At 45.8% G+C, this 72,089-nt stretch overlaps 2 protein-coding genes across 2 annotated transcripts; both read right to left on the bottom strand.

The window, feature by feature from the left end:
• Positions 1-25,085: 25,085 nt before the first annotated feature.
• On the bottom strand, positions 25,086-27,787 carry LOC144610271 (putative G-protein coupled receptor 139). Its single transcript, XM_078428862.1, has 3 exons — positions 27,516-27,787; positions 26,580-26,725; positions 25,086-25,990 (listed from the first exon to the last, which is right to left on the bottom strand). Exons 1-3 carry the CDS (start codon positions 27,785-27,787, stop codon positions 25,086-25,088), a joined length of 1,323 nt encoding a protein of 440 aa, XP_078284988.1.
• Positions 27,788-38,575: 10,788 nt separating this feature from the next.
• Positions 38,576-69,253, bottom strand: LOC144610270 (scavenger receptor cysteine-rich domain-containing protein DMBT1-like). The gene is made up of 13 exons (XM_078428861.1): positions 69,178-69,253; positions 62,950-62,982; positions 61,510-61,824; positions 55,250-55,474; positions 52,607-52,921; positions 50,584-50,898; positions 44,452-44,676; positions 43,121-43,438; positions 42,937-43,043; positions 42,720-42,838; positions 41,684-41,925; positions 40,315-40,446; positions 38,576-38,721 (listed from the first exon to the last, which is right to left on the bottom strand). Exons 1-13 carry the CDS (start codon positions 69,251-69,253, stop codon positions 38,576-38,578), a joined length of 2,568 nt encoding a protein of 855 aa, XP_078284987.1.
• Between the last annotated feature and the right edge of the window lie 2,836 nt (positions 69,254-72,089).

Below are 72,089 nucleotides of genomic sequence, written 5' to 3'. Positions count from 1 at the left end.
AGTAGACATTAAAGAACACAAGACACACAGATACAATTTTTTACACAAAACAGCCATCACAGTGATTGCTCTAGGCAAACCCTCACTGTGATGGAAGGCAAAGTCTTATCTCCTCCTCGTTCTTCTCCCGTGGCGCCACGAGGCGATCGAGGCTCCCAACCCCTTGAAGCCCCCACCGGGCGATGGAAAGTCCCAGGGTCGAGCCGAGCAGGCCGCTGAAAGTCCTGAGCCCCCACCGGGCGATGGAAAATGCCGCGGCCGAGCCACGCAGGGCGATGAGAGTCCTGAGCCCCCACCGGGCGATGTAAAGTGCCGCGGCCGAGCCACGCAGGGTGATGAAGGGCCTGCGAGCGGGTTGATCGTGCCTCGCGCTTCGGGGCGGTCGAAGCTGCTACGGCTGGAGCTCCCAAAAGCCGGTCGCCAGCCAGGGACCTGCGAACTCCCGATGTTGCGGTCTGCAGGGCCCACGGCCGAAGCCTCCGAGATGGTAAGTCCAGGCCCTGCGACCGGAGTCTTCGAGGTCGATCCCAGCTGGAGGACGCCGACTCCACGATGTTAGGCCGTAGCGCGAACGGAGATACGACACGGTAAAGGTCGCATCTCCGTTGAGGAGGAGATTTTAAAAAAGGTTTCCCCCAACCCCCCCACCACCCCCCTACATACACAGAATTAAAAATAAAACAAAACGTACATTTAACATCAACAATGACAAAAAAACACCAAAAAAAAACGGAGACTGCCGGTGAGCCGCAGCTGCAGAACACAGCCACGCCCCATTATGCCGACATTCTCCTCCTCTCTCCAATTAGATTGGTGCATGCTCTCTTTTACTGCACACCCTCTGTGATCCCTTACATAACTTTATAACATCACCCCTTTTATTAGTTTTGCATTTTTAGGTGACCTCTTGACCCCCCCCATCCTCTCCTCCCCGCTGCTTCCCTTCTCAATGCCTCACCTGGTCTCCCACCTATTCCCCCACTCCCCCCCCCCCCACCCCCCACACTCCCACCTCTCTACTTTCCTCCTTCTGGCTCTACACTCCACAACTCTCACACCTTCCTTTCTTATGATTGGACTTTGTTCCAACTATCTGAATATCAAACCTCCCTGACCTATGTCGATCTATTACCTGCAATGCTCTGTCCTGCCACTCCCCTTTTCCAGCTTTATTCTAGACCCCCCCCTAAAATCAGTCTGGCGAAGAGCCTTGACTGAAATATCACCTATCCGTGTTCTCCAGAGATGCTCTCTGTCCCGGTGATTGCCTCCAGAGATGTCGCTTGACCTGCTGAGATACTCCTGCACTTTGTGTCCTTTTGTGTATTAATAAGGCATCTGCAGATTTTTTACGACGTAACTTCACAACATGACTTCTTCCTGCACCAAACAAGGAATCATTTTCTTAGCCAAGTTTTACCAACTGATAGGATTTCACTTGTGAAGAAGGGTCTCACCCCAAAAAGTCGCCCATTCCTTCTCTCAAGAGATGCTTCCTTTCCCGCTGTGTTACTCCAGAATTTTGTGTCTCTCTTTGTTCATGGAAGTCAGAAGGCCAGGTAACATCTGTGGAGGAAAATGGACAGACTATGTTTTGGATCAACCCAAATGAATGCTTCCAGGCCTGCTGAGTTCCTCTGGAGCTTTTTTTCTTTTTTTTGCCAAGATCCAGCACATGCAGACCCTTGTGTCTCTGTATAAACCAGTGGGCTACAGTAATAGAAATCAACCACCGATCACCATGTGGAAGGGCAGGAGAGATCAGGCTGAGTTTCTAATCCAAACTGATTTCATAACTGTGGTGTGCCTCAGAGTTCAGTGCTGGCCCCATTGCTTTAGATATTTTATTTTATTGAAGGAAAGATACAATACGGTTAACATAATGCATTACATTCCCCTCCATTTTGTTTTTTTATATATAACAACAAAATAATAACCCTCACCCACCCTCCCTGGATGCCCCTTGGCAGCTGATGTGTTCACAACACATCATATCACAAATACAAATGCACAATTTGACAGCAAAGCTACTACATTTTTCCAAGGCGCAGGCCCATATATATCTGCAACATGTCAGATGATTCAGGATACACTCATTCATTACGCATCAGCCATCCTGTGAGGTAATTGGCACTTGTGTAAACAAAAATAAGTAAATAAATAAAAGTAAAACATAATTAAAGGCAGATCCCCAACTACAATCAAGTGCTGTTTGTCATCTATATCAATGATGTGTATGAGAACGTTCATGGCATGATTAGCAAATTTGTAGATAACACGAAAGTGGGTTGTGTTGTAGATGGTGAAGCTGATGGTCAAATATTGCAGCAGGATCTTGATCAGTTCTACAAGTGGGCTGAAGAATGGCTGATGGAATTTACCTCACTGGAGACCCTCGGGCTGTCTTTGGACTTACTGGACCTTATCTTACACTAAACGTTATTCACGTTATTCCCTTCATCGTGCATCTATGGGTGGCTTGATTGTAATCATGTATTGTCTTTCCTCCGAATGGTCAACACGCAACAAAAGCTTTCCACTGTACCTCAGCACACATGAGAATAAACTAAGCTAAACATGGTGGCTTAGTGTTAGAGCTACTACCTTACATCACCAGAGACCCGCGATCAATCCTGACTACGGATACTGTCTGAACGGAGTTTGTACGTTCTCCCCGTGACCTGCGAGGGTTTTATTCGAGATCTTTGGTTTCCTCCCACACTAAAAGGAAGTACAGGTTTGTTAAGTTAATAGGCTTGGTATAAATGTAAAATTGTCCCTAGTGTGTGCAGAGTGGTGTTAATGTGTGCGGGGTTCACTGGTCGGTGCGGACTGTAGGGGTTTCGTTCCCTTTGCTCCACTTCGGGCCCAACTGCCCGAGTGATTCTCTACCTTGTCGGTGGGTCAAACGGCCACCCCGGCCACCACTCCACACGAGCGGTTCCCAAGAGAGAATACAAAAGGGAGAGTGGGCGTTTCGAGGCGCCCGGATTCCCCTGGGTTCTAGACCTCGTAACTATGGTGGGATATGATAAAAGGTTGACTTGACCAGAGCGTGCTGATGAGAGAAAACAGAAACCCAGACGGACTCAAAGCGAGACTAAAATTTACAGGCTTTATTAATCAAATGGAAAATCGAATCTCACCAATACTACATGACACGTGACAAAACTTATGCTTTAAACTAAGACTATGGAAAGAAAATTATCGGGCATGTCGTAAAAAAACTTACTTTACACAATTTAATTACAAATACACCCCCCCCCCCCCCCCCCCCCCCTCCTCTCCTTCTCTCAACCTCTATCCTATTTCGGGAACTTCACCAGGTCGTCTGGGGTACTTACAGCTAGATCGATGCAGGGTCAGGAGCCGTCCAACAGAGCAGCCGAAAACCAAGAAGGGGCCTCTTCTCTTGCTTGCCTGCTCCCCTTTTCTACCCGAGAGTTTCTCCCTTGAAAACTCCCAGGTGATCCTCTGGACAAAAGGGTCTTTTGGTGATTGCCAGTTTCGATCTGGCATGAACAATAGGCTTCCGATGATAATGGGTTTGCAGATGTCATGATGCATCGGCCTAATCGTTATTCCATCACCTGGATGGGCTCCCATTGACCCGATGGATGGGCCATTTACGATGGTGATTGTCTTGCTGCTGGGCTATTCACCCCCGTCTGCTGGGCTCCGTTCCTTCCTTTGTCTTTCCAAGGTAATCTCGTTATCTCTGTCCCGGCCTTTCCTGTTCTCACCACTCGCATAGTCATGTGGCTGCCCAGGCCCACAGACAGGCTTTGAACTTGTTCTTCCTTTGTGATCACTTGGGGGGGGGGGTTGTGTTTTTGCAGCCAGCATGTCTGTTTAAAAAAATGTCCAGGTCCTTATCCCCGAGTTATAACAATAATTAATAATAATTATAACAATAACGAGTTCTTCCATAATTTTGGAGGATTTGCCCCAATAACTTACAGGACTCAGTGGGCCAAAGGGCCCGTTTCCGCACTGTATCTCTAAACTAAACTAAACTGAAAGTATGAAAATGCATACCTCCAGATTCAGGAACAGTTTCGTGCCTGCTGTTATCAGGCAACTGAACCATCGTATCACCAACTAGAGAGCAGTCTTGACCTCTAATCTACCTCATTGGAGACCCTCGGAGTAACTGCAGTCAGACTTTACTGGACTTTATCTTGCACTAAACGTTATTCACCTCGGTGCACGTGACAATGAATTAAACTAAACTAAACTAAATTGAGTTTCCATAGGATAATCACACACCATCTGCTACCGGAGGGGAGATGTGATCAAACCTGTTTTCACCTTGGTAGCTTGGCCAAAGGGCGTGGGAGGTTTTAAACAGAAGTCACAAAGCCGCCCACCTTCTAAATTGGATGGAGTCACAAATACAGATACCAACCAGGGGATATGGGGAGAAGGGAGGAGAATGGGGCTGAGGGGGAAAGATAGATCAGCCTTGATTGAATGGCAACGTAGACTCGATGGGCCGAATGGCCTATTTCTGCTTCAATGATGTGAAGTTATGAACACAATGTCAGGGAGAGCTCCTGTTGCTTTCCATCGGTTCTTTCCTTATTATTTCCTGGTCATGTATCTGTACACTGTGACGGGCTCGATTGTAATCATGTATTGTCTTTCCACTGGCTGGTTAGCACGCAACGAAAGCTTTTCACTGTACCTCGGTGCACGTGTCAATAAACGTAACTGAACTAATAGAGTCAGGACACTGGCAGCTCAGAAGAGTCCCTTCATTTGCAATTACCTTTTAGTCGGTCCATTTTTGAAAGAGAGTTTGCTCCTTTTAAATTCAATATATGATGATAAATTATGAAATTTGTTGTACCTTAACTTTAACAATGGTCATTCATTCTTCCAAACCACTTCAATAGCAGGTAGTTGAGGTCTGCTCTCACGGTCCGCATCTGCCCTCCAGTGCTCAATAATGCAACAGCATTGGACGTCCCGAAAACCAAGACCATCACAGGATTTTTACACCAATGATCGCCAATTCTCCAAAAGAGTCAAATTAGAGTCATGGAGTGATACAGTGTGGAAACAGGCTCTTCGGCCCAACTTGCCTCCACCGGCCAACATGTCCCAGCTACACTTGTCCCACCTGCCTGCGCTTGGTCCATATCCCTCCAAACCTGTCCTATCCTTGTACCTGTCTAACTGTTTCTTAAACGTTGGGATAGCCCCAGCCTCAACTACCTCCTCTGGCAGCTTGTTCCACACACCCACCACCGTTTGTGTGAAAAAGTCACCCCTCAGATTCCTATTAAATCGTTTTCCCCTCACCTTGAACCTGGTCCTCGGTTCCCCTACTCTGGGCAAGAGATTCTGTGCATCTACCCAATCTATTCCTCTCATTGGAATAGGGTAAGGATTTTAAAAAAAACACCCATAGTCCAATAAAAAAGGAATAAAGATGAAATTGTTTACATCCATTCGAGATAGCTCAATTGACCGATCCAAGAAATTGTGGATATTTAATGAATTGTAAAGGGCCTGTTTCCGTGCTGTATCTCTAAGCTAAACTAAACTAAACTAAATTATTGAATGGCAGAGTAGACTAGATATTCTGCTCCCACGACTTATGAAGATGAAGAACAATAAAACTCTGGGATATCCTCAGTTTATAATATGTAAACATTAGGCTTCACTGTGTTTCCTACAGATTTCAGTTTATCCGCCTCCAGCATTTCTGCCTCTGCTGTAGATGTCCGGAGGAATTCCCACTGGATTATTGTAGCTATCTATCCAGGTGGATATTGTGGGGAAAATGGAAAGTGGTGTTTGAAATGGTTCGGTTCCAGCTGTCTGTGAATCAAGCTGCTAAAGTGCAACTGCCCAGGAGAGGGCAGCTCTGAGCTGTAATGACAGATCACAGACAAACTGAGTAGGATTAGAGATTCAATCGGATTGAAATATAAAGCAATATAAACTCAGTGTTCACCAAAACATGTACAACAACAGTAATGCAGGGACACAAAGAACTGCAGATGCTGGGATCATGAGTAAATAACAGATTGTTGGAATAACTCAGTGGGTCAGGCAGCATCGGTGGATGGAGTGGACAGGAGACGTTTTGGGTCGGGACCATTCTTCTTCATTCAGTCTGACTGTAGGAGGTGGGAGAAAGCAAGAAAAGTTGTGGGGATAGGATAAAGGTGGACTAATGATAGGAAGATACAGGTGAGGAGGGAGGGGGGCTAAATGGCAGATGGGTGGAGAAAGGCTAGAGGTGAAAGTGAGACAAACGGGTGGCAGATTGGGTGAGGTGAGTGTAATGTAAAGGCATAGAGAGGGGTGTAGGTGGAAGAGGATGAGTGAGGAGAAAGGGGAGGTCAGATAGTGGGTGAAATGGGTTCGCGCCGGGGCGGGAAAGGGCACAGAAAACAGAGGGGCTGAAGGTGGGGCGTTACCTAAAACTGGAGAATTCAGTATTCATACCATTGCGTTGTCAGCTACGCAAGTGGAATATGAGGTGCCCTTCCTCCAACTTGTGTGAGGTGGCCTCACGCTGGCAATGGAGGAGACCCAGGACAGGAAGGTCAGTAGGGGAATGTGAAGGGAAGTTAGAATGGGGCGGCATGGTGGTGCAGCGGTAGAGTTTTACAGCGCTTGCAGCGCCTGACACCCGGGTTCAATCCCGACTACGCGTGCTGTCTGTACGGAGTTTGTATGTTCTCCCCGTGACCTAAGTGGGTTTTTTTCCCTAGATCATCGGTTTCCTCCCACACTCGAAATACATACATTTAGTAGGTTAATTGGCTTGGTATAAATGTAAAATTTGTGCAGAATAGTGTTAGTATGCGGGGATCGCTGGTTGGTGCGGACTCAGTGGTCCGAATGGCCTGTTTCCACTCTGTATCTCTGAACTAACCTAAATTAAAGCAACCGGGAGATTCAGCAGGCCTTGGTAGACCGAATGTATGTGTTCAGCCAAATAAATGGTCACCAAGTCTACACTTGGTCTCAACAATGTAAACTAGGCCCCATCTTCTCATTGATATCAAGTAGTACAGATTTTGTTTTCATTTATTCTTTTTTTCCTGGCTCCGGGTAATGCTGGTGCTGTGAGCATATATTCACCAAACCAAATAACCTTTGAGAAAGTGGTAGTAAAAATCACCATCTTCAAACATTGTAGCCTCTCTGGTGACGGCATGCACACAATGCTCTTGCGTGTGGTGTTGGCAAGGCAGCAAACTAGTTCCAAATGATGACCGTGTGCGGCTTGGTGTGGGCAACCTAAATGTGGTGGTGGTCCGCTGCTGTTATTGCCCATTTGCTTCTTGATGATAGAGGCGTGTTGGAGTAGACTAACGGGGTAGCTACGACCAAGGCATGCTGATTGTGGAAGCAATGAACAGTCAATTAGCTGAGATAATTTGATCATTGATACAATGTCACCCTTGCAGGCAAGTGGGGGGCATTCTCGAGAGTGAAGTATCAAGAGTGTTCAATAGAAAACATAGAAAACGTGGGAAATAGGTGCAGGAGGAGACCATTTGGCCTTTCACGCCAGCACCACCAATCAATATGATCACGGTTGATCATCCAACATTAGTACCCCGTTCCTACTTTTTCCCCGTACCCCTTGATTCCGTTAGCCCAAAAGAGCTAAATCTAACTCTGTCTTGAAAACATCAAGTGAATTGGCCTCCACTGCCTTCTGCGGCAGTGATGGCATATGTAGTACCAACAACGGAATTAAGGGATATGGGGAAAAAGCAGGAACAGGGTACTGATTCCAGATGATCGGCCATGATCATATTGAATGGTGTTGCTGGCTCGAAGGGCCGAATTGCCTTCTCCTGCACCTACTTTCTATGGAACAATGGATTTCTTACTTGGCGGATGGGTGTAGAAAGGCTAGAGGTGAAAGGGAGACAAACGGGTGGCAGATTAGGTGAGGTGAGTGTAATGTAAAGGCATAGAGAGGGATGTAGGTGGAAGGGGATGAGTGAGGAGAAAGGGGAGGTCAGATAGTGGGTGAAATAGGTTCGCGCTGGGGCGGGAAAGGGCACAGAAAACAAAACGGTCAACGCTTGGTCTCGCCGATGTACAAGAGGCCACATCGGGTACACCAGATGCAGTGGTTGAGGTTAGAGAAAGTGCCTCACCTGGAAGGGCCGCTGGGGTCCCTGAGATGGAGGCGAGGGAGGAGGTACAGGGAGAGGTGTTACATCTCCTGCGGTTACAGGGGAAAGTAGCTGGGGGGGGGGGGGGTGGTTTGGGTGGGGAGGGATGAGTGAACCATGGAGTTGTGGCGGGAGAGGTCTCTGCAGGTGGCAGAAAAGGGCTGGACAATAGACAATAGGTGCAGGAGTAGGCCATTCGGCCCTTCGAGCCAGCACTGCCATTCAATGTGATCATGGCTGATCATTCTCAATCAGTACCCATTTCCTGCCTTCTCCCCATACCCCCTGACTCCGCTATCCTTAAGAGCTCTATCGAGCTCTCTCTTGAATGCATTCAGAGAATTGGCCTCCACTGCCTTCTGTGGCAGGGAATTCCACAGATTCGCAACTCTCTGACTGAAGTTTTTCCTCATCTCCATTCTAAATGCCCTACCCCTTATTCTTAAACTGTGGCCCCTAGTTTTGGACTCCCCCAACATTGGGAACATGTTTCTTGCCTCTAGCGTGTCCAACCCCTTAATAATCTTATACGATTCGATAAGATCCCCTCTCATTCTTCTAAATTCCAGTGAATACAAGCCTAGTCGCTCCAGTCTTTCAAAATATGACAGTCCCGCCATTCCGGGAATTAACCTAGTAAACCTACGCTGCACGCCCTCAATAGCAAGAATATCCTTCCTCAAATTTGGAGACCAAAACTGCACACAGTACTCCAGGTGCAGTCTCACTAGGGCCCTGTACAACTGCAGAAGGTCCTCTTTGCTCCTATACTCAACTCCTCTTGTTATGAAGGCCAACATTCCATTGGCTTTCTTCACTACCTGCTGTACCTGCATGCTTACTTTCAGTGACTGAAGCACTAGGACGCCCAGATCTCGTTGTACGTCCCCTTTTCCTAACTTGACACGATTCAGATAATACTCTGCCTTCCTATTCTAACCACCAAAGTCGATAACCTCACACTTATCCACATTAAACTGCATCTGCCATGCATCCGCCCACTCACACAACCTGTCCAAGTCACCCTGCAACCTCATAGCATCTTCCTCACAGTTCACACTACCACCCAGCTTTGTATCATCTGCAAATTTGCTAATGGTACTTTTAATCCCTTCATCCAAGTCATTAATGGAGATGCGAAGATGTGCCTGGTTGTGGGAAAGTAAGTCCAGAAGTTTGGTGGGAGCTTGATTATTGTGGAGGTTTGAGCAGATATTCAACAACCGTATTCTTCCATGGAATTTTGCAAATATGAATTACATTTTTTTTCCAAAAAACGAGAAGGAAAGTATCTGAGTCCGTTTATTTTAAAATACATTTTTCTGCAATGATGTCCCACTGTGGACTTTATATTGCACTGCCTGACGTCGCTATGATTCCAGTCCCACACTGCTCCCACCGTGTCATTTCTATTCAGCTAACGTCAGCCAAACCACCAATTAGTTTTCCCTCAAGTATTTTTCTTCCGTTGTTTTGTTCATTTATTCGCTCACAGTAAGTGGGCATCAGTATGTGGCCAGCATTTCTTGCCTATCCTGACCTGTTACGGAATTGAGGAGGTCGTTAAGAATCGAGCACATCGATGGATCTGCAGCGCCGGAGACCCGGGTTCGATCCTGACTACGGGTGCTTATTCGCAAAATGCTGGAGTAACTCAGCAGGTCGGGCAGCATCTCAGGAGAGAACGAATGGGCGACGTTTCGGGTCGAGACCCTTCTTCAGACTGATGTTAGGGGGGGGCGGGACAAAGGAAGGATATAGGTGGAGACAGGAAGACAGTGGGAGATCTGGGAAGGGGGAGAGGAAGAGAGGGACAGAGGAACTATCTAAAGTTGGAGAAGTCAATGTTCATACCACTGGGCTGCAAGCTGCCCAGGCGAAATTTTAGGTGCTGTTCCTCCAATTTCCGATGGGCCTCACTATGGCATTGGAGGAGGCCCATGATAGAAAGGTCAGACTGGGAATGGGAGGGAGAGTTGAAGTGCTCAGCCACCGGAAGATCAGATTGGTTAAGGCGGACTGAGCGCAGGTGTTGAGCGAAGCGATCGCCAAGCCTGCGTTTGGTTTCGCCGATGTAAAGAGCAGCGGATGCAATAGATGAGAATAGATGATTCCGACTACGGGTGCAGTCTGTGTGGGGTTTGTACGTTCTCACCGTGACCAGGTGGGTTTTCTCTGCGATTTCCTCCCACATTCCAAAGACGTGCAGGTTTGTACGTTAATTGGCTTCTGTAAATTGTCCCTCATTGTGTAGAATAGTGATTGTAGTCGGTGTGGACTCGGTGGGCCGAAGGGCCAGTTTTCACACTGTATCTCTATGCTACACTAAACTAAGAATCAGATGGGTTTTTATGGGAACCTCGAGGTTCATACTGAGACGAGAGTTTCATATCCCCAGCTTATTTAATTATTCAAGTTTTTAAGTGCTGTAGTTACGATGATGGGATTTGAACTTCTGTTCTTGGATCAGCTCTCTGGGATCCTGGCTGTGCTCAATCACAGAACCACTATCTCACACCACCACCACGTGAGGCTACAATGTTTTTTTAGAGACACAAATTCAGCGGGTCAGGCAGCGTCTCTGGAGAACATGGATAGGTGACGTTTCACAGAGTGCTGGAGTAACTCAGTGGGTCAGGCAGCATATATGGAGAACATGGATAGGTGATGTTTCATTGAGTGCTGGGGTAACTCAGCGGGTCAGGCAGCATCTCTGGAGAACATGGATAGGTGACATTTCACAGAGTGCTGGAGTAACTCAGTGGGTCACGCAGCATCGCTGGAGAAAATGGATAGGTGACGTTTCACAGAATGCTGGAGTAACTCAGCGGGTCAGTCAGCATCTCTGGAGAATATGGATAGGTGACGTTTCACTGAGTGCTGGGCTGGAGTAACTCAGCGGGTCAGGCAGCATCTCTGGAGAACATGGATAGGTGATGTTTCACTGAGTGCTGGAGTAACTCAGCGGGTCAGGCAGCATCTCTGGAGAACATGGATATTTGACGTTTCAGGCCAGGACCCTACTTCAAACTGATAAAAGTTTGCAGTTCCTTGTCCTCCAATATTATTTGGAGACTACCTCCCATTTTAACCGTTTTAATTCCCCTTCCCATTCCCACACTGATTTTCTGTCCTGGGCCTCCTCCACTGCCAGAGTGAGACCACACGCAAACTGCAAGAAGGGCACCTCATATTCCGCTTGGGTAGTCTACAACCCAATGGTATGAGCATTGAATTCTACAAATTTTAGGTAACTATCCATCAACAATCCTTTCCCATTCCCAGGTATCACAAAATGCTGGAGTAACTCAGCAGGTCAGGCAGCATTTCTGGGGAGAAGGAATGGGTGACATTTCGGGTCGAGACCCAGCCCGCCAGATCACTACAGGTAATTCCAGACCTCTTTCCCATTCCCACATCTCCTTCCACCTCAATCCCTTCCTCTGGCTTCACATTGCACGCAACCTCTCTCCTTGTCTACTCATCTCACAGCCTAACCACTTCTTCCCATCTCAGGCCTTTGTCCACCCATCTACCAGTCTAAACCTCCTTGACTTGAATCAACCTACCTCCTGCCCGCTTTCGTCCTGCCCCCACATCTCTTCCAGCTTTCCCCCCCCCAACAACAATCAGACCGAAGAAGGGCCCTGACGCAAAGTTAGCGCCTATCCACGTTGTTCATGGAAGCTGCCTGACCCTCTGAATTATTCCGGCACTTTGTGTCTTTTTTCCATGTAAGTCAGCACCTGCAGTTCCTTCTGTCTATTTTTGTTTAAGAGAGTTAAAACCAATAACGATCTTCAAAATCTACCGAGTGGAATTGTGAATAGGCTTCTCCAATTAAATTAGATCTAAACAAGCCTTCACTTTTAGAACGCAGTGGTGAAGAAGATTTAATTTTTTTTTGCAGTAATCTATTGAAATAAGGCCATTAGATGGAGACTGAAGATCACATTGAGGTGAAATTAACAAATAAATTATATCACTTGGATGAACAAGTACAGATCAAAAAATCTCCCCTATCCCTCCCAACATCCATCACACACATTCTCAGATATCACCTGTGGCTATTTCCCCACCCCCTCAATGCAGTGAAGCTCAAATCCAGACACATATGCACACACACACGTGCAGGCACGCATACATGAATGGATGATGGGTTTTCAAGAGAGAGTTAGATTTAGCTCTTAGGGCTAAGGGAATCAAGGGATAAATCTGGAATGGGGTACTGATTTTGGATGATCAGCCACGATCATATTGAAGGGTGCTGCTGGCTCAAAGGGCCGAATGGCCTTCTCCTGCACCTATTTTTTATGTTTGTATGTTTCTATGAAATAGATGCACACCAGGTTTGCCAGATAGAGATCAAATGCAAGCAGCCAGAACAGAACCTCCTATTTCACTTGAGCAGTTGACAACCCAATGGTATGAACACCGCATTCTCCAATTTTAGGCAACACAGCCCCCCTCTTCCCTACCCCCTCCCTCCCCTGTCCTCTTCTTCTCTGTGCCACATGCCTTCTACTCACTATCATGCTCCCTTATTGCCCACCCCCTTCACATATATCCCTTCCTTTAGTTTAGTTTAGAGATACAGCGTGGAAACAGGCCCTTCGGCCCACCGAGTCCACACGGAACGGCGATCCCCGCACATTAACACTATCCTACACACACTAGAAATAACTTACACTTATACCAACCCAATTAACTTACAAACCTGTACGTCTTTGGAGTGTGGGAGGAAACTGAAGATCTTGGAGAAGACCCACGCGGTCACGGGGAGAACGTACAAACTCCGTGCATACAACACCCCCCTAGTCAGGATCAAACCCGAGTGTCTGGCATCGTAAGGCAGCAACTCTACCGCTGCGCCACCGTGCCTCCTCTGCCTTCACATGCCACTCCTCTTCTCTACTTAACTTACACCCTTTTGTCTCCAGTTCATCAGCAGCCTTTGTCCATCCATCCGCCAATGGAAACCCCACTCGCCTGTATCTACCTATCACTTGTGTAGGAAGGAACTGCAGATGCTGGTTGAAACTGAAAAAGCTGGAGTAACTCAGTGGGTCAGGCAGCATCTCTGGAGAAAAGGAATAGGTGACATTGCAGGTCGAGACCCTTCACCCCGTGCCGTGCTCTCCAGAAATGCTGCCTGGTCTGCTTAGTTACTCCAATCCTGTGAGAATGGTTCTTGAGTCAAAATAAAAGCCTGGCATTTCTGCACTTTTCCTTTGCAAGTGATTTTCTTCAACCTCTTGTAAAATGAAAATCAGTTTTACTAGGAGTAAGATAATTCCAACGATATGTTCCTCATCTTAAACTGAGGCCTGGCAGCAGCTCTCAAGATCATGCACCCAATATGTTGTATGAAATTTGATATCTGGCTGCGCCGTTCTTTAATATTAAGGGGATTTTGATTTTCTTTCAAGTGCAGAGTGGCCAGAAATATATTGCCAACAATGCCATTTAGCGTTGTTTGAAGTCCTCGAGAAACTGCCAATGGAATATTTGCACAAGACAAGGCTTCATAAGCAGCAAGATGAATAACCGGTTAATTTGATTCATTGTTTAAATGTTGGCCAGGCCACAGGGAGCGAAAGGAGACACAAGAGACTGTACGTCGACCAAGATCCCTGCATCTGTAAAGCGCTGGAAGAGCGCAGATGGTCAGGCAGCATATGTAGGAGGGAAGCGAACTCGAGTGGCACTTCGTGTCTGGACCTTTCTTCAGATGTCCACTTCCCTGCCAGATTTGCTGAGTTTCACCGGGACCAAACTGAGTCTGAAGAAGTTTATGTTCAGCAAGTCTGAAGAAGGGTCTCGACCCGAAATGTCACCCATTCCTTCTCTCCAGAGGTGCTGCCTGTCCCGCTGAGTTACTCCAGTTTTTTGTGTCTGTCTTCAGGAGCAAACTTCTGTTCTTCTCATAGAACATGGTTTGATGGGTAGCTTCACTTTGTGGAACAAAGAACAGGTGGAGTATTCAAAATGATAGGAGAATGAAAGGCGATAGTGTGCCCAGGACCTGGGTATCCTCCTCACTAGGGTTGCCAACTTTCTCACTCCCAAATACGGGACAAGGTGACGTCACCGCCCCACGTGATCTCTCGCAGCCAGCGGCCACCTGCTCCAGCTCCAATTTTAACTGGTCCTTGTGTGACTCCATCTGGACAATTCTGCTTAGGCCTGGTTCACCTTACCTCAGGAAGGATCAGTCTGAAGATGGGACTCGACCCGAAACGTCACCCATTCATTCTCTCCTGAGATGCTTCCTGATCTGTTGAGTTACTCCAGCATTTTGTGATACCTTCGATTTGTACCAGCATCTGCAGTTATTTTCCTACATTACCTCAGGAAGGAGAAACTTTGCAATTGAGGGAATGGGGTGAAGATTGACCAGGTTGATTCCTGGGATGGAGGGAGGGCCCTGATGTACAAGGTGAGGTAAAGCAGACACCTTTGTTCAGTCCGTCTTGGCCAATGTGATCTCCTGGTTGCTAAACACTAAATCCCCCTCCCATTCCCAGCCAACCACTAATTCCTGGGTCTCCTCCACTGTCAGAGTGAAGCCAAATGTAAACTGGAGAAACAGCACCTCATATTTCGCTCAGGCAGCTTACAACCCAGTGATATGAGTATTAATTTCCCTAACTTCAAGTAACCTTTGCTTTCGCTCTCTCTCTGTCTCTCCCCACCCTAGTTTTCTGCCTAGTTTCACTGTCCTCCTGATTAATGTTACTGTTTGTATGCCTCGTTGTCACCTGCCCCTCAGCCAACAATGAACCATTCTACATTTCCTTGATCATCGTCTGCTTTGATCTGTCATTTTCACATCTTATATTCTTTTGTACCCTCTTCCATATTTCCAATTTCCCTCTCCCCCGACTCTCAGACTGAAGATGGGTCTTGACCCGAAACATCACCCCGGCCATCTCTCCTGAGATGCTGCCTTTCCCGCTGTGTTACTCCAGCATTTTGTGTCTATCTTGAGTCTACACTTGCTTTGGTTTAGAATGGAGATGAAGAGGAATTTCTTCAGCCAGTGGGTGATGAATCCGTGCAATTCATGGTCACACAGACGTCAGTGGAGGCCAAGGCACTGGGTATTTATAGGTTCTTGATTAGTAAGGGTGTCAAAGGTTATGGGGTGTAGGCCAGCGAATGGGGTTGAGAGGAAAAATTAGATCAGCCATGATCGAATGGCAGAGCAGACTCAATGGGTCGGATGGTCTAATTCTGCTCCTACGTCTTATGGCCTTATTGCCTAATCAGAAGAGAACTCATTGAAAAACAGGGAATTCCTACACATTGTTTGATGGGATAATTATCTGGATTATATTTTCCTTTAACTGTGATAAAAAGGAACTGCAGATGCTGGTTTAAACCAAAGGTAAACACAAAATGCAGGAGTAACTCAGCCGTACGTGTACCATTGACGGCAGAGGTCCCAGCACAGATTCCTGTGGGTCTCCACTGGTCATAGGCCTGCAGCCTGAGTATTATTCTTCCACTGCAACCCTCTGCCTTCTATCAGTAAGCCAATTCCGAATGCATACGATCACGTCACTGTTAATCCCAGGCATCCTTATCTTCCCTACAATGGGGAATCAAATCCACCAGAAATTTGCCCTTGTTTGTAGTAGCGTGTAGGCGCATGCTGGAATTGGAGGAGTTGATGGGAATGTAAATTGGAATTATGTAGGATTGTGTAAATGGATGCTTGGTTGCTGGCATGGACATTTTGGGCTGAAGGGCCAGTTTACTTGCCGACCTGCACGATGACTTGCACTTTGTCCACACTATCCACTATGTCTGAGGAAGGGTCACGACACCCGAAACGTCACCAATTTCATTTCTCCAGAGATGCTGTGTGACCCGCAGAGTTACTCCAGCTTTCTGCGTCTGTCTATTGCTCACTTATTGTTCGAGAGAATTGATCACCACCACCTTTCCAAGGGGAGTTTTCGGTGGTCAATATATGTGGCCTTACAATTGATGCCATTTAGGGTCTTGCCATAAATTTGTATATTTTCCCCTTGCATTCGACCTTCCAAAGTGCGACACGTTTGCTTGGATTAAACTCTATCTGCATTTGTCAACTCACAAACGAAGATCCACTCTGGTCCAATACCAACTGAGCCAGACGCACTCTTGCCCTTGATCGAGCACCGACAAAGAATCCAACTTTATTAGTTATTTTTTAATGAAATGACTAGAGGCAAAAGACCACCATGTGCCTGTGCAATTACTAAAGCAAATAATTCACCTTTTTGTTTTGCCAGTCCCCTGACAATTCCAACTTAAGCTGCATACAGAGACTTTGCCAAAGTGCTACGTTTTCTACACAGTCAGATGGCAATTTTCTGAGTAAGCCTGTGTGAGATATCACTTAATTTTTTAGTGAGCTTCTCTGCTGATCTGTTGGAATGGTATAATAACCAAGATTATTACAGTTGGAATGATTTAATAGCGATATTGATTAGAATGGTTTAATAATCAATAATCATGGGGACAGCAGTAGAGTTGCAGTCTTACAGCATCAGAGACCTGGGTTAGACCCTGACTAAGGGGACTGGCTGGACGGAGTTTGAAGATTCTCCCCGTGACCGTGTGGGTTTTCCCCAGGTGCACAGGTTTTCCTCCCACATCCCAAAGATGTACAGGTTTGTGGGTTAATTCGCTTCGGTAAAAATTGTAAGTTGTCCCTAGTGTGTAGGATAGTGTTAGTGGTCACAGGTAGAACGTGCAAAACCCACATACACACACACAGACCCGAAGTCAGGATCAAACCCGGGTCTCTGGCGCTTGTGAGGTAGCGGGTCTACCAGTTGTGCTGCACTCAGTGAAGTCTTAGCTTAACATACGATCTGAAATTGCTGCACACTAGTGTGTCAACCTAGATCTTCTTTAGGGGATGTTGGTAACAACGTCACAGGCAACATTCAAAGTCCAGTCCTCACTCTCTTTGATAACGTGGTGGTGAGCAGTCCCATAGAGCAACTGCAGACGTGGTGATGGTGCTTTCAAACGCACAGTGGCGCAGTGGTAGAGTTGCTGCCTCACAGCGCCAGAGACCCGGGTTGGATCCTGACTCCGAGTGCTGTCTGTATGGAATTTGCACGTTCTCCCTGCGACCGCGTGGGTTTTCTCCGAGTGTTCTGGTTTCCTACCACACGTCAAAGACGTACAGGTCTGTAGGTCAATTATCTTCAGTAAATTGTAAATTGTCCCCAGTGTGTAGGATGGGTGTTAGTGTACGGGATGATCGCTGGTTGGCACGGACTCAGTGGGCTGACGGACCTGTTTCTGCTGTATCTCTAAAGTCTCACGTCTAAATAATTCTGTTAAGTAATTAGTTCTAGCATTTCGCCTCAATCAGGTATTAGAGTCCCATGTCAGGTCAGGTGCGACTTGCACACAAAGTTTTAGTGTGCTACTTTATTTGCCCTTCTAGGTGGGAGAAGCTGTAGGTTCTTCTAGGTCCCCCCCTCTCTCTAGCACAATCAGTTTGTAGTCGGGTCCCATCCCCAATCGTCCCCAAAGTTGCCGTATGTGCATGGGCAAACCAAGGTATTTTTCACTTGCTCCCAAGGTATACTGAATATGCTTGAAAAATCTTCCAGTAACAATGAAGCCTTATTAATCACACTTGAACAATTTGAAGGTATCACAAAAAGCTGGAGTAACTCAGCGGGCCAGGCAGCATCTCAGGAGGGAAGGAATGGGTGACGTTTCGGGTCGAGACTTTACTTGAACAATTTGTGTCGATCAAATGGAGACACAAAGTACGGCAAATGCTGGAATCTTGCACAAGACCCAAAGTCCTGGAGTAAAAATGTAGAAACAAGGAACTGCAGATGCTGCTTTACACAAAAAAGGAGACATAATGCTGGAGTAATTCTCTCGGTCAAGCAGCATCTCTGGAGAAAATGGATAGGTGACTCTAGTCTGAAGAAGGGTCTCGACCCGAAATGTCACCCATTCCTTCTCTCCAGAGATGCTGTCTGTCCCGCTGAGTCACTCCAGTATTTTGTGTCTATCTATGGGTCGGCTGACGTTTCAATTCGGGACCTAGTTCATTCAGACCTGCAGTAACTCAGAGTCTCAGGTAGATCAAATATAACTTTAAACCCCAGCGCCACAATTTTTGCACCGCCTTAATTTTTGCACCACTCTCGCCATGGGTGCCGATAACAGGGTCATTTTAAATGGTCGTATTTTAAAAAAAATTAGAGTGGTTTTAAAGTTAAAACATTTAATTACTAACCGATTTATTGAAGGTCTTCAGCGTGTGACGTCACAATGGCAACCGTGCGCCTGTGAGATGAGCTCGCGCCCCCCGCCCCCGGTATACAGCGTGCGACGTCACAATGCAATGCGACCCGCACGTCTCCAACAGATCAGCCCCCCCCCGCGCCCCTTTAACTAATGCCCCCCACCCACGGACCTTTAACTGATGCGCTCCCTCCCCCGCGGACCTTGAAATACTGCCCTCCCCCCCAACCTTTAACTAATGCCCTCCCCCCCCGCGGACCTTTAACTAATGCCCCCCCCCCGCGGACCTTTAACTACTGCCCTCCCCCCCGCGGACCTTTAACTAATGCCCCCCCGCGGACCTTTAACTAATGCCCTCCCCCCTCCCGCGGACCTTTAACTAATGCCCCCCCCCGCGGACCTTTAACTACTGCCCGCCCCCCCGCCCCCCGCGGACCTTTAACTAATGCGCCCCACGCGGACCTTTAAGTAATGAGCTCCCCCCCCCCGCGGACCTTTAACTGATGCGCTCCCCCCCCCAGGCGGACCTTTAACTGATGTGCTCCCCCCCCCCCCCCCCCCGCGGACGTTTAACTAATAACCCCCCACGGACGTTTAACTAATGCGCTCCCCCCCCCCCAGGCGGACCTTTAACTGATGCCCCTCCCCCCCCCCCGCGGACGTTTAACTGATGCGCTCCACCCCCCACGGACCTTTAACTAATGACCTCCCCCCTCCGCGGACCTTTAACTAATGCGCTCCCCGCCCCCTGCGGACCTTTAACTAATGCGCTCCCCCCCCCCGAGGACCTTTAACTAATGCCCTCCCCCCACCCCCCGCGGACCTTTAACTAACGCCCTCCCCCCCCCCCGCGGACCTTTAACTAATGCCCCCTCCCGCGGACCTTTAACTAATGCGCTCCCCCCCGAGGACCTTTAACTAATGCCCTCCCCCCACCCCCCGCGGACCTTTAACTAATGCCCCCCCCCGCGGACCTTTAACTAATGCCCCCCCCCCGCGGACCTTTAACTAATGCGCTCCCCCTCCCAGGGCGGACCTTTAACTGATGCGCACCCCCCTTCCCCCGCGGACGTTTAACTGTTGCGCGCCCCCCCCCCCCCCCGCGGACCTTTAACCAATGCGCTACTCCCCCCGCGGACCTTTAAATAATGCGCTCCCCCCCCCCCCCCCCGCGGACCTTTAACTAATGCGCTCCCCCCGCGGACCTTTAACTAATGCCCTCGCCCCCCGCGGACCTTTAACTAATGCGCTCCCCCCCCCGCGGACCTTTAAAATGCGCTCCCCCCCCCGCGTTTAAATGAGACGTGCGCGACAAGGGCCGAGTGCCTGGAATGCATTATCGAGCGTGGTGATTGAAACAGAAACGATAAAGTCATTTAAGATGCTTTTAGATAAGTAAATGGATATACAAGGAAATAGAGGGATATGGATCAGGTCCAGGCAGGGTATATTAGGTCTATTTGTCATCATTTTCGGCACGGACATTGTGGACACATCGACTGAGCTCGACTGTTCTATGTTCTATGTTCTATGTTCTATGAATGGGCAACTGCACAGCAGGGCAGGTGCTACGCCTATGTTTTTGGGCCTTCTATGTGATTGCCTTCTGGTTATTGCAATTTACATACATAACGTCTCCAATAATTCTATTTTACAGAATTATGGCTTCCTCTTCCCATAATTATCTGGGATCTCAACAGTTTCTACACAATTACCCCATTTTTGCATGTCTAAAATCTAGAACTCCTTCTTACCCACTAGCACTGCGTCTGAGTAGAATCCTATCTGCAATACCATCACCTTCCCAGTTCACCAATAGTCTATTGTAACCTCAGAGAACCAACTTTACTGGCCCCATACCACCAATTTTAGTATTAGCTGCAAACTGACTGTTCGTGCCACTTTTACATTCTCATCCAAATCATTCATATATCTTACAAATAACAAAGAATCTATCACCGATTCCTGTGGTACACCATTGATCATGGCCTCAGTTTGAAAATGGAACATCAGCTACCACTAAGCTAATGTTGTGTCTCTGGCTAGCTCAATTGTGATCTCCCGCATCGTGCAGGCCTTTGTCAAGGCATTGGTAAACTCCCTGCAGACAACGTCTACTGTCCCTTGGTCTTCAATCCACTAGGTCATCTCTTGAAAAACGCAATCACATTTTTGAGACCCGACTCGCCACATACAGAGTCATGCTGACTGTTCCTAATCAATCAGTTCATTTTTAAATGCAAATCATTCCTATCTCTCAGAATTCCTTCCAATAGATTTCTCACCACTGACCCCAGACTCACCGGACTGCTATCCCCTGGCTTTTCTCTACTGCCCGTCTTAAATAGAAGTGCAGCACTAACTATCCCCAGTCTTCCAGTACCTTACCTGTGACTAACAAAGATGCATAAAATATCAGCCATGAGCAGAGCAACCTCATCCCTTATTCCCCATAACATCCTGGGATCCTGGTCAGGAACGGCGATTTATCCGTCTTTCGTGTTTTTCTTCCCCATCACATTAGTTTTCACGTCCTTCTGAAAAGTAATGTAGAGAGGAAATATACACATCTAACTGGCAGCGAGGGAGAGACCTGCCACCAAAATTTCAAGTGGGTATCTATGGGATTGTAAGTTTAAAATCTGTTTTTGATATAGATGTTGGGGGTTCTGCAAATAAGCAAGAACGCATTAGTCGCTTAGAGAAAGTCAAAGACAAAATGCTGTAGTAACTCAGCGGGTCAGGCAGCATCTCGGGAGAGAAGGAATGGATGACGTTTTCGGTCGAAACCCTTCTTCCCACCGACAAGTAATCAAAGCCACTTGTGAAATATAAATAAAATCTGACAGATTTGCCGACGTCCATTTAAGATGGAAGCAAAATGGGAGAGGATAACGCAAAATCCTCCTCATAACCTACAAAGCCCTCCATAACCTGGCCCCATCCTACCTGACCGACCTCCTCCACAGGCACACTCCCACCTGCACCCTCCGCTCTGCCGCTGCCAATCTCCTATCCCCCCACATCCGGACCAAACTCAGATCCTGGGGGGACAGGGCTTTCTCCATCGCTGCTCCCACCCTATGGAACTCATTACCCCAAACCGTTAGAGACTCCTCCACACTCACCACATTCAAAACATCGCTGAAGTCTCACCTGTTCAGTACTGCCTTCAACCACTGAAGGTCACCTCACCTTCTGTCTCCTTTCTCTGTTCATTTATTTACTTACTTATTTATCTATTTATTCATTTCCCTATGTTCTCAAAATCTCTGTAAAGCGTCTTTGAGTATATGAAAAGCGCTATATAAATAAAATGCATTATTATTATTATTATTATATATGTAGTGTATATTTAGTTTGAGATGGCATTTCGCAAGGTGTCGTCAAAAATGGAAGAATGTGAGCATGGATGAAGATTGGTTATTTTGTGAGAATAACATTTTCCTTGATCAGTTTGGAAGGATGTAGCTACTTGAGTGCCCAAAGGAACATTTATTTGCCCTCAGTTAATCATGACTCACAGTAATGAATTGGAGGATGGGGCAGAGTGTAAAGCATCTCGCTGGAATTTAGAAGATTGAGGGGGGATCTTATAGAAACTTACAAAATTCTTAAGGGGTTGGACAGGCTAGATGCAGGAAGATTGTTCCCGACGTTGGGGAAGTCCAGCACAAGGGATCACAGTTTAAGGATAAGGGGGAAGTCTTTTAGGACCGAGATGAGAACGTTTTTTTCTCACACACAGTGGTGAATCTGTGGAATTCTCTGCCACAGAAGGTAGTTGAGGCCAGTTCATTGGCTATATTTAAGAGGGAATGAGATGTGCCCCTTCTGGCTAAAGGGATCAGGGGGTATGGAGAGAAGGCAGATACAGGATACTGAGTTGGACGATCAGCCATGATCATATTGAATGGTGGTGCAGGCTCGAAGGGCCGAATGGCCTACTCCTGCACCTATTTTCTATGTTTCTATGTTTCTATCTAACTTTCGCAATGGTATAAAAATAGGGGGAATGCCATGTTGCCATGATCATATTCAAACTCTGCAAACGATATAAACTGTGGGCAAAATTAACAAAAGTAGTTGAATATTGGAAAGTGTAAGATTGTGCACATCGTAAGTGGTATATAAAGTCAGACAATTATGACAGAAAGAGTGGAGAAGAGCAAAGCGCAGATGGATGTAAGTGTTCATGGGCAGGAGTCACAAACATTTAGCAGGCAGATACAGCAAGGTAAATGGTTCTCTATTGCAAGTGAGGTGGGGTTTAGCAAAAGGGAAGTATAAGCATTAAATTATATTATTTTGAGTTTATATGAATGAAGGGAGGTCTTATGGAAACATTTACCATCCTTGGGATAAGATGAGATAATGGATTTCAAGACGTTGGACGAATGAGAGATACACGAACGAGAAGACACGTTTATCAGATTAGGGAGGTTCATTGAAAATAAGGTACCTGGGAACTTCTTCTCAGTGGCTATTGAAACTTCACCCGTCTATGTCGTGGAGAACTCTTTGTATTCCACGTAAATTACCCGCATCTGTTCCTTATGTCGCTAAATGTTGGTATTTTATTTGTTGCGGGACATAAATTAATAAGACATAAGAGCAAAATTAGGACATTTGACCCATTGGGTCTTCTCCGCCATTCGATCAAGGCTGATATATTTTTTCCCCCTCTAACCCACCCTCCCCGCAACCATTGGCGCTCTTAATAATCAAGAACCTATCAATCTCTACTGTAAAAATACGCAATTACTTTGCTTCCACACTCTTCTGTGCCTATGAATTCCACAGATTCCCCACCCCCTGGCTTAGAAAGGGAGTATTACTGACGGAATATGCAATTTAGGCTCACGATCTCAAGAAACTGCGAGACATTATGTTTCATTGGAAAATCTGATTTAAGTTTAATATATTGATGGCTGAAATGCAGATACAAACAAATAACTAATGTATTGAGGGGGGAGGGGGGACGCAAAATGAAAATTCACAATTACTTCCAGAAAGGTATTCAGAAAGGCGAAAATATACTAGTGGGACCCAACAAAGCGTCAGTGGCATCAGGAAGAAAAATGCCTTCTCAAAATCTGAGCACCTCAACTGTAGGTTTGGCTGCATTCAATTTTGAACCCGTCAATTTTCTGCTTTTTAAAAACTATCTGATGTTTAAAGAAATGTTAGCACGTTGATCTGAACTAAATTTACTGTTGTATTTCCACCATAATATCTACATTCACTCGCTGAACTTGGTATATTTCTGCCCGTTTCATGTAACCTGCCAGATTCAACAAAGGTTTGGAATGCTTTTCTGTGACACCAGCATAATTTCTCATAGAGAAACACGAGACTGCAAACGCTGCAAGCCAGAGCAAAAATCAAACTGCTGGAGAAACGCATTGGTTTTGACCTTTTCTTACCTCCAGTTCCATCCCTTCTACTTTCAGTCTGAATAAACGCCACCCATCCTTTTTCTCCAGAGGTCTTGCCTGGCCCGCTGAGTTCCTCCAGCACTCTGTGTCCATCTTCGGTATAAGCCAGCAGTTTATTTCCGTGTAGTTCCTTTCTACACGGAGTCACTCATTGGTCAGACAGCATCGATGGAGGGAAATGGACATACAACGTTTATTTTCGGGACGCTTCTTCAGATTGATGGAGCGGAGGGGAGATGCCTGCTATCTCTCCACCGATCCGCTGCTTCTCAGACCCGATATTATTGAGAAGATAATCAGTTTGATTATCTTCTCAATAATATGCATTTATGATTTTTTTCACAATTGCCAAGTCTCTTTCATAATGTTGCATGGAGGTTTTTGCCATTTGTGGCCTTCCGGGGTCATTCAATATTTATTCGTTGTCTTCGAGTCAACGCACTGTAGAGCGGGAAACACGCCCGTCGGCCCATTGACTGCGCCGACCACCGAAAATTCATTTAACCTGATTGTTATTCTCCCAACACCCCCATTCACCCCCCCCCCCCCACCACCACCACCACCACTCACCTGCACACGAACGACAATTTACAGTTGTAACTGACTTATCGATCTGCAGGTCATTGGCATGTGGGAACAGGAGGAGACGATCTGAACTTGAGAAACCACCGTTGGGCTCCAGACCTTTCTACCCCGGGCCTCCTCCATTGTCAGAGTGTAGCCCAATGCAAATTGGAGGAACAGCACCTCATATTCCGCTTAGGCAGCTTGCAACCCAGCGGCATGAATATCGACTTCTCTAACTTCAAGTAACCCTTGTTTTCCCTCTCTCACCATCCCTCCTCCATCCCCGTTCTCCGGCCATTATGACTGTCTTCCTGATTAAATTGTATCTTTGTCTGCTTCGTTGTCACCTTCCCCGAGCTAACAATGATCTATTCTACATTTTCCTTGAACTACGACCTCTTTGATGTCTGGCTTTCACACCTTACCCTTCCATACCTCTGTTTCCCCCTTTCCCCTGACTATCTGTCTGAAGAAGTGTCTCGACCAGAAGCGTCACCCATTGCTTCTCTCCAGAGATGCTGCCTGTCCAGCTGAGTTACTCCAGAGTTTTGTGTCTATCTTCAGTGTAAACCAGCATCTGCAGTTCTTTCCGTCATGCTAACTCCGAGTGATCGGGCAAAATAGGTGCCTTTGGACAGACGGTGTCATTTCAATTCAGTTCATTATTTAACAAATTTAAGAATGACTGTAAAAGGTACTTGACAATCTGCGCAAACTGTATCCTGAATTTAGTTTGGGTCACGGCATAAATACACGTGTTTGTGCAGCAACTCAGGAGTTGCAGCATGAAACCCATTTCTCGCACAAAGAAAGGCAGGGAGACAGACATGTAGCCCAAATAACGCATTCGTCGGCATATAGAGAATACCATAAATATCACCCATAATATTATAAAATTTCCAGAAATGACAAAGAGTAGAACAATGGACTTCCTTCTGTTCTCCATCTCCGTGTCTTTTGGGCGCTCCGCGGTGTTTTGGTTCCGCAATCTTCTGCGCGCTCTGTTGGCCGCTAAAATGTGTCTGACCGTCAATGCGTTGAGCAGCAAAATCAGGATAAAGGGAACCCCCGGTGTCAGTATGAAGTGAAGCAATTCAATCGCTCCCCAAGCACGTGAATTCTGTACATCATTTCTTAATATACAAAACCATGGGTCGTTTAGAAGCCAATAGCTTCCTGTGTACACAAAATACCAGCTGACGTTTTTCAGAAGGGAAACGACCGTCACCGTTGCTAAAATCGCCTTTGATGCTTTTTCGGTGCAATATCTGGATTTCAATTTCTGACTACAGATAGCTACAAATCGATCAATGGTAAACACTATAGTGAACCAGACAGAACAATCCGTCGCTGCGTAAAGCAGGGCAGCGTGGATATTACACAGCGGGATGTCAAATACAAATTCAAACTGAAAAACGATTGGAATATGCCTTAATATCAGATCGATGATAATGACCAGTAGATCTGCGGATGCCATGGCCACCAGGTAGCAGGTGACACATTTGGAGAGACCACATTTTCTTCGAGACAAGATGGCAATCGTCAGCAGGTTAACTGTAAGAGAGGACAGGGCTATCAGGAATCACACAGCGGGGGAAGCAGCAGGGTGATGTTGCGAGATTAACAGTTGTGGCAGTCTGTTCAAGGAAGGATCCGATTATTAAACCTTCCGCGTTCGAGAGGAGACTAAACTACTAAACTTTATAATTTAAACATGAATACATCGCTACATGTATAAGCAGCAGAGATTTAACACCGTCTAAACTCGTCCGCTATAATCGGCAGTAATCTCCACATGTCGAAGAACGAATTCTGAGGCTGAATTCTTGGTCCAAATTGAATTCACCGATGATAGACTGCAATGCAACTCTTTGAGTCCAATCACTAATTTATTTTCTGTTCACCACAAATAGCCCTGTCAGTGAGTTTCTATTTGCCTTTCCGTTGTCAACGCCGCTTGCATGAGGATTTGAATCTATGACTTATATCAACATCCAGTAAAAGGAATTTACTGACCTTGTCAGAAAGGACGACTGCTTTAAATCGACCAACAGGTAGCAAATATGGCAGAGTAAATTCTAAGAATGGGTTTATAGTTAGACATTATTAGTAAACTACCAATTTGATATATAAAAAAACTTACTGGGGATACCAACGACAGCAAGAAGAGGATAGTAAAACTTCTGTATATCCCAAAGAGCTAATAATACCCGAATCTCCACTGGCAGTGGATGACTCCGTTCCATTGCAAAATAAAACACAATTCTTCTATTATCATGTGTTGATTCTCTTTATGAAGACGTGTTGATCACAGGTTGCGTCAGAGTTAATGCTCTCGCAGGCACACTGACGATAGTACATTGCAGGGAACCCTCTATATAAAGCTTAATTGAAGGCCTTGGAGACAGGAACTGTCTGTAAACAAACTATACCAGCTCTCTGCAAAAGCGGCCGCGCTGATCCTTAAGGGGAACAATTCCTTCCCTCGCCACACTTTTACTGTCAATACACCTGGAGAATTGCGTCGGATTTTCTTTTACCTTGCCGGTCAGATTCTTTGCACGTCCTCCTTCTGCTTTCCTCATTGTGTTTTTTGCAAAGGTTTAGTAATCGACAGAAAAACTTGGAAAATCACTTGTACTGCAATGAGATGGGTTTCATCTTCAGTTAACTAAATCGTAGGTGTATGTTGTAGAGCCACCCATGGCATTGAGGCATTGCAAGTCACTTTTGCACTGCAAACTTCCCGAAACAATTGGGCGATGATGAGGAGACCATTTCGAAATGTTTACTCGGGAATTGGGTGCAGAGTCAGGGAAGAATTCCTTCCGGATCTCTTCGAAAAAACTGCCACGTGGCTTCATAACTCGGAAGAGAATGCGAATGAAGGCAGAATGATGTTTAATAACTCCATCAAAATCGGACACCAGTGTGCCAACCTGGATTTTTTTTTAATGAGATATGAATGGTCAGACCTAACTGCCTTAGTGTGAAGTCGAGCCGCTCCCCACAACACATACAGAGCTTGCGAAGAAAGCGATTTCAATAATGTGGCTGGAAGCGCATCCCTAGTTCAGACCTCGCAGCAATGTGATGGGACTGCCGGTAGTGCTGTAATAAAATATCAATACAAATGCTATTCGCAGCTGGCAAGGAAATTCTCACAAAGCCAAGTAGTTGTTGCTGATTGAGGTCAATGATCCAATCCCTGCCCAAGGTCCACAGAATAATGCCAAAGGCACTGCCAACTTTAGCTGCCTGGTTAATGATATCGCAAGGTTCGTGGACGAATGCTTGCTGTGACCATGCACAGTCTAATTCCGTTTTGCGAATTCTCAGCAAATGTATCATCTTAAAGCTGGCATTGTCCGACAAATGGCAAGTAACATTCATACCAAGATCGGCCCAGATAATGACCACCAAACACAAAATAACGTTTAAGAACATACATTTTCACAATCAGTGTCATTACTACTGTTGAGTCGCACACACCAACATCTTGGCAATCACCACTGATCAAGGTCAACTGACCGGCCAAATAAAAACCATGTGCAAAAGAGCAGTGCACGGATTGAATGACAACCCAAGGCCTTTCCACTTGCTTGGATGATTGCAACCACAACAACTTTGAAGAGGTTTGAAAGCTCCACGGCCAATCAGCCCAATTGATCTACTCCATATCGACCGCCTTCAACATTCAACCCCTCGATCACTTGCCCACAGTGTTTTCTGATGTACAATAGAATTTCCCGCAGTTATGTATCTATCCTCCTGTGATCGCCTCGCCAGCCTTTCGAGCACTGCTGCTGATATGGACAGGGGGTTTGGGCACATGCGGCGACTGACACCAGATAATAAACACTTGTTCTGCCACACCTGCAGTGTTGAGCTCTATCCTGGTCACCACACTTCATGGAAGAGCGAAGAGATCATCAAAAGAGCTTAGAAAAGTAAGGGGAAGAAAACTGGTCAAATGAGGTTGGGGAGCGCGATGCCTGGCGAGATGTAGGCGGATAAAGAAGAATGGAGCGCGATTGGAGAAGGGTAGAATAATTGATGAAAGCTAGAGAAGAAAATGAGCCGAGTGGGTGTCAGATCATGAATGAAATTTTGAAGGTATGAGACGGGAATTGGCTAGGATAGATTGGCAAATTATACTTAAATACTTCCTTGCAATGGGAAAAATTTAAAGACCGCATGGATGAACTCCAAAAATTGTTCATCCCTCGCCGGCGAAAAAATAAATCGGGCAATAGCTAACGAGGGAAATCAAGGATCGTGTTAAATCCAAGGAAGAGGCATATACACCGATCAGCCAAAATGTTAAGACCACCTGCTTAATATGCTGTTGTTCCTCCGTGTGCAGCCCCATACGCAGCAGGGTGCGATGGGCTGTGTATTGTGACACGTTCCTCCCGTGACCACAATTAACATTTTCTGTGACTTGTGCCACAGTAGACCTTCTCTGTTGGTTCGACAGGATAGCCTTCGTTGCCCTCGCGCATCGATGAGCCTTGGGCACCCAACACCCTGTCGCCGGTCTGTGGTTCGTCCCCGTCCCCCCCCGGACCACTGTCGGTGGGTACTCACCACTGCTGACCGTGAGCACCCCACAAGCCTTGCCGTTTCAGAGATTCTCTGACCCAGTCGTTTCGACATGACAATTTGGCCCTTGTCAAAGTCGCTCAGGTCTTTTTGTCCTGCATCCAACACATCAACTTCAAGAACTGACTGTTCACTTGCTGCCTAATATATCCTACCCCTTGACAGGTGCCATTGTAACAAGATAACCAATGTTATTCACTGGGCCTGTCAGTGGTCATAATGTTTTGGCTGATCAATGTAAATTGGCAGCAAACCGGAGGACTGGGGGAAGTGTAGAACTCAACAGAGGAGGACAAAGAGGTTAATTAAGAGGGGGGGGGGGTAGCATGAAAGAAAGCTTGCGGGGAATATAAAAACGAACTCTAACATCTACTATGTTCTGTAGATTCCTCTGAGGAATGAAAAGAGCCAGGTGGTGTTCTTTTTAAAAAAAAGATTCAGATCTTGGATAGGCCAAAGATATACCCAAAATGCTGGAGTGACTGAAGAAGTGGCTGGGGAGCTCGAATATGACGGTAAAGTATATGGTTGATCGCAAGTCCCTCAAGAGCATTGATTCACAGGGGGGAGGGGGGGGGGGTGGACGGGGACGGGGACGGGGGGCGGGGGGGGGATGGGCTTCGAGTCTATTTCTCTTTGAATGTGGCAACATAATTAGATAGAGATGAAGAAAACGTAGAGTGTGCTTGCGAACCTAAGTAATGTCAATATGTATAAGAGTCAGAAAGTCACATTCCAGCTACATCTGACCGCATTTGGAGTATTGTGTGAAGTTCCCATTACAAGAAGGACGTGAAGTCTCTGGAGAGGACGCAGAAGTAGTTAACCAGCAAGGTGCATGGATTGGAGGGTATTCTTTATACAGAGAGACTGGGTGAACATGGATTTTTTTTCTGGAACGTCGGAGGTTGAGGGGAGACCTGATATAAAAAGAGCAGACAGGCAGGAGCTTTTTTCCAGGGTGAAAATGTCAGGGTATACAACTTAGCCTGTGTGACGTGCGAAACTTAAAGACGTGGAAAATGATGGGTGCCTAAGGATTTATAGTCTGTACTTTTTGTCTAGTTTTGAAATAAGGAGGAATTACTAACATGGAATTGATCGCCAAGGCTGGCAAGCGCTTCTCGACAAAATATGAACACGTTAATATCGAATTGCATGTGATCTATTTATTATTATCGCTATTTTTTCCATATTATACAAACTGAGAACGCAACGGCTACTGACCATCAAACAACGTAAATACAGGTTAGAAAAACGTAAAATGTATGTATTTGACCACTCCTGTAGATTTGCCTAACATACGATCACAAACAACAGAGCTGTGTGTGGACAACAGATGGCGAGGAACTTGTGGGGAGATATTCATCTTTAGAAGGGACTTTCTTGGAGATAACTTGAAACTGGTGTCAGTGGGAGTCGAGCAAACGGAAGGCACAGATGTGGGGTGATTCCTAAAAGATCCAGAGGGGAGGTGAGATTTTCTTCACACCCAGGGAGCGCTATGTTCTGGAATTTGCTCACTGATAGAGTGAGCAAATCCTGTGAATATGGAATTAACAAAGGCTCCCGAAAGAGCATTGTCTGCATATTAATTTGATATAATGGAACAAATTGAAGTATGGTCCATCTGAGGCAGAGATAAGTGAGAGCAGAGAAACGGGGATGAGGGGGAGAATGGGGGGGGGGGGGGGGGGGGGGGGTGGTAATAACCTAAAATTGGAAAATGAAATGTTCATACCGCAGGGATGGAAGCTATCTGAGCGGAATATGAGGGTTGTTCTTACAGTCTGCATGACGCCTCACTCTGGCCACGGAGGAGGACCAGGACAGAAACGTCTGTGTGGGACCGTGAAGGAGGTTAAAATGGTTGCCCACCGGGAGATCCAGTAACCCTTGGAGGATTGAGCGCAGTTGTCCGGAACACGGTGGATGAGACTCTGCTTGGTGACGTTGATGTACAGGAAACGGTATCGGAAACACCGGATGCAGTTGGTGAGGTTATAGGAGGTGCACTTGGACATCCGTATCACGTGGGAGGACTGATGGAGTTGCTAGATGAAGGCAAGTGAGGGGATATAGGCACAGGTACTACATCTCCTGCGGTTGTAGCGGAACGTACTTGGAGAGGGGCTGGTTTGGGTGAGAAGGGAGTGTGAATGGAGGTTATGTGGAGGGAGAAGTCTCTGCGAAAAGCAAAAGGGAGAGGAAATGGGATGATGTAACTGTGGAGAGAACGCATTGGTGGTGACGGTGATGTCGATGATGCGTTGGGTGCGGAGGCTGTTGGGGAGAAAGGTGAGAATCATGGGAACTCTATCCTGGTTCCATCTGGAGGGAGGGGAGAGAAATACGGACCACAAATGAGACGACATTGAAGAATCGATCTATGATTGGGTGGGCGGGTGGGGGGGGGGGGGGGGGGAGGACACGTTTCCTAGACAATTACGACATCTCGGATGCCCTAGAATGGAGAGGCTCATCTTGGGAGCAGATGCGACAGAGACGGAGGAATTGAGAACAGGATATAGCGTCTTTGAAAGTGGATTAGAGCACTGTGGGAATCAGCACGTTTGGAGCAGACATAAATTTGACCTTATATTTTACTCTGTTTTCTCTCCCTATATGACGACCTGGTTACCGATTTCATGATTTCCTCATTGCCCTCTTGATGTCTATTTCCATGTGCTGATGAGAATTGGATTTTGCAAATTATTTCGCGATGTGGCAAGTAAACCGTATAATCTGACTTATTATCCAATGTACATTTATCACCCTTGTCTTGAAAGGATGTCTTCCGCTCATTACTAAGCCTTCACAATTAGACTTATGTACTCCAATGTCTGGCCTGCGTCTTTAGCTCACACCATGAGACCACGGCAATCAACGTGGTGCTTTGTGTTAGTGTCCATGGAATGTGTATGTACGCTCGGATAAATATGAACACATTCATATCGAATTCCATCTGAAGTATTTATTAAGCATGTTTGATTATTACATGGAGCAAGGCGAGATTGAAACAGTTCATTAATAATAATAATAATAATGAATAAGTTTATTGGCCAAGTATGTGCATATACAAGGAATGTGCCTTGGTGCTCCACTCACAAATGACAACACAAACATACAGTTAACAATTAATAATAAAGCATAAACACATCAAACACAATAAGGATACACCATTACGGTCTAAACATGTGGGTGAAAATAAACCAGAGCAAAAAAGAGACTACAGACTTTGGTTATTGAGTCTGGTGTTAAGGAGTACCTCTCCCGTGAAAGTAATCTTTGTGGGATTACCGCAGACAACACAAACGAACAAATCCATACAAAACAGCAAGGAGCAGTACACCGTGGCAGCCATCGTCGGCGCTACAGAGCTCAGGGATCACGAACACCAAAGCAAGGTAAAGCATGATAAGAATACAGTACATTCATTTTACCTCCTCCACAATCTTCAGCATTTACATGGAATGTATAAAAAGGCTTACAAATTCAAATGAACATACGTTTATTGATTAGGAAAAAAAGATCTGTCTTCCAGAAGTAGAATGACGATTAAAAATGTTTTTCTACACCTATTCAGCAAGCAGTGTATAAATGTTTTCTTCTAAAGTTTAGGACAAAAAAATCAAACCAAGTGGTTTAAAAACAAATCAAAGATTCTGCTTGTGATAATTTGGCGAGTGATATCAATGCTGTGAAGATCTGCTTGTCTATCTTGCAGGAAAGGTGAAAGGCACAACCCAACGACAAACGTTTTCCATCATTTCAAGACAGGCTTTGGAAACAAATTCACCTGGGAAAGAAAACAAAGCAAATATTATTAGGCCAGCTAAAATAAAAATATACCATGAATAAATAAAGATTTTTGTAATATTTGAGTCATGGAGTCATGTAACCCTGTAACAGGCCATTTGGCTCAGCTCGTCAATTCCAACCAAAAAGCCCACCTAAGCTACACCCACTTGCCCGCGTTTGCCTCTTATCCATTTAACATTTCCTGTCCAAGTATTGTTTACAATCGGTTACATTGCCTGTCTCAACTACCTCCTCTGGCAGCTCGTTCCACATATCGACAATCCTCCGAATTAAAAGTTTGCCCTATCACCTTAAATCTACCGCTCTCCCCTAAAACCTATGTACAGTGATTCTTGATTTCCCTCCTGCCGGTAAAAGGCACTGTACATTCGCCCTATCCAGTCCCTTCATCATTTTATAAACCTCTATTTGATAACCCCTAGCCACCTACGCTCCAAGGAATAATGTCCTAATCTGTCCAGCCTTTCCCTATATCTCAGCAGCTCAAGTCATGGCAATACCCTCGCAAATCATATCTGCTCTCTTTTCAGCTTTGTGACATGCTTCGTTTAGCAGGGTGACCAAAACTATACAGAGTACCCCAAACGGACCCTTGCCAACGTCAAACTTGACTGATGAAAGCCAATGTGCCAAAAGCCTTCTTTGGCACACTGTCTACCTGTGACGCCTCCTTTAGGAAACTGTGTATCTGGACATCCTAGATCCCTCTGCCTTTCACTCGCCCCTGGACCTCGTCATTCACTGCGAGCCCATTGGCCTGGTTTGCTTTCCCCAACTGCAACATGCCTCACGGAGGACATGACACTCTATTAGCCAATCCTCTATGAACTTGCCCAGCCGTTCAAGAGATTGCTATAATTTTCATAACGATTTTCACTGCCTACGATACTACCCAGTTTATTCTCATCTTCAAACGTACCAATCATGTCTTGTACATTCTCATCCAAATCAAGTTGGTGACACAATATGGTCTCTGTTAACTCAGTTCAGCGGCTTAATTACAGATGTACAGTGCAAGGTCATATGAAGTATGAATATGATTTATAGATATTGCAGTTAAAATAAAGAGAAGCATCACTTCTTAATAGAAAGTCAACGGAATGTGTAAATAATTGTGTATTTCAACAAAAGTACGTGGCATTTTCTCACCAGTAACTTTATTTCGAATTAGCATCACAGATCATTCAATACAGTCCTGTTCACTAAGAGGGGAAATTCCAACCAAAATTGAACAAGTACCCCACGCCCACATCACTGGTGTTGCGATGCGGCCAATGAAAGCAAACGCATGAAATGTTGTTTTCTTACCGTCTTCATGGCTCTGATGTAAAATATGGAATAGAGCCGTCAAACACAATGGGTGCTGCAAGGGCCGGGACTGCGAACGTGCCGCAGTGGAGTTCATCATTGCTGTTTGAAGAGCAGGTCGCCGGGAAAACAGGATCAGTGAGAATCTGCAGAGTATGCTCTGTATAGTTGAAAAAGAATGACACGAACCTCAGTGTGCGGGAGACGGCATTGCAAGGCGAGGATTATTCAACTATGGAAGAACGGCGGCATTGGAATAGAGTACACACAAGGAACTGTAGATGCTGGTGTACATAAAGAACCCCAAAGTGCTGGAGAAACATAAAGGGTCAGCCAACATCTCCTAACCACATGGATAGGGAACGTTTCGAGTCGGGACCCTTCTTCAGATAAATTGTAATACTGGGATAAAGCTGGAGGAGAGGCGGGGCGGGACAAATTCCTGCAAGTGATATGTGGTTACCAGTGAGGGTTGATTGATCGGCAGATGGACCAAGGCAAGAGATGGAAAAAGACAAAAGGCTGTGAGATATTGGAAGAAGTGGTGTGAAATGTGAAGGGATATAATGGAAAAGGATGGAGAGGGGAAAGGGGACGTATAATGGGAATACTGGTGCGCATTCGGGGTGGTGGTGAACAGGAAGAGAGGGGGAGATGTGGGGGAAGAGGGTGTGCAGTTTTTGTGGGCGGGTGGTTGGGTTATGTATACAATTGAAGACTTAACGTTCATTCCGTCGGGTTGTAGTTTCTTCAACCGTATCCACCTATCACTTACCAGACTCCCCCGCCTCTTTCACAGACCTCTCCCCCCCTCCTAGATATCTGGTTTCCGAATGGCCTACTTCTGCACATATTTTCTATGTTTTTTCTATGTTTCTAACCGTAAATGATCCATAGAAACATAGAAACATAGAAAATAGGCGCAGGAGTAGGCCATTCGGCCCTTCGAGCCTGCACCGCCATTCAATATGATCATGGCTGATCATCCAACTCAGTATCCCGTACCTGCCTTCTCTCCATACCCCCTGATCCCTTTAGCCACAAGGGCCACATCTAACTCCCTCTTAAATATAGCTAATGTACTGGCCTCAACTACCTTATGTGGCAGAGAATTCCACCGATTCACCACTCTCTGTGTGAAAAAGAACTTTCTCATCTCGGTCCTAAAAGACGCCCCTCTTATCCTTAAACTGTGACCCCTTGTTCTGGACTTCCCCAACATCGGGAACAATCTTCCTGCATCTTGCCTGCCCAACCCCTTAAGAATTTTGTAAGTTTCTATCAGATCCCCCCTCAATCTTCTAAATTCCAGCGAGTACAAGCCGAGTCTATCCAATCTTTCTTCATATGAAAGTCCTGCCATCCCAGGAATCAATCTGGTGAACCTTCTCTGTACTCCCTCTATGGCAAGAATGTCTTTCCTCAGATTAGGAGACCAAAACTGTACGCAATACTCCAGGTGTGGTCCATGTTGTCCAACGATGACCCTGACTTACTCCGCCGCTTTGTGTCTGGCATTAGAATAACCAGAAGTGCCGTTTTGATGTACAGTGATTCATTTTTTTGTAAAAAGGCACTTTGTTTGTGCGCGGTGACTAGAACTGGTTTCTGTTCCAGGCCTTTTCCCCCCCGTTATTCCCGTGCATGTTCACAGCGCAGTATCTTGGGAAGAATAAACCGACGTGGAACATGACAAATTAGATACTGTATTCATATGGTTCACATCGCAGTTGTGAATGACACGTTGTTCAAGTAAGAACAAAACCCTTCTTGGGCACCTTTTTCGGAACATGTCTTTGCTTTTAGGAAATAATATTTGAAGCACGAAAGTGAATATAACATAACGCAGTTTGTGGAATATTTTGCTGAGGATTGGTGATTGCGGCTTGTCAGAGACTGACTCACCACCATTGTCCACGTTGCCGCCGGCAACTGTTAGCATCAGAGGGTCACCGGCGCCACCGTCCACCGGGAACTGATAGCCCGGACAATCAGTTGTTTTACTCTCAGGATCGTCATGGTCATCAGGAACTAGATCTAGGAGGAAGTAGAAGCTGGAATGATCTTCCTGAAAACCAAAGTTGTTTTGCAAGCTGCAAGGGATGTGAGATAAACACAGAATGTCGGAGTAACTCAGCGGGACAGGCAGCATCTCTGGATAGAGGGAATGGGAAAGTCGAGACCCTTCTTCAGACTAAGATGTTGTTGTGTAATGGATACTTGGACGGAGAGAGGACTGTGTTGGGCCTGTGAACTATTTAACGTTGCTCCAATCCGGCGCACGCGTGTTATATTTCAAGTCCTATAGGAATTGAGAACATAAACAGACAATAAATGTTTCATTCAATTACACAGCTGGCAGCAGGCGAGAGGTTTATCTGCAAAGCCAAATTGTTGATGTTTTAAATAGAAATCCCTTACAATTCCTTGAGATCGCCTCTCTATCATTTCACGGCGAACATGCTCGGACACCTTTTCCCTGATATGTTCTGATTACGAACAAAATGAATAAAAATTGGAGAAAATGGAAAGCAAATCATGCACCAACCTCCAACACTGGACGAGGTTCCTTCAGGGAGTTCGCTTGTTGGATGAGCGCCACCCAGAGGGTCGCTGGTGTAATATTCTATTTGATTGATGGAATCAATGGATCCAGGGACTAGAAATCAATGAAAGAGATACTTATTAGACCTGCTAAATTGGGCATGGGAGCAGAAGACACACATTATTCATCGTCCCGATGACAGTATCGCGGATACGACATGTGACCTAATGGTGCAACACTGTTCAACAGAATGGTAAGCTGTAGCGATCCATTAACGAACCAATAAAAACCGCAGATGCTGTTTTACACAAAGGAACACAAAGTGCTGGACTGTGCCAATGGGAGTTTAATTTCTAACTCCTGTTGCCCCACTGTTTAACCTCATAACTTAAATCTACCTCGTCCTCACTGCCAACCGTGCCTACTTACATCTGCACACGTCAGATGCTCCCCACAACTTTTACAACTTCAAATTTGTGGCTCACACCTCCTCATGTGTACCATCGACGAATAGTGCCTTCCCAACACGAAGCTCTCTGGGCAATTGCTTTTGTCCCAGAGCAGTGACCCAACTACTTCACTGCAGTTAACAGTGTCCGCTGCCTCGTGGAACTTGTCTTCTTTGGATGCTTCTCGCTTTCTACAAAATCAAATGAGTAGCCATGGCCAATCTCATGGGCGCCATCTAATCCCATCTATCTGTAGGCTTCATTGAACACACTTTTTTGGGAAAAGCACAACGCCCATGGATTTGTGGGTGAATCCAGGATGGTGCAGATTCCTTGACTCAATCTACCTTCAAACGATCCACTTCGAACATTCCCCCTCCCACTGACCGCAGGTGATGCAACACCTATTCCTACACCTGCTCCTTTATCTCCATTCAGGGACCTAAACGTCAATCTCCATTATTTAACTCCATGCTGTCGATGTACCCTCCTTTACCTGGGTGATGCCAAATGCAGACGAGGCAACCAGATTCTGTCCACCAGGGACAGCTGGATTTCAATTCCATTGTCCTTTTCCATTTCGCCCTCTCTGTCCTCCACCTCCTACATTGCCAGATTGTGAGGTTGCATGCAAGCTGGAAGAACAGCACTTCAGGTATCGCTGACAATCCAATGGTATAACTATTTAATTCTCCAATTGACACCCCACTTCTCTTTCCTGATTATCAAACCTGGCTCTCTCAAACACAACATTCTCCCCACTGTGCCCGTCCATCGCTTCCCATTTCATTTCCTCACCTCCACCATCTCCATCAGCTCATAACCTATCCCTATCTGCACAGTGTCCACAATCTCAATCCCCTTTTTCCCACCTATCCACCATTCTTCCCAATGTTTCTACATTTCAGTTTTTGGCTCTTTTTCTTATCCGATTCCACCATCTGGAGCACCTTGTCTTCCCTCCTATCACCTCCAACCTTTGTGATCACCTGCAATCTTTATGCGCCTCCCCAAATTGATTTGTCTTACAATTCCTCCCCTCCTTGCATACGCCCACCTGTCATTTACCAGAACTTTGAGCAGCATTTGGGGAGAAGGCAGGAACGGGGTACTGATTGTGAATGATCAGCCATGATCACATTGAATGGTGGTGCTGGCTCGGAGGGCCGAATGGCATACTCCTGCACCTATTGTCTATTGTCATTTCCTCACGCCTTTTCCTATCAACCATCTCCGCTCTAGACATGAAGAGGGGTACGAACACGAACGGTCATCTGTAGATTTTCCTTCATAGATTCTGCCTGACCCGCTGCGTTGCTCCAACAGTTTGCTTTTGTCTGATTTATCCGCTACTATGATTTTCTTTTTAATCAGTGATCATTAATACGGTTATTGGAGTGGAGGGGATATTTATCGCTGAAGAGCGACTGTCGAGTGCAAATACACACCTGAATCATCCGTCTGACTGAAATTCTTTCCAGGGAGAATATCCTCAATCTCTTCATAAATTGCTTCGTAAAAGCCAAAGGTAGAACCCTTGCCTCTCATCACCGCAGCTGTTGAAAGGAGAGTGTGGGGTAACTTGTGGATATACAGGATTAGTATTCAACAGTTAGTCCTTTGCATATGACATGTAAAATTAGGAAACGTTGATATTCAAGGTAAACTGTTGATGGGCGTTACAATAGCCTCCTCTTGAATGTCACTAAAACAAAGGAGCTGATTGTGGACTTCAGAAGAGCTAAACATCCAAGGACGTACACGCCACTGGAGATAAATGGGTCTATTGTGGATAGGGTGAGCAGTTTTAAATACTTGGGAGTCCGCATCGCAGAGGATCTGACGTGGGCAACGCACATTGCCGCACTGGTGGGTAAGGCTAAGCAGCGCCTTTACCACCTTAGACAACTGAGGAAATTCAGAGTGTCTCTGAGGATCCTTCACTGCTTCTACTCTGCGGCTGTAGAGAGCATCCTGTCTGGCAAAATTACAGTCTGGTTTGGGAACAGCTCTGCCCAGGACAGGATGGCCCTGCAGAGAGTAGTGCGTTCGGCATAACGCACCATGGGAACTACACTCGTCCCCCTGCAGGACCTATACATCAGGAGGTGCAGATCCAGAGCAAGCAAGATCATGAGGGACCCCTGCCACCCCAGTAACAGACTGTTCCAGATGCTACGATCAGGCAAACGCCTCCGCTGTCACGCTGTGAAAACGGAGAGGATGAGACGGAGCTTCTTCCCACAGGCCATCAGGACTGTCAACTTTTATAACCCCAGAGACTAAATTTTTGTCGACACTAATAGTGACTTATTAACTTTATTTATATGCTGTAACTGTAATTCTTTTTGTGCACAACCCGCAGGCATTGCCACTTTCATTTCACTGCACAACGTGTATGTGTATGTGACAAATAAATTTGACTTGACTTGACTTGACTTGAAGAATTGCGCAAGAGGTCCAATGGTTCCTTGCCGAAATTAGCGAATTCTACGAACATCAAGAAGATCAAAGCTAGTGTGCATCAGTAGGAAGCAGTTCTTTGTTTCTGTTCCGTTCCGGCAAAGCCGTTCAAAGACTGATTGCATTCGCAAATGCACACGGATGGTACGAGTGTGGCAGCGGGTGATAAGGAGATGCGGTTTCCACAGGTTTGTCAATTTAGGAAGTGGAAAAGACAGATTGTGTTGTATCAAATACATTGAAGGAGATGGGGAATGAAGCACTGCAGGAACATAGAACGTGAGGAAAGCGCAAGCTTGAGATTTGGGGATAGAACCTAATAAGAATATTGGCGATTGTGCAGCGCATCCACGAAACTGGGTTGAGCAGGATGTTGAATGGAATGTTGATTAACAGTCAAATGAACAATTGAGGGGGAACCCAAACAAGAATCAATTTAACATTCCGTGCTATTACGACAAATTGCTCTTTCCAATAGGAACCATTGAAGACCATCTCATTCCGCACTTAGTTACATGTACTGCTCATAATGCAAGAAAGAGCACATGGAAAGTGAACGAAAGTCTCTTCATGCTATGAATGAATGAATGAATGAATGAATGAATGAATGAATGAATAAGTTTATTGGCCAAGTATGTGCTATGAAATATTTTCTGGAATAATAACGCTGTAAAGTTGAACCTCACCTCTTTTTGCCGATTGCCTGCATGTTATTATCACCAGTGTGACAAATTCAACGACAAGGAGGATTCCGAGAGTTGCGCAAACCACAACAGCCACGGAGGGCGGCTTGTTTTCCAACTTTGAAATTAAAATTCCTGGATGAATAGAAAACAGATGCTGTTGGTCCCAAGTGTAAAAATTTCCAGGGACCATTGATGAATTTGAAAAAGCTGGTTGTGCATCTTGCTTTGCTTGGAATGTTCCAAAAACCCTATCACGCATTGCACCAGAAGAACGGGTGAGCGGAAAACCATAATAAAGCCCAAGTCTCTATCGTGTTGTGCGGATTGGTATAAATAGAAAATATACTAGAAAGTCCTGATTCCTCACCAGTGACACCTTGTATCCAGCCAACAGCTGCAATATTGTATTCAGGCATAATGTGCATTCACACCGCATACACACTGCTTGGCACTGACCACGATGCCATGAAATCCAAATCAGAAGAACACAAAGGATATGGAAGTGCATAACTCTAAATTCCTGCTTGATATGATGCAGTTTACAAAAAACTTGACATCTATAATATGTATTATGGGTAACATATCAAGCAGTCCATGATATTAGTTTCAGTTTCAGCAGTCCATCAATTCATAAGCTCCTATGTTCCAGGAGCAGAATAAGGCCATCAAGTACACTCCGCCCTTCAATCATGGACGATCTACCTTTCCCTCTTAACCCCATTCAACTGCCTTCGCCCCATAAGCCCGGACACCTGCTCGACAACATCTTACTAAAGAGCATGCGCTGTTTTCACGGAATCGATATGCCACCAAACATAGGAACACTCACCTACAAATTCTTCCCAATTTCACGAATTATCTTGGTTCCAACACATGGTACCAGTTAATTAACAGTCATTAATCAAAGGTCAGTTATACTTGCCGAAAGGCGCAATATGATTCCTTTTACTAACACTTCCTGAGAAGAAAATACTGCAACGAGTCGAATACCCTGTCTTGTCACGGAGATATTTGGATGGAGCTGGACGTCATTTAAAAAAATATATATTGCAAGTCCTGTTTCACGTGTCGAGTCAGCCAATCTGAAAACTACCTATCATGTTCTCAGCAATTAGCAAACAGTAGCAAGCGAATACCAACACTGTTTGCATAGCGTATAGTCTAATGGTCAACGTCGCATGAATAACATAGCTGAAGTGCGGGAGCCAGAGGGAATCAAAACTGGACGTGGATATTGTTTTAGAGAGTTTTTAGCAACGCCAACTCTTTAGGTTTTCAATTAAAAAAACAAAAACAATATAAAAATAATTTCATAACCTATGAAATTAAAGGGGTGTAGAGATCGGGGAATATACCGAACAACACGTACTAGAACAGGTGACAAAGACATCTTCCTTGTGATCACAGTCATGTTGACCGAGCGGTGACGACATACAGCTGGTCAGCAATGATTCAGCTCCTGTGCATTTCACTTCATCGAGCCATATTTCACCTGAGGCCGGGGCAATGGCAGCCGCTTCTGGAGTCCGACGAGCAGAGCCGCAGCCCAACTGTCTGCAGACCACATTGGCATCGGCGAGATCCCAGGAGTCATCACACACCGTTCCCCAGCTGTTATTGAACAATATCACAAGCCTTCCGGAGCAATTGTTGCTGCCGCCATCAAGCCGCAATTGCAGGTCTATTAGTGAAGTTAAATAAAATACTCCGTTACAAATACGTGAGTGCTGAAGTAATCCAGTGGGTCAGATAGCATTTCTGGATGACATGTGCGGGTGACGTTTCGGATCTGGACGCATCTTCAGACTAATTCTAGTAAGGGGGGGGGGGGGAGTAGCTGCAAGATGGGCGGGGATGTGGGTGGTGTAGTTCATGTTCATAATTTGCAGGAGAAGAATTAGACCATTCGGCCCATCGTCTACGCCATTCAGCCATGGTTGTCTTCCCTGCTCAACTCCATTCTTCTGCCTTGTCCCCAATATCTCTGCCCAGACGAACTCTATCCTTGTTTATACTGGTGGATGGGAGCGCGAGCAGATCTATGGGACGCATGGGAGACAGGAACGAGGGAACCACCGTGGAGTAGAAACAACATTTACAAAGAAATTTTTTTTTTCGAATGTCAGAGAGCGGAATTTCTCATTTTAGGAGTAGATGCGATGGAGCCCGAGAATTTGAGAGTAGGGGTTTGGCGTCAGTGCAATAGTGGAAGTCAGTGAGATGATAGTAGATGAAGGAGGAGGTGTGAGGACAGGGGCACTTCCTGTCAAATCGATACTTGACTCGATATTCCGTTCCCTGTGATGGAGATAGAGGTCAAGCAAGGAGAGAGAAGTGTCAGGGAGAGAGTTCAAGTGAATTTCATGGCATACTGGAAGCTAGTTTATGAAGTCAATGAGTTCTACGTGGGTGCAGGAGGCTGGCCCGAAGCGAATGTCGAAGTAGCGAGGAAAGAGTTTGGGGAATGATGCCAGTGCACGTTGGAAGACGGACTGTTCACAGGCAGATATGCATGGCCGCATGGCTACACGTTTAACGAGAAGAACGTGAGAGAAGTCAAAAGAGAAGTTGTTGAGGGTGAGGACAATAATCAGTTATTTAGTAATCACTTATTAAACAAACATCCGGGGTTGACAAGCAGTAGAATGACTCGCCTGGTAAACGGCGAGATTTAGATTCATTTCCACCGTCGCAGCCTTTCCCGCTGGATGTCTCGGGCATTTCAGCATCTGTTGAGAACAGTGAAATGTTGGCGGATTTACGCGCGTGATTAATATGCAATCCGATGCCGACTTTCCTATGTTACCTCCACATGAAACGCCTGCATCCTCGTTGTGGCCACAGTTGTGTTGTCCCCAAGGGTCATATTGGCACTGCCAAAGGGCTGACTCGTGCGAGCTACATTTCATCTCATCCATCCATATGGGCCCAGATCCTTCACCATATTTCTTGGCGATATAATCAATAAATATGAGGGGTCCACATTTCATTTGTTTACAGATCACTTCCGCATCTTGTCTCTCAAGCTTCTCGGAGCAGACTGTTCCCCATGTCCCGTTGTGCCACACTTCCACTCTCCCTTCACACCGCCGCTCTCCGTTCACCAGGCGCATCTCTTTGTGTTCTGTGAAGGGAACACATGAGATATACAGGTCATCATAATATGTATCCATCCCGCTGATAGCAAAAACCACGCATGAGAAAGGTCTGGTTCAACAAAAGCAGATGTCGCTGAAAAAACTCAACAGGGGCTGGTAGTCGGGAACAGATTGGTGAAGAGGGAATCACAAGGTCAGCTGTTCTATCGTATCGCTGAAAGTGGAGATCAGGGACATATGTGTGTTAAGTGGTGCAATCTTGTTTCAGTTCTGCGACCGATCTGACCCTGAGAGCACATACTCCATTTAATTAAACTTCGATTATTTAAAGTCGAGCTGAAAATTTCCAATCATGATCCCCAGAGCAAGAGTATGAAATAAAAAGGGGCCAAGAGAACATCTCCCGTTCATACAAGAAAATAGCACCGAACCGGTCAGCACAGGAACAGGTTCCTCCGCCCACAATGTCTGTGCCGAAAATGCCGAAAGGATAAACATCTCGTCTGGCTGTTTCGGAAAATATGGACAAATTGCGTGTACCCTGACAACAGCCGAGGGCGAAATGGGATGGCTACACGGGAGGTTGGGAGAGATTGGTGTAGCTGAGTAGAAAACCTATTCAGAGAGAGGTATCACAAAATGCTGAAGTAACTCAGCGGGTCAGGCAGCATCTCTGGAGAGAAGAAATGGGTGACGTTTGGGGTCGAGGTCGTTCTTCAGACTGATTTTGTGTATGCCTGACCCGCTGATTTACTCCAGCATTTTGTGATACCTTCGATTTGTACCAGCATCTGCAGTTATTTTCCTACACTCCTATGCAGAGAGAGGACTCTATTCCATCATCGAGATTCAATGCTCGCAGTGTGTGCGATAAATTATTGAATACATCTCCGGAATGAGGTTTCCCACTCTGTGCTGCAGAAAATCAGTAGATCGAAAGTATCCTTACCAGAACATTTCACCGTCACATCCTCCTTATGACTGCAATCGTGCCGACCCCACGGTGCGGAGGAACAGTTCCAGAGGTATGATTCGTTACCCGAGCATCTTACTTCATCCAACCAAATCTGGCCATTAGCTCGTCCACAGAATCCCGGAATTTTATCTTCCACAGCATATCCGCAACCCAGCTGCCTGCAGACCACGTTAGCGTCGACCAGGTCCCAGGAGTCATCACAAACTGTGCCCCAAGACCCACGGTAATAAATCTCCACTCGTCCAGCACATGTACTTCCACCCCCAGCCATCCGTAATTGGAGATGGTCTGTTGAACAAATACACACGAGTTGTTATTTATTTATTTATTTAAATTTATTTGAAAAAGGGACAGTGTAAATTAATTGACATTCAAGTGTACTCGAGTTAGCCGACAGGCTATTTTTCATCGACAGTCCCTTAGCCTGATGTTGTTGGGCATCCAAGAAAAGAAATACAATGCAATATGTAGAATAGTTTAAAACGTAGTACATTACCATACAAAGCAATGCAGTTAATTAAAATGAGCAGAATCAGCAGTAGCAGCAGCAGCAATCAGCAGTAGCAGCAGCAGCAGCAGCAATCAGCAGTAGCAGCAGCAATCAGCAGTAGCAGCAGCAGCAGCAGCAGCAGCAATCAGCAGTAGCAGCAGCAAGCAGCAGCAGTAGCACCAAGCTGTGTTGCTTGGGAAGTAGTGTGTGGGGATTGTGTGGGGATTGTGTGGGGATTGTAAGGAGTAAGACCTGTGTGATCTCCTGGACTAGTTTCGATCGCCTAGCTTGGGGTCGGAGAGGAATTTCCCGGATTTTTTCCCAAATTGGCCTGGGTTTTTTATCCGGTTTTTCGCCTCTCCCAGGAGATCACTCAGTTCTTTTGGGTGGGCGGTTGGAGCGGTTGGAGTAGCGGCCGGGCGGTAGGTTTAGTAACTGAGCGCGGGGCTTTGTTTGGAGAGTATGACTGCCAGGGCAGTTTTTTGTTCTGGGTGTCAGATGTGGGGAATCTGGGAGTCTGATAGTCTTCCAGACATCCACATCTGCGCCAGGTGTGACGAGATGGGGCTCCTAAGGGACCGTATTAAGAACCTGGAGCGGCAGATTGATGACCTCCGTCTGATCAGGGAGAGTGAGGAGGTTATAGATAGGAGTTACAGGGAGGTGGTCACTCCTAGACCACGGGAGATAGACAAGTGGGTCACTGTTAGGGGGGGGGCAAGGAACAGAGGCAGGGACTAGGGAGTACCCCGGTGTCTGTACCCCTTGGAAATAAGTACTCCTGTTTAAGTACTGTTGGGGGGGACAGCCTACCTGGGGGCAGCGACGGTGCCCGGGCCTCTGGCAAGGAGTCCGGCCCTGTTGCTCAGTAGGGTAGGGAAAGGAAGAGGAGAGCAGTAGTAATAGGGGACTCTATAGTGAGGGGGTCAGATAGGCGTTTCTGTGGACGCAGTTGGGAGACCTGGATGGTGGTTTGCCTCCCTGGTGCCGGTGTCCGGGATGTGTCTGAGCATGTCCAGGATATCCTGAAAGGGGAGGGAGAGGAGCCAGAGGTCGTGGTACATATAGGTACCAACAATATAGGTAGGATAAGGGAAGAGGTCCTGAAAGGAGAATTCAGGGGGCTAGGAAGAGAGTTAAAAAAAAGGACTTCCAAAGTAATAATCTCATGCTTACTGCCTGTGCCACGCGATAGTGAGAATAGGAATGGAGTGAGGTGGAGGATAAATACGTGGCTGAGGAACTGGTGCAGGGAGCAGGGTTTCAAGTTTCTGGATCATTGGGACCTCTTCTGGGGGAAGTATGACCTGTACAAAAAGGACGGGTTGCATCTGAACCCGAGGGGAACCAAATTCCTGGCGGGGAGATTTGCTAAAATAACTGCGGAGACTTTAAACTAGTATGGTTGGGGGGAGGGACTCAAACACAGATAGCTAATAGGCAGTGTGTGAGGCAGGAGGCAGAAAAGGGAAACACTCAGACCCAATATGTAGGAGAGAAAGAAGGGAAAAGAAATAAACTGAGAATAAGAAATGATGGGTCCCTTAAATGTGTATATTTTAATGCTAGGAGCATTGTAAGAAAGGTGGATGAGCTTAGAGCCTGGATTGACATCTGGAAGTATGATGTTGTGGCGATCAGTGAAACATGGTTGCAGGAGGGTTGCGATTGGCAATTAAATATTCCAGGATTTCATTGTTTCAGATGTGATAGAATCGGAGGGGCAAGAGGTGGGGGTGTTGCATTGCTTGTCAGGGAGGATATCACAGCAGTGCTTTGGCAGGACAGACTAGAAGGCTCGATTAAGGAGGCTGTTTGGGTGGAACTCAGAAATGAGAAAGGTTTAGCAACACTTATAGGGGTGTATTATAGACCGCCAAATAGGGAACGAGAATTGGAAGAGCAAATATGTAAGGAGATAGCAGATATTAGTAGTAAGCACAGAGTGGTGATTGTGGGTGATTTCAATTTTCCGTATATAGACTGGGAATCACATTCTGTTAAAGGGCTGGATGGTTTGGAGTTTGTAAAATGTGTGCAGGATAGTTTTTTGCAGCAATACGTAGAGGTGCCTACCAGAGAAGGGGCAGTGTTGGACCTCCTGTTAGGAAATGAGATGGGTCAGGTGACGGAGGTATGTGTTGAGGAGCACTTTGGGTCTAGTGATCATAATGCCATTAGTTTCAATATCATTATGGAGAAGGTCAAATCTGGACCAAGGGTTGAGATTTTGGATTGGAGAAAGGCTAATTTTGAGGAGATGAGAAAGGATTTAAAAGGAGTGAAATGGAAATTGTTGTTTTATGAAAAGGATATAATAGAGAAATGGAGGATATTTAAAGGTGAAATTTTGAGAGTACAGAGTCTTTATGTCCCTGTTCGGTGGAAAGGAAAGAATAATAATTTGAAAGAGCCGTGGTTTTCCAGGGAAATTGGACACTTGGTTCGGAAAAAGAGGGAGATATACAATAAATATAAGCGGCAGGGAGTAAATGAGGTTTTTGAGGAATATAAAGAATGTAAAAGGAATCTTAAAAAGGAAATTAGAAAAGCGAAAAAAAGATATGAGGCTGCTTTGGCAAGTAATGTAAAAGTAAACCCCAAGGGGTTCTACAGATATGTCAATAGCAAAAGGATAGTGAGGGATAAAATTGGTCCATTAGAGAGTCAGAGTGGACAGCTATGTGCTGAGCCGGAAGAAATGGGGGAGATATTAAACAATTTCTTTTCTTCGATATTTACCGAGGAGAAGGATATTGAATTATGTGAGGTAAGCGAAACAAGTAGAGTAGTGATGGAAATTATGAGGATTAAAGAAGAGGAGGTACGGACACTTTTGAAGAATATAAAAGTGGATAAGTCTCCAGGTCCTGATAGGATATTCCCTAGGACATTGAGGGAAGTTAGTGCAGAAATAGCAGGGGCTATGACGGAAATATTTCAAACGTCATTAGAAACTGGGATGGTGCCGGAAGATTGGCGCATTGCGCATGTTGTGCCTTTGTTTAAAAAAGGTTCTAAAAGTAAACCTAGCAATTATAGACCTATTAGTTTGACGTCTGTGGTGGGAAAATTAATGGAAAAGATACTTAGGGACAATATATATAATTATTTGGATAATCAAGGCCTGATTAGAAACAGTCAACATGGATTTGTGCCTGGAAGGTCATGTTTGACTAATCTTCTTGAATTTTTTGAAGAGGTTACCAGGGAAATTGATAAGGGCAAGGCTGTGGATGTTGTCTATATGGACTTCAGTAAGGCATTTGACAAGGTTCCACATGGAAGGTTGATTAAGAAGGTTAAATCGTTGGGTATTAATAGTGAGGTTGCAAGATGGATTCAACAATGGCTGAATGGGAGATACCAGAGGGTAATGGTTGACAATTGTATGTCAGGTTGGAGGCCAGTGTCTAGTGGAGTGCCCCAAGGATCTGTGTTGGGTCCACTGTTGTTTGTCATTTACATTAATGATCTGGATGATGGTGTGGCAAATTGGATTAGTAAATATGCAGATGATACTAAGATAGGTGGAGTAGTTGATAGTGAGGTAGATTTTCAAAGTCTACAGAGAGACTTGGGCCTTTTGGAAGGGTGGGCTGAAAGATGGCAGATGGAGTTTAATGCTGATAAGTGTGAGGTGCTGCATTTTGGTAGGACAAATCAAAATAGGACGTACAGGGTAAATGGTAGGGAATTGAGGAATGCAGTGGAACAGAGGGATCTGGGAATAACTGTGCATTGTTCCCTGAAGGTGGAATCTCATGTGGATAGGGTGGTGAAGGCGGCGTTTGGTATGCTTGCCTTTATAAATCAGAGCATCGAGTATAGAAGTTGGGATGTAATGTTGAAATTGTACAGGGCATTGGTGAGGCCGAATCTGGAGTATGGTGTGCAGTTCTGGTCGCCAAATTATAGGAAGGATGTCGACAAAATGGAGAGGGTACAGAGGAGATTTACTAGAATGTTGCCTGGGTTTCAGCACTTAGGCTACAGAGAGAGGTTGAATAGGTTGGGTCTTTATTCTTTGGAGCGTAGAAGGTTGAGGGGGGACTTGATAGAGGTTTTTAAAATTTTGAGAGGGACGGACAGAGTTGACGTGGGTAGGCTTTTCCCTTTGAGAGTGGGGAAGATTCCAACAAGGGGACATAGCTTCAGAATTGAGGGACAAAGGTTTAGGGGTAACATGAGGGGGAACTTCTTTACTCAGAGGGTTGTGGCTGTATGGAATGGGCTTCCGGTGGAAGTGGTGGAGGCTGGCTCGATTTTATTATTTAAGAGTAAATTGGATAAGTATATGGATAGGAGGGGATTGGAGGGTTATGGTCTGAGTGCAGGTATATGAGACTAGGTCAGGGAGAATGGTCGGCGTGGACTGGTAGGGCCGGACAGGCCTGTTTCCATGCTGTAGTTGTTATATGTTATATGTTATATGTTAAAACCCAAATCGCAGATGTAAAAATACTGTGTGAGTACAGTCTTAATTTAAAGTTTGCATTTTTTAAATCTAAGTTTTAAAAGTCACGTTCCAGTTGGATAAAACTAGCATCAGTGTTGACATTGTTGGCTCTCAATACGCCATTAATCACACCATTGCAATTTCCACGTTCTTCTGCGCCTTCTATAACCACAGCCGTCGGAATCTACCCCTAGGGAAGTTGCCCTGTGTTGTTCCAACCACATGGCGGCGTTACTTGTCCACACTTCTCTCACACACCATCGCCCTCCCCACACTCACCATCGCCTGCTCTCTGGAGCTGATGGTCCGTTCTGCAGACTGGAAATGGAGCGGGCCCTCCCACAGTGGATGTCTCTATATGTGGATAACCCCCCTCTTTACACTTAGGTCCGAGAGTGGGGAATGTTGCAAATGCACTGCCATGTATTTTGTTTTAAGTTGCTTTGTTTTAAGTTGCCTGGGAGCTAACTCTTCAGCTACGCAGCTGGTAATGCTGTGGTCTCACACTACCTGAGACCCCTGTTCGATCCTGACCTCAGGTGCTGTCTGTGGAGATCACACGTTTCACACGTGACCAAGTGGGTTTCACCCAGATCCCAAAGACTGGCACGTTTATAGTTTAAATGGCCTTCGTTAAATCCCCCCCCCCAGCGTCTGGAGAGTTGATGATGCAGTGGGACAACAGAGAACCAATGTAAATGGGTAATCAATCTTCGGGGTGGACTCGATGGGCCGAAGGGCCTGTTTCCATGCTGTATCTTTAAAATAATTATAACTTTCTCCAGGCTAATATATAAATGTGTGTGCGCTTATGTGTGCGTACGTCTGTGCCTGTTGGCGTGATAGTGTTTGTGTATGAGTGTGTGTGCGTGATAGTGTTTGTGTATGAATGTGTGTGTGTGTGTGTGTGTGTGTGTGTGAGTGTGTGTTGATCGTGTTTGTCTATGAATGTTTGTGTGTGTGTGTGTGCCTCGAATATTGTACAAGTATTGGCCTCCAACATAGTTGAAAGGGATCTCAGATGTGTAATGTATATATTTATCAACAAGGAATTTAAGTTGGTAAATAAAGAAATGCTATTTCGGACCATTGATTCGATTGGACGGAACGGATAAATAAAGCGTTCTTCATTTTCCGTGCTCTCCCAACTTGACAAGTCGAAAACCCAGATGGCGTATTTGATTTTACAACTCGAAATTTCTGGAGTCAAGAACAATCGTTACAATTTCTAAGTTGAATCATTCACCTGAGCACAGGACTCCAACGCCGGTGCTGTCGTTGGATATCGGATTCAGCGTAAATGTGCTGCACATTTGGAGCTGCGACTCGTTTCCTTCACACTGGACGTTGTTCACCCACGCGGGCAGCTCACCCTCTCCGTACCTTGAGGAGTTGTAGGCGAATATGGCGTAGCCACAGCCCAACTCTCTGCAGACCACGTTGGAATCATGGATGTTCCAGGCGCGATCCTGCACTCTCCCCCATCTACCATTGTGGTAAATCTCCACTCGGCCATCGCAGCGGCTGCTTCCATTGATCAGTCTCAAAGACCAACCTTCATCTACAAAACAAAACATGTTGGGTTAAACAATTAAACTGAAGCCATAACATCCAATAACGTCTCAGCATTTAACTGGTCACCTATTAGGTTTAAGGATTATTTTCTGCATCAATTGTCCACATGTCACATTGGCAGTTAAACTGCATAGAAGCATTCCATCCACATCTACATAAAACAATGCCAAGAAACCTATGTGCCTCGCCAAGAGAAATGGGCCCAGTAACAAGGAATAAACTGGCTATTGAAGAAAAACTAATAAATGATAAAACAAGGACCCAAGCAGTTTTTCCAGGTGAGGCAGAGGTTCACCTGTACCTCCTCCAACCTCATCTATTGTACCCGCTGTTCCAGATGTCAACTTCTCTACGTCGGCGAAGCCCAAACGCAGGCTCGGCGATCGTTTCGCTCAAGACCTTCGCTCAGTCCGCCTTAACCAACCTGATCTCCCGGTGGCTGAGCACTTCAACTCCCCCTCGCACTCCCAGTCTGACCTTTCTGCCATGGGCCTCGTCCATTGTCATAGTGAAGCCCACCGCAAATTGGAGGAACAGCATCTTATATTTCGCTTGGGCAGCTACAGCCCAGCGGTATGAACAATAATTTCCCTAACTTCAGATAGTTCCTCTGTCCCTCCCTTTCCCCTCACCCTTCCCAGTTCTCCCACTGTCTTCCTGTCTCCCACTGGATCCTATCTTTTTCCCATCCCCTCCCCTCACATCAGTCTGAAGAAGGGCCTCGACCTGAAACTTCACCCATTCCTTCTCTCCTGAGATGCTGCCTGACCCGTTGAGTTACTCCAGCATTTTGTGATACCATTGATAACCACCAGGTCATGCACTGATCTAGACTGAATGCAATAGGCTTGCTGAGACCAGTCCAGCGCCCGTTTCTCGTGTCGGCGGGGGGTCTTTTGAAGCCTTGCTTTACCTTTGTTCTATTTTAGTAAAGAACTGCATTCCTGGAACCATACCATGCCATGAAAAAATGATTCTTCCATTTCTCATTCCATATTGCAGATGCTGGTTTAAACCGAAGATAGACGCAAAAAGCCACAGTAATTGAGCGGGTCAGATAGCATCTCTGGGGAAAAGGAACAGATGACTGAAGAACGGTCTCGACCAGAAAAGTAAACTATTTCTATCCTGGCGCTGTCTGATCTGCTGAGTTACTCCAGGTTTTAGAGTCTAGCTCTTGAAAGAATGCATGACTTTACCACTAAGCCATTTCAAATTTCATGTCCCATTCTTCCTAGAACGTCTTTCTCAGATCTCTGCAGCAGGCGTGATTTATTTATATGTGTGTATTGTTGCAGTGAACCGATAATTAGAACCCGACCGTACAAATCGCCATTTACCTCTATCCTTAGTAACATAATTTACGAAACAGTTGTTATCCTTCGTACTGTCCTTACTATCTTTACTAACTACAATCTCTGTTACCATCCATCGAAACAATTTCATAAACTGAAGAATTCTGCACTGCATCGTCAAATTCAGTCTATCGGTGGATGACAACGCTGCATAACAATTGCCCCCTGTATCCTATCAGTGGGGGAAGGGAAAGAAGGCACCTGAAGTCCTTCTAAAAAGAAATTAAAGATGGTCGTCAGGAAGCGGCAGGTCTTTTCGATGGTTAAAAGAGTCACCGTGTAAACATGTCTGCGACTGGGCAACTCTGTTTTTCAGTTCAAGGACATTTGGTGACTCACCTGAGCAGATGAGACCGGCGTCGTTACTGTGTGAACAACTCATCTGATCCCTGGGTAACACAGGACAGTCAGCTAATCGGGACTCGTCCCCCCGACAGTGGTAGTTCTCCTTCCACACAGGGCCGGATCCTCGGCCAAAGTCAGCACCTCCGGGAGTTTCGTTCACTGCGCCGCACTGTAGTTGTTCACAGACCACGCCGGCATCAAGCAAGCTAAGGTACTGATCGCAAACTGTCCCCCACTCGTCTCCATGTAGAACTTCCACCCGGCCAGAGCATCTATCCTTCCCACCCACCAGTCGTGGTCCATGGTTCCCTGTTTTAATGGGAATAAATGAAGACAGTTAAATACTCCCACAAAGGATAAAGGGAAATGAAGAAAGGGAGAGATTGTTTGTTTATTTTTGCTCATTTTCTAACCGTCCATCTTCCAGGTGTGTCTGTGTGGTGATATTTCAATTCACACCGTGAATAGTGTACCGTCTTCAACACGGCACGTCGGGGTTGTATTTTTCCAAGACTTTAGTTTGAAGTCCTGTACAAATTTGTTCAGATCTCGTCTGCAGTACTTACGGTTTTGGAGCGTTCACCAGAATGACCACCACTGCTTGAAACTTTATATATGCTGGTTGCAAGAAGGCCTTCCGTGAGTATTTCATCAAGCCCGCCCCTGGTCAAGTTGATGGTCTCTTAATTGTACACTCTTCATTTTTCAACACACTACTCCATCGGCCGTATTTTTTTACCCACTGGCTTTCCCTTATGTATCGCCCAATGGCTTCTCGCACAAGAAAAAACAGCAGAATTTGGGAACAACGAAGCGCTGATGCTGGTTCCGAGTGAAAGGCACAGGGGGCTGCAGCAACTCCAATTAATTGCTAAGATAAAATCAACATTTTATAAAATTAATCTGCGAAATAATTCCCTTATTCCACTGTTTAAATTCTCCCTACTTGTCGGTAAGTTACAGTCTTTTCGTTTCTCAATGTGCTCTCTGTTCTTTGCCGAATTTTATTTTTTCTTTGTCACCACGTATTCTGGAAACCTTAAGCCAACCCATCAAATTTTCCATTTTGCACGGATTAAATTTCCCTCTTCTCGTTTCGGCAAATAGTTGATATTTCCCCTTGCTAATCCTTTCCTTTACTAAATGCCACAATATTAAAATTCATCATGCGTACTGTTTTCACTGAAAAAATACCAGATTCCATCCTGTCCGCCACCTCTCAGGCCTATTATATTTGTTCATTTTTCCATCTGTCTACGTTTCCAATTTTGGATTGGACGAGGTAGAGGGCAGATGTGGGGATGAAACCCATTATGACTTTGTGTCTTTCTACCTTAAAGCAATTCCTTTACCATGTTCCATTTTCCCGTTAGTTACTTCGCTCCTGACTCCTGTCAGGTTCGCATCCCCACGGCACACTGGTTTAAACCTTCGTTATGGACACAAATACATTATTCTGGTTCCCCATCCTATCCTCCCGGTAACTCTTAGGACCTCATTGTTTCAAGAACCGTCATAGTCTTATTCATCCAGTTCGGTATTTTGTCTCCATACTGTTATCTAGCCTTGCTTCATCTTGGCGTGATATGGTCTCTGATGGCAGACGGATGTTCTTCACTCTCAGAGTGATCAAGATGTGATTTCCTTGTACATTATTGTAAATGCTAATGGGAAGTAATCGTTCTAATGCACTAATTGGTTCCACATTTATAAAAGGATCATATGACCAAAAATTCATTCCTGACAAAAAAATTAAATCATAGGATAAATATACATTTAATCGTCATGCATTCTTCTGACGTTTCTTTCTATCTGTCGTACTGGCAGTTGCATCGTCTTCTATAACACCCACCCCCATTCATCCGCACCACCACCCCACCGCGAGGAGTGCATGGATCCTTCCTTGTAGGTTTCTACGTTTAATCCTTTACATCTAAATTGTCCATGGTTTTCCTTCCTGCAGCTAACTGTCGTTCCACCCAAAATGCACTAAGATTTTAGTGAAGAAGTAAATTTGTTTCTAAATAATTCTAATTATTTTACTCCAGGGTAATTTTTGATTAGGATTCGTTCGACGATTGCTCTTGCATCGCTTGGATATCACCTACTCAAGATACTCTTCATTTACCCCTTCTGAACTCCACATTGTAAACCAGGCCCCAAAGCAGAAACGTCCGCATCGCGGGCTGGAAACTGGAAGTGTCCTGAGCTAATTCTGCTACCACCATCGTCTATTGTACAAGTGAGGCTCCCACTGATCGTCGCCGGAAGCTTGCGTCCTTTTCAGGACGGACGATGATAGTGATGTAACAATTGAATGATGGACACGGAGAATAAATTTGTAAACCTTCAATAATGTTGGACTAAAGGAAAAGTTTCAAATAATTTTAGCCAGTTAAAACGTTTGTCATATCACATCAAATTCGTGTGGTGCTCAATTATATTCCAGCATTTTATAACCCTTTGATAAAAGTAAATGGCGAGATATCATCCTATCTTCCAAATACAATGAGTGTTTATTAATAAGTAGTTTCTAAAGCTGACACTCACCAGAACAGATCACATTGACATCGCTCGTGTGGTTGCAATGAAGAGTTCCTGAAGAACGCGGACAGTCCCATAGGATTGTCTCATTACCCTTGCATTCAAATACATCGTTGCGTACAAGGCCAGTTCCCTTTCCAAAATAAGCCCCTCTCGGAACAGACACGGCGACTCCACAATGAAGCTGACTGCACACCACATCGGCATTATCCATATCCCAGTCCAGGTCACACACGGTTTCCCAGGTTCCACCATACTGCACTTCCAGTCTTCCCGAGCATTGGTCGTCTTTGGGTACCAATCTTGGCATTCTGTGATCTGAGAAAAATATAAAACATAGTTATGAAAGCCACAATTATGAAGACAATTTACAAACACATCTCCTGGAGTTCACCACAAATCTAACGATCAGCGAGAACTTGTCCGGTCCCTTACTTATGGTATATGTGCTCCCCCGTCTCCTCCTTCCTCTACTATGATGCATTAAAATGCTGCGTACTATATTGGACTACTGCAACAGCCTCCTCTATGGCGCACCTTCAAAAATCATCAGTAAACTTCAATACATTCAAAACTCCGCTGCCCGTCTACTCACCCACACCCCGATCCGTGACCATATCACCCCCGTCCTTTACAAACTCCACTGGCTCCCCATCCCCCAGAGAATCCAGTACAAAATCCTCCTCATGACCTACAAAGCCCTCCATAACCTGGCCCCATCCTACCTGACCGACCTCCTCCACAGGCACACTCCCACCTGCACCCTCCGCTCTGCTGCTGCCAATCTCCTATCCCCCCACATCCGGACCAAACTCAGATCCTGGGGGGACAGGGCTTTCTCCATCGCTGCTCCCACCCTATGGAACTCACTACCTCAAACCGTCAGAGACTCCTCCACACTCACCACATTCAAAACATCACTGAAGTCTCACCTGTTCAGTACTGCCTTCAACCACTGAAGGTCACCCCACCTTCTGTCTCCTTTCTCTGTTCGTTTACTTATTTATCTATTTATTTACTTCCCTATGTTCTCTAAATCCCCGTAAAGCGTCTTTGACTATATGAAAAGCGCTATATAAATGTAATGTATTATTATTATTATTATTATTATTATTATTATTATTATATCTTCTTCGTTGCACTATATATTGTACTTGAGTATGGCTAGATTACCTACTGCACATATGTGTTGTGTATCTGATCTGGTCACAGCATGCAAAACAAAGCGTTTCACTCTACCTCAGTAACGTGACAATGATTAACCTAAACCTGATTCTATAAGTCGAATATAATTATTATTTATGCAACATTCCCTCCTGAAGAACTTGACAAATTCCACAAGCAAGACTGCGCTAACAGATCCAGTGTAGCTGTCTGCTCCTGTCCCATCAAACTAATCTCTAAGTACAAACTGTTGAAAAAAAGAACTGTAGTTGCTAGTTTATCCCAAAGATAGACACAATGTGCTGGCGTAACTCAGTGGGTCAGGCATCATCTCTGCAGAAAAAAAGGAAGGGTGGCGTATCAGGTTGGTACTGACGAAGGGTTCCAACCCGAAACGTTACATATCCTTCTTCTTCGGAGAAGCTGCTGGACACACTGTGTGATAGAGTCATAGAGTGATACAATGTGGAAACAGGCCCTTCGGTCCAACTTTCCCACACCGGCCAGCAATGTCCCGGCTACACTAGTCCCACCTGCCTGCGTTTTGTCCATAACCCTCCAATCCTGTCCTATCCATGCACCTGTCTAACTGTTTCTTAAACGATGGGATAGTCCCAGCTTCAACTACCTCCTCTGGAAGCTTGGTCCATACACCCACCACCCATTGTGTGAAAAAGTTACCACTCAGATTCCTATTAAATCTTTTCCCCTTCACCTTGAACCTATGTCCTATGGTCCTCGATTCCCCTACTCTGGGCAAGAGACTCTGTGCACCTACTCAACCAATTCCTCTCATGATTTTGTACACCTCTATAAGATCTCCCTCCCCTCATCCTCCTGCACTCCATGGAATTGAGACCCAGCCTGCTCAACCACTCCCTATAGCTCACCCTCTAGTCCTGGCAACATCCTCGTAAATCTTTTCTGAACCCTTTCAAGCTTGACAATATCTTTCCTATAACATGGTGCCCAGAACTGAACACAATATTCTAAATGCGGTCTCGCCAATGTCTTATACAGCTACAACATGACATCCTGCACTTTCTGTCTATCTTTCATCTCAAGGTACCTCGATTATATCTTATCAACCGTTGGCCCGTTCAACGTCGCCTGCCCGCTCAAACCTGCCTCCCCCGAAAATGTGCAGCACAGGTCTCTGCGGGTTGATTTTGTCCCCTGAGCTGGGGCTCTGAAACTCCAGCCCGACCAGAGCTGAGTGAACCATGAGACCGTCAGTTCGAGGAGAAGAATTAGGCCATTCGACCCATCGTCTATTCCACCATTCAATCGTGGCTGATCTATCTTTCCCTCTCAACCCCATTCTCCTGCTTTCTCCTCATAACCCCTGACACCCTTATTAAACAAGAATCTGTCAATCTCCGCCTTACAAACCTCCATTGACTTGACATCCACAGCCGTCTGTAGCAATGAATTCTACAGATTCATTACTCTGTGACGAAAGAACTTCTTCCTCTTCCCTTTCCAAAGTTACGTCCCTTTATTCTGAGGCTATGGCCTCTGGTCCTAGACTCTCCCATGAGCGGAAACCCTCCCCATATTCACTCTAACCAGGCCTTTACTATTTGGTAAGTTTCAATGAGGGCCCCTTCAACTGAATTCCGGTGAGTACAGGCCCAGTGCCTTAAAACTCATCAAATGTTAACCCTATAATCCTTGGAATCATTCTTGGAAACCTCCTCGGGACCTTCCCCAATGCCATCACATCCGTTCCCATTGCCCACTTCCGCGGCTGACCTCGACCCCCCCCCCCCCACCCCTTCTGCAAAGGCCTCTGTTGATCCGGAAAAATGATAATCTAGAAAGGCTCTGGAAAAAAAGGGTGCTGGAAAATCGGTGGTGAACCTTTCTTTTCACCCAGTTCGGTACCCACCGGTATGAACATTGAATTCCTTAATTTCAAGATATTCCCGCCCAATCGCCCTTTTTCCTTTGCCCCCACCCGTCACCCGTGGCCACACATCTCGAACCACATCTCTCACCACCATAGTCACCTTGATCCTTCTCCTGCCTCGATATACATTTTCTGACCCTGTCGCATCCTTTACTTTTAATGCTGACCTTTCTCTTCGCGTTTGTCCAACTACACCTCAGTCCCTCCAGTTTTATATTTTACACGCCTTGTCTTTCTCTTATCTGGCAATCTTATGTCTTCTTTTCATTTCTAAGCTTTTTTTATTTATTTAATCAATTTGGCGATTGTTGTCGGGAATGTTGAGGACTATAAGGAGGATGAGAAGGTTATAATTTGGTTAATCCTCGAGCTCACACACTGGGCAACAAATGTAGTCAGAATAGCAAAGCTGAAACATTCTGCTGAAGAGCAGGATTTCCTATTTATTGGTGGGGAGGATAGTCCTTCCTAGTTCTGTCTAGGTTCTTATCTGTTGCATTCTTGTGATTACAGCTGCTCTTCGTCACCTGTGTTGAGCAGCCAAGTCTCCAGAAAGTAAACGAAAGACTCCATCTCGCGAGTATAATCTTGACATTTATGGTATCTACTAATTAGATATATGGGAGGGAGATTTCTAAACAACTGGAAACGTAAGATTAAAGTTAACTTTGGGGAAAGACAAAGATGAAATGTGAGAGACATTGATTAATGGTGGTTACTTTCAAAACTGCAAGTGACCATTGTGTCATTCGGGTATAAGGTCGTGCAGTTACTTTGGCGTGTTGAAGCAGTTGGGCTTGCTCTCACTGTTTCGCAATGTACATCGCAAAGGCTTTTTAATAAACCGACTTGTTCGATAGACTCACCACTGATCAATGAACTATTTTATTTTGAGTCTGTGCCTGTATGAGTAAAGGTGGGCACTAAATGCTGGAGTAACTCAGCGGGTCAGGCAGCATCTCGGTAGAGAAGGAATGGGTGATGTTTCGGGTCCAGACCCTTCTTCAGTCGAAACGTCACCCATTCCTTCTCTCCAGAGCTGCTGATAAACCCGCTGAGTTACTCCAGCATTATGTGTCTATCTTCGATTTTAACCAGCATCTGCAAGTTTTTTTCCCTACATCTGTACGAGTGAAGTCAGATAGAGGGTGTGGGTAAAGTGCTAAATTCCCTTCGACACCAATCAAGCGCCCTCCCTTTTTCACCTATCACATGCCAAGATTTGCACCACTCTCATCTCTATGTTCTGGCTCTCGCATCTGGCTTTACATAATATGATTTATTCCAAATATTCAGAGAAGACCTCGGCCGCTGCACGGCGAGAGAGGTGTTCAGGGATTTAAGAGCAAGATGCGAAACCCCTTTCACACAGTGGTTTACCAACGATCTAGAAACATAGAAAATAGGTGCAGGAGGAGGCCATTCGGTCCTTCGAGACAGCTCCGCCATTCATTGCTCGTCCACGATCAATAACCCGTGCCTGCCTTCTCCCCACATCCCTTGATTCCACTAGCCCCGGAGCTCTATCTAACTCTCTCTTAAATCCATCCAGTGATTTGGCTTCCACTGCCCTCTGTGGCAGGGAATTCCACAAATGCTTAACTCTCTCTGTGAAAATGTTCCTTCTCACTTCAGTTTTAAATGGCCTCCCCTTTATTCTAAGACTGTGGCCCCTGGTTCTGTACTCGCCCAACATTGGGAACATTTTTCCTGTATCTAGCTTCTCCAGTCCTTTCATAATGTTATATGTTTCTATAAGATCCCCTCTCTTCCTTCTAAACTACAGTGAATACAAGCCTAGTGTTTTCAATCTTTCCTCATATCCCGCCATCCCAGGGATTTTCATCGTCCTGTCACGTAGCTCCCAATTATATTTCTATTGTCTAAAAGGCAGCACTCGGGAAAGATGAGCAAGGCTTTCGTGGGTCAGCTCTGATGGGTCAACTCAAGGACTAAAATATTAATTTGGCTGGCAACATAATCATCCCTCCAGCACACCATAGGTTCATTCTCTCCATGACCGTGACTGCTCACTGCTCCACAACAACCTGAACGTTGCACTTACTCTGCTAGGCTGCTGAAAGCACAGACCTTGCCGACGCAGAAAGACAGAATAATTGTTTCAGCGCCGCCCGCAGATCCCCGCTCAGTCACATACCACCTGGGCAAGTAAAACCTTCATAGGACAGACGAGGACCGACCGCGAAAATAGATATTAAAATCTGGAGTAACTCAGCGGGACGGGCAGCATCTCCGGAGAGAAGGAATGGGTGACGTTTCAGGTCGAGACCCTTCTTCAAATTCGATGCTTTCTCATCGCTCTGCATCTTTCCAAGAAATCTATAACTAAACCAGACTGCCAACTGCCATGCACTCCACCACACAGGCAGTTAAGTGATGGGAAAATTATGTTGATCATCCAGCGGTGCTGGTGAGAACCGTGCCTTACATATCCATGCGTAATCCGACCCTCTGTGACCCTCACCCAGTGCCAGGTCCCCATATCTGAACGCACTGCAGATGCTGTGAATCTGATTGTAAACCAGGAAGCGCGGGCATTATTCATCAAGTCGGACAGCACCCGCAGTGAGAAGCAGCGTCGCTCATTTATGTCAGAGACCTGGTGCTGCGTCCTGCAACTGCGGATGAACGCAAAGTTTGCAGAGAAGTTGAGCAATGGAACGCGTTAACACTGCCATTCTCCCCACTGATGCTGCCTGGCCGGTTGCTATGTAACTATGGAGATATTAGGGACGGCAGATGCTGAAAGCCGGCGCATGGAAACATCATTTCATAATTCGTGGAGATCTCTACCTAAAACCAAACTAATCACTGCCATTCAAGTGGGTGGAAGGCCACTACAACACACCGGCAGTTCGTGCTGCGAGGCTGTTGTTGATCATCCCGAGATGCTGGGAAAAAAACACGGGGTCTGACGGCATCTGTAGGGGAGAGGAACCGGCCGAGCTCCTGCAACAGGTCTGAGAGTCTCAACATGATCCTCTCCCCACGCCATTCCCCGAAAGTTGCTGCTGAAACGCCCGAGTTTCTGGCCCTGTAATTGTACCGATCCAGAATATTTAATGTTCCGAATTATAGATGGTTAATTCAAATGCGAGTGGGAACCGTAACAGAATCGCACCGGAATAATACTCAAAAAACTGGATTTAATTTCAAATTACTCGCAAGGGGCCGTCAGTCCGGATACACCCCAGTCCCCGGGCAACCCGGAGTTATCACAGCGGCGGGAACCAAGGTATAAAAGACTGATTTTTACCTTCACAGATGACGCCGGCATCGTTGGAGTGTGAATAGGGATAGTCCGTCCATGGGTCTGACTTACACTCCCGTAGAGCGGCCTCGCGCCCGCTGCACAGAACATCCAACGTCACAATGGGTCCTGACCCCTGTCCAAAGTGAGCTCCGCGCGGGGCTCCCACCTCGGCGCCGCAGCCTATCTCCCGACACACCACAGCCGCGTCCGGCAGGTCCCAGCCGGAAGCATACACTGTCATCCAGATCCCCTTGTAGTGAACCTCCACTCTCCCGGCGCAGGGACTGTTCCCGTTCACCAGCCTCAACCTCACGCTTTCTGAAAACAAACATCAGAACAGTTAAGAACCAACGTTAGTGCCGCTTTGCTCCGCGCACCGCGCCCCCCTAGCTCCAGCCATTCAAACTCCACATGTCCCAGAGAATGACCAACGGGAGCACCCGGCTTTGGCAGACTCTGAATGAACTGTCACAGTGTGAAAAAAATTGCCAGTAGGTTGGTAAACGTCCGGAGAACCGGGGTCACCCAGGCCTTCCCGGGTAGAAGGCAGCGCCTTAGACACTCCGGACAGCCTTGTGCTCGTTTCCATCAGAGAATGCATTCTGTCTCTGATAAACTATCATTAATAATGATAATCTCTTTAGAATGGAAGTACACGGGACCCCCAGAGTTGGGCTGGTCTGTGTCTGACGAAAACTACTGTGTTGAGTGGATGCAATTTCACGTTTAACTCTTGACAAATATCTAAATGGGAGGTGAAATATGCCGATCTCAGCAAAATCATCCAAACACATGAACTGCTTCGACTGCACTGGTGGTTAAGCGAGGGCTCAAACAATATTCGTGAAGTTACGGATACAAAGTGCTGGAGTCACTCGGCGGGTCAGGCAGCGAGGACACAACGTGCTAGAGTTAATCAGCGGACACCTCTCCATGTTCTCCTGGGATGTTGCCTGTTCCACCGAAATACTCCAGTACTGTGTATTGGTTTTGTAAACCATCACCCACCTCCAGTTTAAATTCCATTTGGAATATTTTGCAGGACCAAGAACCACCTGCAGTTCCTTGCGTCTCCAAGGTCAACTACAGGCCCGTTGCGATTCTCGGGGGAGCGGCTGATGAGCTGCTCGGGTCAGTGCCCCGCTGTACTCAAAGCTCATGTGACGGGCAGTGGAAGCCAACAGTGGTGGGAGATGTGCAGGTATTCCTGGAATTGGACCAGAACGGTAGCGGCATCTGGACTGGGTCCCCAGCGCTCAAACGTGGGATGAGAAGTGGGAACACGCTTGGAAAGAGGAACAATGTCAGCAGGGTCGATTTCCCACAATGCGTGTTCCAAGAACCTTACTGATCATCAGTCCGCCTATCGCCGCAGAGGTGAAATAAAAATCTTCCGCGACAATCAATCTCACGCTAAAACCAGTGAAAATTAAGCGGAATTACCTGTAGGGTCAGCCTGACAATCCACAAGGCGGCCTGGAATGAGAAGTAAAGAATTAGATTTGGCAGCCTGTGTGACGGGTGGAGTGATGGGTTTGGGAAGCGGGGACGATGCAGGTCTCTTGGCCCACGGTGACCGCCCTATCGCCCATTGTGACCGATCTAGTTCGGGCAACTTCACTGCCCATTTTACGTAGCCCTGGAAAAACTTTACAATGCCAGTCTAACTATTAATTCTGACGGGAAGGAGCATTCTGCGATTAATAGTGAACGACCCCGCCCCCCTCCTCCCCTTCACCCTCCCCCCTCCCCCCTCCCCCTCCAGCCCCACTTTGTTCCCCTACAAGTAAAACATGACAATGTTCCGTTTTTGGTACACATGATAATCAAACACTCTTGACTTCTGACTTCTGAACGCTTCTGTTTGTCGCGTTCGTGCTATCGCTAGTTAAGATTCTGATTTCAATTTTAATTTCCACGGGCGATACAGAGAGAACTGATCCGTGTGTCAGACGAGTAGGAAAACAACTGCAGATGCTGGGACAAATCGAAGGTATCACAAAATGGTGCAGTAATTCAGTCTGCAGAAGGGTCTCGACCCGAAACGTTACCCATTCCTTCTCTCCAGAGATGCTGCCTGACCCGCCGAGTTACTCCAGCATTTTGTGATACCTTCGTGTGTCAGACTAATTCAACTCAACTCCCTACGTACTGCTAGTCGTTGTTTCTTGCTCATACAGCCATCTACCCTGATATTCTCTCCGTTAGATCTGCAAGCATACTACTATTTAGGTCTACAAGCTGCCAAGTGTAAAAGCAAAGCTCCCATTCTTAACTTCCAGGGACATAAAGAGGGCCATTCGGCCCATCGTCTCCATACCGAGCCTCAAACAGCAACGTTTCATGTATCCTCTCCATATTTCCTTTCACCCAGTCACGAAATATTTCTCACACATGCCCACCAACTCTTCTTTGAACCGTTTGGACCATTCCATTAAAGAATAATTTATCGGAGTCAATTAAACTACCTAGCAAGAAACCATTGGGATGCGCGAGGAAACCGGAGCATCCGGGATACCGCGCAACCATAGGGAGGACATGTAGATTTAACGCAGACATCATCGGGATGTAGGATTGAACCGAGCTCTCTGAAACTGGGTGTGTGCCACTGTAATATAATTGAATAGAGGACACTGACAGCGTGCTTCTTTCAACCAGCAGAGCCATTGCCCGCTGCATCACAGATAGAGTTCAATGCCAACACGCGTGGTGTCAGTATCGATTTTGCAAGATTTCATTGGGACTGCGTAGCCCCCTCCGAGCGTCCGAGATTCCAAAATCAAGTGTTCATTGCCAACGCTAAAGTTTCTCTCGTGTGCGTGAGTGAAAATATCTTCGGGGAATTGATGAGAATGGAGGGAAATTAAAATGGGACTAATTATGCAATTGGGTGTTTGCCGCTCGCCTTAGACTCGGGGGGCAGAAAGGGCTCTCTCAGTATTGTTTGTCACAATGCCTCTATAACTCTATTTCCCCGTACTGAACGTGAATGTGCTTAAGGCAAGGCAAGTTTATTTATATAGCACATTCCATAGCAATTGCAATGGCAATTCAAAGTGCTTTACACAGAGCAAATAAAATACAGAACAAGGAGAAAAGGTAGGAAAATACAAATAATAAGAGTAATAGGATAATAAATAATAGTTATAAGTAAGACTAATAGTGTAATGGGGGATCATGGCAGATGTATTGTGTAAATTACACCGGCTCCAACAATGGTCAATTCACGTGATGATAAATTAATGTAAAATAAATTACAGAATAAAAGTTTGTTTGATTTAGCCAGCACCCAATTTCTGCCGATGATTCAGAAATTATTTTTTTCTTGATTTGGTTTTCAGATGTACATAACTATTATCATATGTTTAAATCAAGCCAAAATTTTAAGTGTCCTATTTCTTTCGGCAAACACTTTGCACATTTGAGTCCGATTTCCCTGATAGCAAAACAACATTTCTGACCGACCTCTATAAGTACAATCTAATCGAGTCAACCTGACGTTAGCCATCAATTGAAAAGGCAGGAGATGGAGCAAGTGGGGACATGCGGAAGAATGTATTGACATTTAATTAAACTCTTCTGAATATTCTGCAGAAAACGTTGAATCTCGGCCAATCGATTTCGAAGGGAAGAAATTGTCATGCATTCCCTTTCAGGCAATGCGCGTTTGCTTTTAATGAAGTTTATCAAAAAAATGCAGGCCACAGCAGTGAACATTGCGAAACTATACGAGCGACTGAAAAGGGCACCGGGTAGCAGTTAATGAGGTGGAACAACAGCTGAAGATATTCCTGAATGTATTATTAAAGCAGTAAATGAGAGAAATATTCAAAAAAAAGAGGTAAATGTTTGAAGCACTCCACAGAGGAGTCGGCATCCGTGGAAAGAAAAACAGATGTGATTTGTTCTCTGCTTTTCTTTCCACAAATTCTGTCCACCGGTCCACGGTGTCCAAAGTGGATTCTTTGTCTTCATTCCTCAGAAGCTGCTGCCCCGCCGAAGGTTCTGTTTACATGTCCTATATCATTTAGCATTTAGCACGAGGGCGATGCAGGGGATAAAACACCAAGCCGTAACTTGATACGAAGGTCTGCACTGAGCGTTTAAACCGAATTCAGCCAGTGAAAATATTTAAAGAAAATCGCAACATCTCACCAACTGCGATGCTCCACATAAACTGGAATGGAATGCGCAAAAATGCCCCGAGAAAAAACGTGTTGCTGCTTATCACCGGTCACACGTCGGGCCAAACTGAAAACCTCACCTTGACATATAATGTCACACATTTCAATATCACTGACAGCAGATTAAGCACAACCGCCGTGTGAAAATGTCAGTGTCAATATCCATGGAAATTCAACAGTATTCATTCCATATCAGGATGAATCTTAATGATGTAAAATTCATAAAGCCTTTCCAACAACACGATACTAACTACATTTTACAAATGTGCTCATTTCACTACATCTCACAGCTGCTGTCTCACAGCGCCAAGTCCCCGGGTTCAATCCTGAATCCGGGCGCTGTCTGTGTGAAATTTGCATGTTCTTCCTGTGACCGCATGGATTTTCTACGGGTGCTCCGGTTTCCGTCTAAATTCCAAACACTTGCAGGTTTGTAAGTTAATTGGCTTCTGTAAATTGCACCTGGTGTGCAGGCCATAGAACTAATGGACGGGTGTTCAATGGTCGTTGTGGACTCGGTGGACTGAAGGGGCTGTTTCCACACTGTGTCTCCAAACAAAACTAAACGAAATTGTATAAACTAAAATAAATAAGTCTGACGAAGTGTTCCGACACAAAACGTCACCTATTCCTTTTCTCCAGAGATGCTTCCTGACCCGCAGAGTGACTCCAACATTTTGTGTCTAAACTAAATTAAATCTAAGCTGCATCTGATCCAGCGGCAGGAATTTGTGCGTCGGTTCAGTCACAACAGCTGCCGGTCCGATGCTATTCACCGTCACGGAGTTTAGACACTCCCGACACCGTTGTGCTCTTTTCCAAGAGAGTATGCATGCTATCTGTGATCAACTATGATTAATAATCTCTTTAGAATGGAAGTGTACTGGCCCCCAGAGTTGGGCTGGTCTGTGTCTGACGAAAACTGCTGTGTTGAGTGGATACAATTTCACGTTTAACTCTGACAAATATCTAAATGGGAGGTGAAATACGCTAATCTTAGCAAAATTATCCCAAAACATTAACTGTTCCGACTGCACTAGTGGCTAAACGAGGGCCCAAACAGTATTCGTGAAAACATAAATAATGAATCCTGGAAAGCATCAAGCCGTAACTTGTCACGAAAATCTGCACTGAACCTTTATCTGAATTGAGCAAGTGAAAAGAAATTTAAGCACAAATGGAACATCTCTCTCACTGCGATTCTCCACAAAAACGGAAATTAATACGCAAAAATCCCCAGAGAAAAATGTATTGCAGCTTATCGCCGGACACCTCTACGGCCCAACTGGAAACTCAATTTGATGTATAATGTCACACATTTAAAGATCAACAGCAACAAATTAAACGCCATCACTGCGTGTAAATGTCAGTGTCAATAGCCATCGAAGGGCGGCACGGTGGCACAGCGGTAGAGTTGCTGCCTTACAGCGCCAGGGACCCGGGTTCAATCCTGACTATTTGGCTTGAAATAAATGTAAATTGTCCCTGTAATTGTAAATTGTCCCTAGTGTGTGTGTGTAGGATAGCGTGTGTGTACGGGGATCGCTGGTCGGTGTCGACTCGGTGGGCCGAGCGCCCTGTTTCCGCGCCGCATTTCTAAACTAAACTGAATGTGAGTGTTTAAGATTAATGACAAAATGAATTTTAAACGTTGGCAGTGCTGATTCGACATCAGGATGTTTTTTTAAGGCTGTAAAATGTATAAAGCTTTTCCAACAAAATGATCCATTTGATGAATTTGCTCGGTTCACTGTCTGACATGATGTGTATAAAAAGCTGCAACTGATCAGTATCAGCGGCAAGAGTTTGTGCGCGGCTTCAGTCAGCAACAGCTGCAGCTTCGGGTGCTGTTCACCCTCACAGAGATTATACTCTCCGGACTCCGATGTGCTCTGTTCCAACAGTGACCGCCCTCCACCTCCGATAAATTCAGATTCATAATGTCTTGAGAATGGCAGCACACATGACCCGCGATTTATCTGGGCTGGTATGTGACTGAAGGATTGTCCAGTGCACGCAATTTCACGTTTAACTCTATTCGACAAAAAATCTAAATGGGAAGTTATATGTGTTAATCTTGGCAAAATTATCCCAACGAATGGACTGCCCCGGCACCCTTCAAGATTCCATTTCTACCTTTATAATTTTGAATTTAATTAGCTTACTTTCTTAGTCATTCAGCCCCAGTTGTTCTCATTACAAAAACACTCAAAAAGCCCTGATGTGGGCAGGTGGACATTTCACACGTGGAAGACATTTTTCATCCGTTTTGCAGATCACTATTTTATTACAACATTTAGAGATAAGGACTCAAAGTGCTGGAGTAACTGGGGCGGCACAGCGGTCGAGTTGCTGCCTTCCACCGCGGGGTTCGATCCTAACTCCGGACGCTGTCTGTACTGAGTTTGTACGTTCTCCCCGTGACCTGCGTGGGTTTTTCCAAGATCTTAGGTTTCCTCCAACACTCCAAAGACGTGCAGGTTTGTAGGTTCATTGGCTTGGTATAAAATTGTGAATTATTCCGGGTGTATGTGGGGTGGTGATCGCTGGTCGGCGTGGACTCGCCGGCCCGAATGGCCAGTTTCTGCGCTCTTCCACTAAACTGTTAAAAAAACTAAACTCAGCGGGTCAGGCAGCATCAGTTTGGGGAAGGTTGGACACTCGAAACGCCACCTAACCATGTTCACCAGAGATGCTGCCAGTCCCGCTGAGTTACTCCAGCACTGAGTCTTTTTTTTGTGGTAAATCAGCATTCGCAGTCCCTTGTGTCTCCATTTATAGTTAAATATTTCCTACTATCCACACTCCATTACCACAACGTTCATATAGCTATAAACTTACGGGAGAAGAAGAATAAATAGCACATCAAATGATAACCGGAAACTTTCAATAAACCCAATGAACTCACAGTTCCAAATATGCGATACCAACACAGTCAAGAAGAGCCACAGCATTTTCCCGGCGGACAATTACAGCGACAGCTTCATAACTTTAGCAGGACACACACTAGGACACAGACAGGTCTCTCCAGAACCTTCGGACACACTAACGTATCTGGGTGTTAATGCTTCGATAAATGTTTTTCACTGCATCCGATGTTTGTCTCCAAACAAGCGACAGGGTTTGACTGAAGTAAGGCGTGGACTCGTCTGCTCGATCGCACCAATGAGAAAGAACCCTCCATTTCAGAACCCAATGGATTTATCGGGCCCATCTTCTTTCTGCCGCCTTCTCTCCGAGAAACCTGACCACATTTTGAGTATTTGTGAGCGGTTTTGGTGCCCATATCTGAGGAGGGATGTGCGAGCACTCGAGAGGGTCCAGATGAGCATCTTGGACACTTGGACACATATATGGAGAGGAAATGTTTAGTAGGATTTAGGACAAACGTGGGCAAATGGGGGAGGGGGTGTGAAGCAAGGTGAGAGGGGAGGAGTGGGGTTGGAGCAAAGACGGGAGGCTCCACATGAGACTCTAACTGAGTCACCTAGCCGATGCCGTTCAGACTTGTGCCTCTTCGCCTCATAAGATGCCTTATAGCCGGTACATCTCAGATATACCATAGCCGGTACATCTCATTCTTTAGGGAACGTGGGTTCCCCTCTCCCATCATAGATGAGACCTTCACACGTCTCCACAGCACCCCCACATCTCCGCTCGCTCCTCCTCCCCCTGGTCACAACAGGATCAGAGTTCCCCCAAGTCTTTACCTTCCACCCCCTCATCGCTTCCCACCCAAATCTCACCCTCCCCAGGTACTTTCCCCTGCAACCGTAGGAGATGCAACACCTGTCCCTATACCCCCCCCCCCCCTCGACTCCGTCCAAGGACTCCAACTCTTTTCAGGTGAGGTCGAGGTACACTTGTACCTCCTTCAACCGCATCTACTGCATGCGCTGTTCTAGGTGTGGACACCTGTATATCGGCGAGACCAAGCGCAGGCTCTGCGATCTTTTCGCTGAACAACTCCGCTCAGTCCTTCTAAACCTATCAGATCTCCCAGTTGCCGAACACTTTAACCCCCCTCCCATTCCCACACTGACCTTTCTGTCCTGGGCCTCCACGATTGTCAATGTGAGGCCCAGGGCAAAATGGAGGAATAACACCTCATATTTCGCTAGGGCAGCTTACACCCCAGTGGTATGAATATTTACTTCTCTAACTTCAAGTAACCCTTGCTTTCCCTCTCTCTCCATATCCCCCTTCAAAGTTACCTAACCAGTCTGCCTCTCCTCCTTTACATGTTATCTCTGTTTGCTTTGTTGACGCCTTCTCCTTGCTAACAATGATCTATTCTACATTTTCTTTGATCCATTTCCCCTTTGTCTCATTTTCACAGCTTAGATTTGCTTATCTCTGTATCTCCCTCTCCCCTGACTCAATCTGAAGAAGGGTCTCGACCCGAAACATCACCCATTCCTTCTATCCAGAGATGCTGCCTGTCCCGCCGAGTTACTCCAGCATTTTGTGTCTATCTTCAATTTAAACCAGCATCTGCAGTTCCTTTCTACACTGACCATCTGGCTGTTCTTTTCATTGCCATTGTTCCACTACCAGGTACTTAAGCTCATTGCAAACAACTCAGCGCACCCAGCCCGCACCTACTCTCAGAAGCCACTTCCAAATATCACACAAAGCTAAACGGGGCAGCATCATCACTGGAGAGAAGGAATGGGGGACGTTTTGGGTCGAGACACTTCTTCAGACTGAAAAAGGGGATGTGAACCGTCAGCCATTCCTTCTCTCCAGAGGCGCTGCCTGCCCAGCTGCACCTTGTTTGGGACAGGCAAGCTGGGCCGCAGGGCCTGCTTCCATGTTGTGTGACTCTGAAACAACATGAGACACCCGAACTTTAGTTTAGTTTAGTGATACAGCACGAAAACAGGCCCTTCGGCCCACTGTTTCCGACCAGCGATCGCTGCACATTAAAACTATCCTACACATACTCGGGACAATTTAGACGTTTAACAATCAAATTTACCTACATACCTGTATATCTTTGGAATGTGGGAGGAAACCAATGATCTAGGAGGAAACCCACACGGTCACAGGGAGAATGTACAAACTCCGTACAGACAGCACCTGTAGTCGGGATTGAACCCGGGTCTCTGGTGCTACAAGCGCTGTAAGACAACAACTCTACCGCTGCGCCACCATGCCGCCCATTTTGTAGCGATGCTTTCATGAATGATTGTGACTATCTACCCTATCCATGCCACTCATAATTTTATATGCTTCTATCAATTCTCCCCTCAACCTTTGCTGGTTCGGAGAAGCAAATCCAAGTCTATCGTGTCGCTGAAACACTGACAACTATCAACCAAATAGTCCGCTCACCAGCTGGAGCGTGTTGTATTTTGTATATTAATTTATTACATTGTAACTGCTGTAATCATTATTAGCCATTTAAATTTAACAGCGTAGGCATTCTTTATACTTTAGTACATTGCAACTGTCTGTAACCTTGTTACATTTGGATGAAAGATAATGGTGGCGAGAGAAGGAAAGACATAGGCCTTGGGGTGATGGATGGATGTGAGGGATGGACTAGCAGGGAAATAAGGGTGGCGAAGTATGAAGGGATGTGAGCATTGAGATAAGGATATATTACTGAATGGGATTTAATGGTGGTGGGACAGACGGGTGACTGCAAAGAAATGAATGACTGAAGAAAGGAGTGTGGGTATGAGGTAATGTAAAGAAGATAAGGTTTGGAATAATCCTATAAACATAGACTGCCCGATGTACTAAGTGGGCAGTCAGGTGGTTGGCTTCCTGATTGTTCCAGCCGTTGTTTGCAAATAAAGGCTTTTAACTTCTTGAAGAATTCTCTGTGTCGCCTGTCTTAATTTCGAGGAGCAGGGAACCACAACAAAATTGGCGCTGCGAGCAGGGTCGGAAAGAGGCCGTTCAAGAATGGACAACAAGCTAAAGGCGCTTCCAAGACCTCCAGGGGCTCACCGGTTCAATAGGTAAAGGGTGGCCACCCGCAAAAAAGGTAGCCGGTTTTCCGCTTTATTTGGACTAACAGCCTGTTGAAAATGGAGGACCTCTGGTGACACAGGAGCACCCAGGCGGTCCAAAGACCTCTCCAATCCAACAGAACTTATCGTGAAATTATTCTAAAAAGGAGACCCGGAGGATTGCTCGAGAAGGCTGCGCAATGGGGTAAGTGGATAATAGTTGAGTAAGATTTTGTGTGTGATGTGAATAAGACCTTGTGGATACCGCCGTAAGAGGATAGGGGACTGAATAGACGAGGCGTCCTGTGGATACCACTCTAGTCAACTAGGGATCTGCATGGGCAATTTAAGATGTCCTGTGGATACCACTCTGGTTGGCTAGGGGTCTGTACAGGCAGGATAAGATGTCCTGTGGATACCGCTCTAGTTAACTAGG

The sequence above is a fragment of the Rhinoraja longicauda genome, chromosome 36 (genome assembly GCF_053455715.1).
Source record: "Rhinoraja longicauda isolate Sanriku21f chromosome 36, sRhiLon1.1, whole genome shotgun sequence".
In the NCBI taxonomy this organism is placed as follows: Eukaryota; Metazoa; Chordata; class Chondrichthyes; order Rajiformes; family Arhynchobatidae; genus Rhinoraja; species Rhinoraja longicauda.
The sequence above is the reverse complement of the archived record's forward strand: the minus strand, read 5'-3'. Positions and strand labels throughout refer to the sequence as shown.

Coding starts and splice junctions, on each gene's coding strand:
- LOC144610271 (XM_078428862.1), bottom strand. CDS start 27,787: ATGATACATTTGCTGAGAATTCGCAAAACGGAATTAGACTGTGCATGG. Junction 26,726..27,515: donor TCCCATCACATTGCTGCGAG/GTCTGAACTAGG, acceptor GTCTTCATAAAG/AGAATCAACACATGATAATA. Junction 25,991..26,579: donor TGCTGTCGTTGGTATCCCCA/GTAAGTTTTTTT, acceptor CCTCTCTTACAG/TTAACCTGCTGACGATTGCC.
- LOC144610270 (XM_078428861.1), bottom strand. CDS start 69,253: ATGGTATATCTGAGATGTACCGGCTATAAGGCATCTTATGAGGCGAAG. Junction 52,922..55,249: donor CGATGTATTTGAATGCAAGG/GTAATGAGACAA, acceptor CCATTAAAACAG/GGAACCATGGACCACGACTG. Junction 43,439..44,451: donor GGATGAAGTAAGATGCTCGG/GTAACGAATCAT, acceptor TTCCCTTCACAG/AACACAAAGAGATGCGCCTG.